We start from the raw sequence: 72,089 nt of genomic DNA, 5'->3' as shown, positions 1-72,089 counted from the left end.
AACCAGCAGTAAGTGTCAAGGCCTTCTTTTTTTGTTGTATGTAATTGACACATAGTAATCGTACATGTTTACAGGATACATTGTGATGTTTCAATACATTTATACATTGAATAATGATTAACTCAGGGTAATTAGCATTATCATTTCTTTGTGGTAATAATTTTCAAGATCCTCTTTTCTAGCTCTCTTGAAATATACAGTATGTTGATATTAGCTATAGTCACTCCACTAGGTAGCAGAACATCATTCTTATGCTTGGAATCTCTCTTACTTCTTCTCCCAACTAGAGAATATTCTCTACTTTTTTTTTTTTTTTTCTGAGAACAGGGTCTCACTCTGTTGCCCAACCTGGAGTGCAGTGGTGTAATCTCAGCTCACCACAACCTCCACCTCCCAGGCTCAAGCTATTCTCCTGCCTCAGCCTCCCAAGTAGCTGGGATTACAGGCGCCTGCCACGATGCATGGCTAATTTTTGTATTTTTAGTAGAGATGGGGCTTCACCATGTTGGTCAGGCTGGTTTCAAACTCCTGACCTCAAATGATCCACCCACCTCGGCCTCCCAAAGTGCTGGGATTACAGGCGCCTGCCACGATGCATGGCTAATTTTTGTATTTTTAGTAGAGATGGGGCTTCACCATGTTGGTCAGGCTGGTTTCAAACTCCTGACCTCAAATGATCCATCCACCTCGGCCTCCCAAAGTGCTGGGATTACAGGTGTGAGCCACCAGGCCCAGCCCATTCTCTACTTTTAAAGGAATCATGTAATTAACCCTGACTTCCCTAAATGATATCTCTCTATTGTAAAGAGGAATGATTAGTAATTATATATGCAAAGTCCCTTTTACCATGTGCTCTAGACTAAATGTTTATGTCACCCGCCTCACCCAAATTTACAGGTTGAAATTCTAACCCTCAATGGGATGGTATTTGGAGGTGGGGCCTTAGGAGGTGATTGGGTCATAAGAACAGAGGCCTCATAAATGGGATCAGCGACCTTATGAATGAAAAGGGCCCAGAGAGTTTCCTTGCCCCCTCGCACCATGTGAGGAGAAGGTAAGAAGGCAGCTGACTATGAACCAGGAAGTGGGCCCTCATCAGACACCAAATCAGCCAACACTTGGATGGTCCACCTCCAGAGCTGTGAGAGATCAATTTCTGTTGTTTATAAGCCACCTTGTCTATGCTGTTTTTTATAGCAGCCCGAACAGACTAAGAAACCATGTGATGTGATATAATCACAGGAATGATGTCCCATCATATTCACAGGGGAGGGGATTATACAAGATGAGTGCCTTTGGGGGTCATTCTGAGACTTCTGCTACCACACTTTCACAGCCTTCATTCTTTTCAATGCCACCAGTAGTACCAAATTTGTCAAAGCAGATCTGCTGTTTTGGACATAACCAAAAGTCGTTCAGTGAATATGATGGGTGAACAATGTTTTATTTTGAAAATAGATTTGAATATAAAGGAATATGAATGTTTTCCTTGCATGACCCGTAAGTAAATTCTGAAAGTAATTTCAACGTGGAAGTTTTCCTATTTCACATTGAATTATGCTACTCCAATATTTTCTCAGTGTGTTGGGGCAAAAAATATTTGAATGGAGGCATTAGTATATGAAGCCCAAAATTCCCTTCCCCGTTTTAGACTGGTCTCTTGAGTTCAACATTTATTCATTTTAACGATGGAATTTGTGTCTTAATTTTCCTTTCCCTTCCACCTGCAAGTAACACTGGGCCAGAGGACTAACATTCTTGTCTAGCTCAGCAATTCCACAGAGGAGCAAAGCCTCCTGGGTGCCATTCAGAGAGACAGTGAGAGGCAGGCATTTGCATTTCTGTGGGGTTTGGACAGGCTGTGCGTCTTCCATAGGTGGGTGGTCCAAATTATCTGCAGACAGTTGAACTCCTTGGGGTTTTGGGTCCTGGGATACGCCTAATATTTCAAAAGTAGCTCCATTCTGGATGGTTTTCCGGAGACAAAAACCTCAGAATCAAAAATGATCTCATTAAAACAAGGAGAGGCAGCTGAAGCCAAGGTCCCAGAGGGAGTTGTTTTTCCTTGGACTTCCTTTATTTTACTTCCTTCAGCCAAAAAATAAGATAAATAAATAAATAACAAAGCCTACATGTTTTCCTTAGCACTTAAGAAACTGCCTTCCTGCAGCTCTCCCCTCTCTGCTTTGGAGCTTTGTACACAAGCGTCATACAGGGAGAGGGAGGGATGGCAATGCGGAGAGAGGAGGATGGCCTCCACTCACCAAACCTGCAGGATCCAGTTATAGAGGCCAAAGCAGGAAAACCCTGGGTGAAGGCTCAGTGTTACATAAATGTGCCAAATTCCATGACAAAAAGGGAGAAGCAGCATACATCTGACAACCATCTCAAAGAACAAGGTGATACAATCCATATATTAGCAGTAGAATTTCTTAAATTTGCAAGGTTAGGAAGACATGCATTAAGTAGATGAAAGGAAAACGTAATACCTGGTTAACAGGATGAATGCTCCTTCAAGAGAATAGCTTGGTACAATAATGGGAATATTCTTTTATATATATATAAAATCCTATATATATATAAATCCTATATATATATGTAGGATTTTTCTTTGTATGTGATTAAGATTTCCTCTCTATCGGCCGGGCGCAGTGGCTCAAGCCTGTAATCCCAGCACTTTGGGAGGCCGAGACGGGCGGATCACGAGGTCAGGAGATCGAGACCATCCTGGCTAACACGGTGAAACCCCGTCTCTACTAAAAATACAAAAAACTAGCCGGGCGACGTGGCGGGCGCCTGTAGTCCCAGCTACTCGGGAGGCTGAGGCAGGAGAATGGCGTGAACCCGGGAGGCGGAGCTTGCAGTGAGCGGAGATCTAGCCACTGCACTCCAGCCTGGGCGACAGAGTGAGACTCTATCTCAAAAAAAAAAAAAAAAAAAACATTTCCTCTCTATCACATATCTTACATAAACTGGCATTTTTTATTTCACTTTATCAATGTGCTGGCCCTAAGATACTTTGCCCAAACTGTCACTGAAACAAATTAATTAAATTAAATATTTAAAGAAATTGATTAAATATTAAACTTAATAAACTCTTCCTTTTGCCATTTTTCATTTTCTTTTTTTTTCTGACCAGTATAAATACCTTCATATTTAAGCAGGACACAGTCCTCTCAGTAACAACTTCAAACAACTCAGTGGATAGAGAATTTAATCTTGAGTGTCTCTGAAAATGAGAACTAAAACTTATTTACCATCTAGTTAAAAAGTACTTTCAAAATCCTTTGTGACCTGGAGATTTAGCTATCAAGAAGTAAAGAGGGAAAACAACTTAGAAACAGTATAATGTAATGATTGAGAGTATAAACTTCCAGGTCAGACAGACCTGCTAACAAATCCTGGCCCTGCCTCTTATATCTATGCATCTTCGGGTAGATTACTTCACCATTTTGAGCTGATTTCCTCTCCTATAACTCGGGTATAATGATAAACAATATTAAACAGGGTAATATGTAAAACCAGAACTCAGGAAACACTCAAATATTAGCTGCTAATATTATTTTCCCAACTCTAAAAACTTCAAGCACAACTATTTCAAAGTTGGGTTTTTCAAACTTGGTGATTTACCAAAAAAAAAAAAAAAAAAAAAAGCACACACACACAAATTCCCCCAAATTAAAAACCAACTTACTGTAAGAACTGGCTCATCAGACTCTGGTGGAAGAAGCCTCTTCTCACTGAACTGCGTTAACTTTAACCCTGAACTTGAACCTTTGCCTCAAGGGTCTAGAAAGAATTTCATCCTTTGTTGCTCATCCAAATATTTTCCTCACTGACTTCCTTTTCTTTCTGTAAACCGCCCACCAGTTTGTCAATATAACATTGACAGCCATCTCTGTTTATCTTGGCTGATTGATTTTCCTGAGTACCATTAGAAGCATTAGCCTTCACCTGTCTTAGTTGGGTAATTTGGTTTGTAATGGCCTGGAATGCTCTTATATTTACCCTTGTGGAAGAGGTTAAGTTAGAGCCCAGGTCTTGTCCTGTTAGTGATAATGTCTTGCCTTGATATACAACTCTAGCAAATAAGAAATGACAAAATGGCACTAAACATCTTTCTTTCTGGGCTTAAAATTCATTACCTCAATTCAGAAAGCTGAAAGAAGACACACAATATTCTCTGTATGTTTTTACAGGTATAAAACCTGTAGGTAATTATGTGGAATGCCAGGAAAGCAGAATATGGATTTTTTGTGGCATGTTTGTTTTTATGGAAAACAGTATTTGTGGATATCCTGGAGCGGAGTTTGGCAAATTCTGACCCATTAGCTAAAATGAATCTCCTGCTTGGTTTGTTAAAAAAAAAAAAAAAAAGCGTTACTGAACACAATCAGGCTAGTCTGTTTACACACTTTCTGTGCCTACTTTTGTGCTACTGATATAGGAGTTAATAAGAAATTATTTAGGCAGATTGTCAGGATAAGAGTTCTCGGTAGAATTTCCCTTTCATAAAAAGCAGTCCCCAAACCATTTCTTTTATAACAGAAAGCAGTCTCAAAAATCAAGCCGCAAGCATAAATAAGCAAGCTGGAAGCTTGCATGGGTAAATGCCGGCAGCCGTACCTGGAAGCCAGGATATCCAACAGGGCGATTCCCTCGTCCCTTTGCTTGTTGCCACTTGTGCAGGTGTCGTGGCTCTGGTCAGGTGGAGACCGCCTTTGCATAATAAAAGATTAGGGTGGGACAGCCAGTCTCTTCGTGGGCTATGTCAATGGAACACCTGGTCAAACCAATCCCCTGGTCTCTATGTAAATCAATCACCACCTCCTCAAGCCCCTCTCTAAAATCAAGCACACCCCACCCCAAACCCAGAAACCTGCTTGGGCACTTCCTCTGCATGAGGAAGCTCTCTCTCTTTTCTTTCTTTTTCCTATTAAAACTTTTCCCTCTTAAACCCACTCTATATGCATGTGTCCATATCCTTAATCTTGGCGCCAGACGACAAACCTTGGGTATTTCCCCAGACAACGATGCCACTTCACTACAACAGTTGATTTGAGTAGTTGCAACAGAGACCTTGTGGCCTCCAAAACCTGAAATACTTACTGTGTAGCCTCTTACGGTAGAAGTTTGCCAGCCCCTGTGCCTTTAAAGTGAGATGAAGCTTCCTCAAAGTCACTATTGGTTTTCCTGGAGTGCTTGTCCATCTGGTATGGATACAGTAGCTATATGAAAATTTCCTGGGTTAGTCCTATCAAATATTATTTCCCTATTGACCTCATATGTATACACGAGGAAATTTATACGAATCTGAGAGTAGGTTTTGTTCTTTGGGTTAAAAAGCAGAGCCCCCACGGACATGAATGCTAGATTTCCCATGGAGAATGAGAAAATAAAAATTGTTGGCCAATGGTCACAGGCTACAGTGATCACTGTGTTGAATCAAAGTGATCGTTATTAGTCCTGAGGCTTTCTGAGTATCTTGAAAATGTCTGCTTCCTGCAGTTTAGCTCTTCATGTTAGAACATAGGTGGGAATTTTTATTTTCTTCAGCCACAGAGAAAGCAAGGAAAATTTAAATGAGTGAATGGTTCCCCAGCCTCCCTTCTCACCTATGCCTAAGGCTATGAAAGCATGTTTACAAGAAAACAGGATTCTTGACATGAATAGGGCCTAAAAATGTTATTATCTTAAACGAGATAGTTTGATAACAGAGCACTCTGAGAGAGTACTTTACATTTGTTCACTAGCATTTTTTAGTGACTGTGGGATTTATGGTGATAGGTAAAAGAAAGTCTATTAAAGTAAACCAGGTAGGCTAAGAAGAGAACAGAGATAATTGAAAGAGGAGCATTGTTGTGGAAGGAAAGATAAACTCTCTAGAAAATTTTTATTGTTCCATTGCTTTCAATACATAAAAAACACACAAACAATTCAAATGTAGTATTTAAAAATGCACAAAAACAAATCTTGAGCATGCAAAAGCACCCAGCAAGTGTATGAACATGATGTATTGCCTGAAAAGTATTCTTTGATTGCACAGCTAAGCACATGGTTATTTCAGGCTGCCCCAAACTCAAGATGCCTGACTTAATAACAAATTAATTTTCTTATATAAGTGTCCCACTTACACCATGGAATTCCCTTTGCTGCCATCAGGAGAACCAATTGGAGCTATTTTGAAATCTTACAGCCTACAAAAGCAGAAAGCTCTAAAAGTTTAAAAAAACAAGAACAGCTTAGTTAACGAAGTTGATTTGAGTGTGTAATTTTAAATTATGTCCATTATCCCCACCCCAGGAAAACGTGGAATGCTAGGCCCAGTCTTAGGGAAGTGGTGCAGCTCAGTTCTAAGGCAAAGATATGAGAAGTTGTATTTCATGGAGGAAATGGAACCAAAACCTAGGTATATCACTCAGCTGCAGTATGAAAGCAAAATAGCTAGGTAAAGAGGGAGGAAGAATCTAGACACAGGACCATTGAAAGACTGAAAAAATGGAGACTAGGAATGAGTCGAGGTGTGAAGTGGCAGGTGGAATTTGGTAGAGATGTGTTTGAGGGGAGACAAAGGTTGGGAAATTTGCTACTGGCCCTTCTGTTAAGGTATCTGTAGCCATAGTTGAGAGAGCCCCAGGGCTATTAATATTGTATCAGGAGGATCCAGGCAGGAGTCAAAATCCACAAACCCTATTTTAACAGGAAACAAATAATAATTAACTGGACATTGAAGAACTAAAAAGGCAAAAATAGAACATAATTTATCAAAAAGGTGGCAAGTGATGAAATTAGATACTGCTCCCGGACCTTCGGGAACAAAAGGAGATGGGCCAGAAGGACTGAAAAGTTCAGACCTCTCAGGAGGGGATTCTTAGTCTGCTTGAGCTGCCGTAACAAAATATCACAGACTTGGGGCTTAAACAGCAGAAACTTATTTCCTCACAGTTCTGAATGCTGGAAGTCCAAGGTCAGAGTGCCAGCCAGTTTGGTTTCCAGTAACAGCCCTCTTCCAGTCATGCACATGGTCAATTTCTCACTACATACTCATGTGGTGACCTTTCCTTGGTGCATGTGCACAGAGAGTGACCTCTCTTCCTCTTCTTATAATACTGTTAGGAAGCAGGACCTAGCAGAGCCAGAGTGACACCATTTTAAAATCAATGTCATCTTAAAACTAGCAAGACACATTCATTGCCAGTCACAACTCATGGCCCTAAGATGTTTGCAGCTAAGGAAGCAGCTTGATAAGGCCTGCTAGGACAAAATCCTACAGCAACAGGAAGTCCAGATGTCCCAGTTACCCATAACAATATATGCTTTCAGGATAATTATAGTTGTGTTTTGATGACTAACACACTAAAATGTCAAGGATAGATTTCTTTAAAGCAATAGAATAATAAATTTTGCCGTGCTGTCAGCACCCCCGCATGTAGGCAGAGCTTAGTCTTTACATAGATCAGACCCCTACATAAGAAAAACTTGAAGACAATGCATTCTCCACTTGCTTTCTGTGGATGCCCTACTCTGTAATGTAAGTAAATTGTATGTTTAGCTTTCAATAAACTCTCTCTCCTCACTGTACTCTGCAACTCACTTTGAATTCCTTCCTGCATGAGATAGAAGAACCTTCTCTTGGGGTCTAGATCAAGATCCTTTTTTTTTTTTCTGATAACAAAGCCACTGATCTTATTGGATTAAGGAACTACCCTTATGATTTCATTTAACCTTAATTACCTCCTAAAAGCTCTATCTCTAAATATAGTCACATTCGGTTAGGGCTTCAGCATATGAATTTTGGGAGAACACAATTGTGTCCACAGCAGGGGTGCTGGCTGGGCTGGTGCTGATGTAACTGAAGCAAGGAAAGATGAGGCTGGTCTGTGGGTGCTGAACAAGCTGCAAACTGAGATCAACTCTCTCTCCTGGAAAGAAGTGCTGCTTCCAGGGTGAAGAAGCAAAGCTAGGTGATGTGGATAAGGCAGCGTCCTTCCTCCTCAGGTCTTCTAGTCTCCCTCCAGAACTCCCAGCAAAGCAGAAATGTGGTGGGCATCATCCCACCTTCAGCATCACAAAGCAGAGTATGAAAGGGAGAAAATGAAAGAGGTAAGAGCTAACTTACTGGTTCCATCATGCTGTGGCAAAAGCTGCTGGTTGCTTAATTTAACATCTGTTCTTCTCTTCATTCTTAATAATAGAATCGTAAAACTCAGCCAGAGAATATTTCTTAACCTTTCTTGCTGCTAGATATGGTCATGTGACCACATTTTGGCCAATAAATGCAAATGAAATTATTATGCAGGATTTCCAGGGAGTTTTTAGAGAGTTTCTTTGACCCTTCTTCCATCGTGCTGTCCAGAACATGGATGTGATGTGATGGCTGGTGCTTTATCAACCATATTGGGCTGTGAGAACAAGAAACACTCTGAAGGATGGCAAGGAGCTATGGACCTTGACAATTTTGTCAATTAACCATGCTAGTCTTAAATTGCTAACTTTCAGGTTTCTTTTATGTGTGGGGGGAAGATTAAGTTCTACTTTGTTTAAGCCTTTTAGGGTTTTTCTAGTACATGCAGTCCAAACATCCTAACAGATAGGATACTGAGCTAGCTTGCATAGGTGGGTCCACCTTGCTTAAATGGTGGTTATGCCATTTCAAAGTATTTTCCCTCCCGCTACTTTCATTTTTAGTTGACTTTGTGTTTCAAGGAATTGCTGAAAAATCCTTTTATTTGCATATTTAACTGGACTAAAATTTTTTTCTTTTTTCTTTGTAAATTCTTTATTTTCTTTCTTTGTTTCTCTTTCCTCTTCCTTCCTTCCTTCCTTCTTTCCTTCCTCCCTCCCTCCCCCTCCCTTTCTTTCTTTCTTTCTCTCTCTCTCTCTCTCTCCCTCTCTCTCCCTCTCTCCCTCTCTCTCCCTCTCTCTCCTTCCTTCCTTCCTTCCTTCCTTCCTTCTCAGGGTCTCCCTCTGTCATCCAGGCTGGAATGTGGTGGCACAGTCTCAGCTCACTGCAGCCTCAACCTCCTGGGTCCAAATGATCCTCCCACCTCAGCCTTCCAAGCACCTGAAACTACAGGGGCACACCACTGCACCCAGTTAATTTTGTGTCTGTGTGTGTGTGTGTTTTGTAGAGATGAGGCTTCTCTATATCGCCCAAACTAGTCTCAAACTCCTAGGCTCAAGTGATCTGTCTTCCTAGTTCTCCCAATGAGCCACTGTGCCTGGCCTAAAAATCTTTCTCTTAAAAGTGCAAATCCTTCTATGAGGATTAAGGGAACATGAATTATTCACAGTTTAATTTGTTTCATCAGATAGTTTGTTTTTTTTAATCCCTAGCCAATATCAGTTGCACTGAAAAATGGGTGCCTTATGAAAACTGTTACTAATCCTTACAACAATCCTACAAGAAAAGACAGTTATCGCCATTTTACATATAAAGAAACTGAGGCTCAGAAAAGTTAAGTAAAGAACTTAGGACTCACTGTTAATAGGTGGTAGTGCTGGGGATTTGGAACACTCTTTTCACTGTACTATTGTGGCACCTACTGGACTAATGCTATTGACATTATAATTACAACTTAATTAATTGTGGATGTAATTAAATTATATTTTAATTTATGTAAACGTTTATGTATATTTCTATGTAATCTATATTACTATATTACACAGACTCAGCAAGCTCATCTGAGAAACTAACAACTATTGGTAATACTATTTATATGGAGGAATACATTTTAAACCACCAATTGGAGACTGCCCATATTATTAGTGACAAAATGCGACCAAAATATTTTCAATAGAATTAAAAGTATGGTTAGTTGCTTAGTAAGCAAAGCAGAATGCACAACTAGAATGATGATATCTAGATTAAGTAGGGATCTTTTTATTGAAAGTACAACCACTTTTAAATGTATCACCATAGCTCAGATATAACTGAATTTCCCCCAGCTCAGGGCTACTCTCCTGCGTGATCAGTGCGTGTGGGCCTCCTGCTGAGGCTCATGGTCACTGCTGTTCCGTGGGGACTGAGCAGAGGCCTCCACCTGGCTGGGGCTTTGGAGCTCTCCACTCCAAGCTCTGGTTTAGAGACCCTTGCCTCTGGCCTTGATGACTCCTTGACAGACCTGTAGGCATTCAACCATATGCCACTTTCTATATCCCCTACTGGGACATGAGGATAGTTCTGCACCTTATCTGTGCTGTGTGCTGGTTTGGCAGAATCCAGAGGGGCCTGTGGCTGTTTCAGGCTCTCTCCCCCTACATACAAAGGCGGCCACGTCCACTCCACTGTAGCTTTTCCCAACTGGTGTGAGAAACATTGTGAGTCAGTCCCTTTCAGCATTCCAGATGCGAATGGAAGCAAAGCTATGTAGCTGAGGGACTTTCCAGCCTGACTGGGGGTTTTTATCTGCCCTTCCCCAGCTGGGTTTTCAACCCTGGGAGGGGCGTGGAAGCAGCCAGGCAGGGCTGAAAACTTTCACAGGAGCAACTAAATGTTCCTGATTTATCTCCCCTCACACTCCGGCCTCCTCCCTGCCCTGGAAGGCGTTCTATCTCCCTTCTGTGGGGAAGGAGCTGCAGTGAATCCTCAGCCTGCATGTTTCCTGTATGATGGCTGTGTGTACACTCCATGTTCTGCCCTGGGCTCTGGCCCAGTCTTCCACTAAACTCTTTTAGAAATAAAAATAAAAGCACCTCTCTTTCATGCTTTTAGCTCTCACAAACCAAAAATGCTTTGGTTTTAGATTATTATGCCTGCCATTACTTAAAAAAAAAAAATCATTCAGCAGGTCAATGGAAGTCTTTGGTTGTGCCCTCCCCATGCAGCTGTGGATGCCCTTGATCCCCAGGTGGAGAGCTACAGGGCAACAGGAGTAATAATCAGAAAGAAAGACTTTTGTTTAAAACCTCCGTGTGTAACAGAAGACAGCTTTTAAACTAGTGTATTTGTCTGCTTGGGCTACCATAACAAAATACCGCAGATTGGGCGGCTTAAACAATAGCAATTTATTTTCTCACAGTTCTGGAGGCTGGAAATCCAAGATCAGGGCACCAGCAAGGTTGCTTTCTGATGAGGCTTCCCCTCCTGCTTGTAGACGGCCCCTTTCCCTGGTGAATGCATAGAGAGCCACAGAGTGAGAGAACTTTGATCCCTCTTTCTCTTCTTATAAGGACACCAATCCTATCAGATTAGTTCCTTGCTGTACTTTGACCTCATTTAAACTGAATTACCTCCTAAAAGCTCTATTTCCAATATAGTCACATTGGGGGATAGTGCTTTTAACATATGAATTTGGGAGAGTGGAGCGGACACAATACAGTCCCTAGCAGTGAAGTTAAGCAGAATAGGAAGGAATTTATTAGCAGAAACTGCTTCCAGTTCTCCTTAAACTTTTCTGGTCTCTCTTCTCAACACTTTTGCTCATTCTTCCTGTTCCCTAGTAATCACTGGGAGGCCCCAGGGCTTGGTCACTGACTTCGCTTTTCTCACTGTGCTCCCTGGAGTATTTCTCCTGGACTCAGGCTGTTAATTCCATCTATAACAAATGACTCCCAAATGTATGTCTTCAGTTCAGTGCTCTGTCTGCAATTCCGCACTCAGATAGCCAGCTATTTACTTAATGTTATCCTTTCGGCTACCTGAAACTCTCAAAGTTGGCATTTCCAAAACCAAAGTCCTAATTTCCCCAAGTCCTCCCCTCTCCCCGCATGTCTCTGTCTCTTCAGTTATCTAAAACCAAAGCCTTGTTGCCATCCTTGCCCCTTTCGTTTACTCACACCCCATACTCAAACTTTTGGCAAACACTATGGTCTCTACTGCAGAAATGCATCCAGAATCTGTTTGCTCAGTGTTACTATACAGGACCAAGTCACCTTCATCTCCACCTGACTATTGCAGCAGCCTCCCAGTAGGTCTCCTCCTTGTCCAACTAGAGTGGATCCATATGATAGTCATAGTGAACACCCTAAAATGTGATTCCATTCACTTAAGAACTCTGATCAGACCTCTTCAGTTGCTTCCTGTTGAAGCGACGTCATTGTCTAGGGTAATACCTGAGGTTCGTTGTTTCACAGCCATGGAAAACTAGGACACAGACACACCAGAGTGAGGGTAAGAGTGGAAGTTTAATAAGTGAAAGAAAGAAGAGCTCTCTGTGCAGAAAGGGGTCCTGGAGAATAAATGCGTTGCCAGTTTCGTGGTGAAATGCATGGGATTTTATAGGCTAGCTTGAAGAGGAGGTGTCTGATTTACATAGGGCACAAAAGACTGGTTGGACCAGGTGTGCCATTTGCATAGGGTGTGAAGAAGCTTGCAGCCCCACCTTGATCTTTTATTATGCAGATGGGTTCTCTACATGGCCGGCCATGTTGCCCAGCTTCTTTTACTATACACGTGGTGACAAAGAAGAAGGAAGATGGAGCCTCCATGTTGAACATACTTGGCTTCCAGGTAGCCCTTTTCTATTGGCACAGCTGCCGGCATTCACCCGTGCAAGCTTCCAGCTTGCTTATCTATGTCTGCAGCTCGATTTTTCAGGCTGCTCTCTGTTAGAAAATATATGATATTTGGGATTGCTTTTTATTAAAAGGGAAGTTCTGCCGAGGACTCTCTTACAGTCACTATCTGCCTAAATAATTTCTTTTTAGCTCCTGTATCATTGTCTTGCTCAGAGTAAAATCCAAAGTACTTATCATTACTCTCAAGCTTCCCGTGGCAGGTCCTTGGTCACTGCTCTGACCTCTTTCCTGGCTGCTCTCCCCCTCACTTCTCTACTTCAGACATAATACTTCCTTTTTCTCAATCATGCCAAGCTCACTTCTCACTGAGGACCTCTGTACTTGCTATGCCTTCCATCTAGAATGGTTTATCTTCAGATATTCGCATGACTCACTTACTACCCTCAGGTCTCCTCCTGCTACCACACTCCCTATTCTCCAAACTGTATTTTATTATCTTCTTTCTGTTAGACTATATATTTACTCTTTTATTTGCTTATTGCCTGTCTCCCCACCTCCCCCACAACTCTTACTAGAATTTCAGTTTTATGAGAATGGGGGCTTTGTTTTATGGTAATTTCACAGTAATCCCGTATTCTTAGCATAGGAACTTACTCAACAAACAGTTTTTGAAATTAAGTGAAACAAGAAGCAAACAAACAAATTAAGATATATTAGATATGGCTTTATGATACATCACCCAAAACTCTGACTTAGAGCAATGAATATATTATTGCTCATGCATATATGAGTCAGATGGATGGGTCTATTGATCTGGGCCAGGCTTAACTGGTCTTGGCTGGATTTGCTCACAAATTTGTGATCAGCCAGTAGGTCAAATGGGAGCCGGTAAGTCTAGGAAAGCCTCAATGCCTCATTCACATGACTGGCTCCTGGCTGGGACTAAAGGATGGACTTACATCTCCAATCATCCAACCAGCTAGCCTGAGCCTGAGCGTACTATCATTAGACATGGGATATGGGGGTGGAAGTGGGGTGGGAGAGGGTGTGAGTGAGTTTGGTGTGGGTGAGTTTGGGTGTGGGAGAGAGACAGAGGTGAGGAGGGAATTATTGAAGTATGGAAGGCTGCGGAAGGCTTCCTAAGGTCTAGACTTAGAGCTTGTATGTCATTTCCACCATATTTACCGTTACATGTAAGTCAGGAGACCATCTCAGGTTCAAGGGATGGGTGAACATATTCCACCACTTGATGGGCGGAGCTACAGATCATACTGGGAAGAGTATAGATACAGAGAGGGGTGAGAATTGCTGCTGTCTACACACATTATTCTGCCACATGAAATATCTTATGGAATCTAAGAAGGAGTTCAACAATTAGGCCTAGGAGGATGTAAAATTCAGCTCTGGAATTTATTAACTTTCTAGACTTCTGATATTAAAGTAACTCTGCTTCCAGTTCCCAGACCCTGGATCTTGCAGTTCAAATTCTAGATTCCCAAGAGAAATAATTAGTCCAGCTTGGGTCAGGAGTTCCTCTTGGCCCTTCCTTGTTCCAATTCACACTGGCTAGAAGGAAGGATTCAATTTAGGTCCTGTGGATCAAGTAGCAATTATTAAAGAGGTGGGAATTATTAAGGAAATTAGAAGATAATTCCCAAAAGAATCTATCGTAACATCTAAATATGTTTTTAAAATAATAAAAATTTAAAGTTATTGCACTTCAAATATTCAGATTCCCATGAAATAAGTGGAAGAGATTTCTCTGAAGAGAGCCTTGCAAGGGGACTAGGGTGAATTTAACATGACTCTGCCAGAGACACTGAAATGTTTAAATAAATTGAATTGCCGGTTAACTAAAGAGGGCTCAGGGCTAACATGGCATCAAACTTATAGTATTACCCTTATTTCTCTTGCTTTAATTTGGATCTATGTGACGTCTTTCTCGTGTTTGTTCAGTAGTCTTTGTTGAATTTTCCTTCAGCATTCAACTTAGCTCTGGCGTTCTCTGCACTTATGAGACAAAACAATGAAGAGAACAACACTGGATGGTTTTAGATGTCTTTGTTTTATATTGCTACTATAACAAACTACCAGAGATTTTGTGTCTTAAAACAGCATGCATTTATTTTCTTAAGATTATGGAGGTCAGAAGTCCAAAGTGACTTTCTCACAAGCTAAAATCAAGATGTTGGCATGATTGCATTTCTTCTCAAAGCTCCAGGGGGAAAATCCATTTCCCTGCTTTTTTTCCAACTTCTCCATCTGCACTCCTTGGCTCATGGCCTCTTCCTCACATCACTTCAACCTCTGCTGCTGTCATTATCACATTTCCTTCTCTGAGTCTGACTGGTTTACCTCACTCTTTCACTTATAAAGACACTCGTGATTTCATCAGGCACAGCCTGATAATCCAGGATAATCTCCCATGGTCAGGTCTTTAACTTAATCACATCTGCAAAGTCTTTTTTGTTAAGTAAAGTAAGGTATTCAGAAGTCCTGGATTAAGACTGGGGACATCTTTGGGGGAGGCATTATTCTGCTGAACACGCTAGGTAAATATAAACACCAAACCAATCCATCCCTGGCCACAAAACTTGTACATTTTCCTCAGCATAGGAGGTTCTTACTAATAAATGTTTATGGAGCACTGGAGTATTCAACAAGTAGGGGTTGTGCCCACAAATATTTGACTGATCCATCTCCTCAACCTCCCAGATATAGGAATAAACTAAAATTAGCTAATTTTATATCATTATATTGTTGCAGAAATAGGAAGGTTTCCAGGGATGCATTCATCATCCAGCAATTGTTAAGCCACTCTGAATCGCTGCGTGGTTCATAAATTATTCTACAGCACTGGCAGACAGAATTGCCACTGTTGTCAAGTCTTAAGATGCTCTTTCATTTTTGGCAGGATGACTTTGCCCTAGCTTTCTTCATTCATCACTAGAAATCATAATTCTTCATAAAGCCTTTAACCCTGCATCTGAATCTTCCCAAGAGAAAAGCTCTACACAAGCTCCTCACCAGCACCCCTGAGCCTCTGGTTCTGGGTCGTTATGGCACTCTGTAGGCCCTCAGCAATCTTGCAGACAATGTCTGGTTTGAGAATATTCATTGCAACTTAATTCATGTTGAACTGGCTTCCAGGGACTAATGTAGTGCTTAGAGGAATATTGCTAAACTAGTTGATTTTTTACAGAATACTTGCCTTATATACAGTCATGCCTTGCAAAGTATCTGAAGAAGTCATTTAGTCCTCCCTTGAGGACATTGTCCTGCCTTATAAAATCTACCCTGTCCTTTAAGGGCCACCTAAAATCTCATTCTGGGAAGTATTTCTGTAAAATTTCCATTCTCCTCATTGGAAGCATTTGATGAAGTTCAAGTACCAAAGGAGGGTGCTTCTTAATCACATTTGAGGGTTGTGGAGCCAGAGGGCAGATGTTGACAGGTGGGCCCTAGCGAGGATGTGGCTCTCACTGGCAGGACAGCAAGTCCAAAGGAAGCTAGCTCATTCATCAAGGGGACTCAGGCATCGCTGGGAAGGTAAGATGGGCAAAAACCAGGGGATTCAGGATACAGCAAAGTAGGAGTGAGGAGAAGCTGGACAGAATGGGCAGTAGGAGTTGATGAATGCACTCTGGAGACAAAGTACAAATATCTGTAGCATATTTTTATTTTCACTCCAAATCAGTCTGTGAGGTTAAGCTAGATTCATTTAAAGTGGCTCAAATGTGCACTGCAGCATTGCTTAGGATAGCAAAAACAAACAAAAATGTAAAGGGACTGATTAAATTATAATATCTGTGATGGCCTACTTGCTCTTAGTAAAATAATAAGGGAGACCTGTATGCTCTGTGATGGAAAGACTACCATGATATACCATTAAGTGAAAAAAAAAAAAAAAAAAGCAAGAGCAGAATATATACAAGCAGATAAGTGCATATATTTTTCCTGAAATGATGCACAAGAAAATGCTAACAGTGATTACTTCAGGGAGTGATACTGGGGGAGATGAAGGAGACCTTTTTTCCTTATTTTATACCTCTCCGTACGTTCGAACTTTCTAATCATGAACGTTTATTTCTGTGGTTTTTGTTTCTAAATGTCAGCAATGGTGACCTGGGTGCTGAGATTGTGGATCTTTTTTGTTTTCTTTGTACTTATTTGTGATTTTTAATCCAATAAATATATTTTAAAAAAGAGAATAAAGGAGCACAATAAGATAGACATCTCTAAACAAAATTATTCTCTTTCTTTTCTCTACTTTTAAAGCATAATGATCTCCCTTTGGTACTTGTTTTCTATTTTGCATTATTTTCACATGGCTAGTGAATGCACTTACAGTACTTGAACTCAGGACTTTCTGACTTTAGAAGCTGTACTATATTTTATGTCAACTCCAAATTAAACTCAATGGAATGTTTAAATTTGGGCCTAACGTGCCTTGCAAATGGTTAGATGGTCTTCTCATCCACCCAGGGAAACCCATTTATGGATAAAAATATTTGCAGTCATGAAATGCAATTGAGTTGTCTTTTCTTCACAACTAGATTCTAATCTATTTGTGAGCAGAAACCATATCTTCCTTTTCATTAAAAATAGATTACTTCTTATCTGGAGGCTTATAGAGTAAATACTTACATTCATAATGGAAGAAAAAGGAAGAATTTGCACCTATATAAACAGTAAGTGCCCTATGGTGCCAATTATGTGATTCCACATAATGTTCATCTGTGAGGGGCTGCCTGTAGCACTATTGAAAAGAACAGGATTAATTAGCAATGTCTGCTATGGGACTGCCCTGGTTTACACCTGTTGTCATCATGCAATTTAGTCTCCTTTTTATTCTGTCCTGGTTTAGGCAATAAATTAAACCATTCTAACTCTGTGGGTTCAGGAAAGGGAAGTGGTAGTATATGTGCAATGTATGTGTCATTGTGTGTTAATTGTTTACATCTGTAAATATTGTAAGAATTCAGGAGACGGGGTCGACTTCCAGGGAAAAGAGTTTTCACTGTGCAGATGAGTCATCTGGACTCCAGCAATGCAGCAGAAATGAGAGCAAAGGGACAGTGCATGTGCTGGAGAAGAGCAGAACTGATGGGCACCTAGGTGACAAGCACCCATCACAGGCACGATGGATTCTGGGCACAAAGGAGTAAGGGACCTTCCCTGAAGATGGAGTTGGGATTTGCTGTAGACCTGGTCAGTATCTGAGCCTACAAATTCCAGGATTTGATTATTTCAGCTGGGAAGGTCTGGGAAAAAAAGTTGCAGAAATGGAGCGTCATTCTCTAGGGTTTGGGTAGCTGGAGAGATTTAGAACATAGAAGCTTGAAGAATATTAACAGATATCACGTGATTCAATAGCCTAAATAGATAGCAAGAGTTTACTTATTGTTTGCATTAAAATATTACACAAATTGACCAAGCAAGTAATCATTCCCTGTTTTATGATCTCTTCCAGAAATTATCCATGAGGAGGTCAGTGGCTGTTTTCAATGCTGGTTACCACTGAATGTACATATTTTCCATTGAGTTTCCCTAAGAGCTGGTGTACAGAATAGCACAGTGATGAAGAGCTTTGGGTCTGAGGGAGAGACAAACCTAGATTTGAGTCTTAAATCTGCCACTGAATAGCTGTGTGGCTGGACAAATAACCCAACCTCAAAGCCTCAGGATCCTCATCTGTGGTAATAAATAAAAGTTTCAAGAAGATAACAGAGAGCCTGGCACATAGCAAGGGCTGAATAGATGCCAGTTATGCCACTAACAGTAAAGACAATCATTTCCTATCTGTATTCATGTTGACCAGTGTAGTGTCTTATCGCTGCTGGACGTGCCCAGAATACCATCACCCTCTCTTGCGTGTGATGTGGAGGGCCACTTAGACATGGCAGTTTCCACTGTGGTCAATCGAATAGAACTTGCACCGCCAAACAGCTGGGAAGTGTCCTGGGTGTGCATACAGAACAGGAAACTGGCCTGAGAGAATTGTTGTAGCGATAAAGAGGTTGCTATTTTGGCTTTCTCACAGCAACAATTCACTGATGGCCCAGAGAGAGCGTTTATGTCCACTCCCATTGCAGATACATTCCAGCTGTTTTCTGCTGAACTGCCCTTATTCCCCACCCTTGGATAGCACAAATATTCCTCCAAGGTATGTCTTTTCTCCTTAAAAAGGAGAAGGAAAGAAGAAGAAAAGGAAAGGTGTTTTTATTCTAGTTACTTCCCAAAAAGCACATGAGAAATAATTCACCACCCATTCATATTTCCATTTTCTCTCTTTTTCTCTCCCTATACCTCAAAGCTCTGGAAGACATGTGGCAAACGTGCCCTGATAGCCATAGACTTGTCCCATAGCCATTTTTCCTTGTGACAGTTCACAAAAATGCTGCACAATAGTTCCTGTGTGAGTATGAGACAATGTCAAGAAAACCAAGAAAAAGGCAGCTGACTCCATGGGTGGGTCTGCAATGGATCCCATTGGACAGAGCTTTTGCTCTATCAACTGTAGAGATTGATGATACCATAGGCCAGTGGTATTGAGCTTGCAGATAGAGATAAGGGGCAGTTTTCTTTGGCTGCTGTAGTCTTTAGGACCTAGTCTTCCCCAATATCCAGCAGGCTGAAGATTTCTTATCGAAAATTTTTTTCTTCAGCATTGAGAAGTCAGAGAATGGCCAAGGAACATGTGATGTCAAGAAATACTTATTTCCTATCCCCTGCTCTGCTCTCTATGGCAGTGGGCCTGACCCCTGAAGGCTGTAAGTCCCAGACTCTCACATCACCTGGCTTCTGCTTTTGAGCAACGAGAAGTACTTATGAGAGGTGGCATGTGGGGCTGCAGGAGGAAGGGAGCACACAGGATAACTTTCTGCTTCGTGTGACTTCTCCAGCAGTGGCTGCATCTCCCCTGCGGCTCGGCTTCTGGTGGATGGGCATGCCCCCCTGCCAGCTACTGTTGGGCGACCCTGGCTCTGGGTTCTGGCAACACCACTACCTTCCTTTGTCTCTCTCTGCTGTTGTTAATCTCTGGGTTGCCTCCTTATCTCCTGTTCCGCTTCCAACTCTTCCATCACCTGTGTAACTAATTCCCCACATTGATTCCTGTCTCCGCCTCCCCACTTTTTAAAAAATAGACTGGTTTCTTTGTTATTCCCTGACTGTTAATGAGTAGATGGATGGGAGAAAAATCAAGCACATTTAAATACTTTTCAAATAATAAAAGCAGTGAACATTTGTTGCTAAATTACCTTGGAAATAAGTCAACTCATTTAATGTAAACATTTGGAGGCCATTTGTAATTAGACCTTTGCTGTTTGAACAATTCACAATAGTTTTAAAAATTGAAAGGCAAGAAAAATGTAGTAGATGTATGATGTGGCAATAAAAGGCCTTCCAGTATTCCTCTTGACCCTGTTTGACACAATTCCTGCCTGCTCAGCTCCTTCCTCCTCTTGCTAACCATGGAGAACAGGAGCAAGAGCTTAGGTTCACATAGGCAAAGGGTTCTGGAACTGCTAGAGTTCTTTTGTTCCTATAACTTAAGGCCTGCATGAGTGAAACAGGTTCATTTGCGCCAGGAAAATGATATGTTGTAGTAACCAGTTCCCTCTTTTTATTTCTTGATTCCATCAAGCCCTCAGTATATTGGAGTCTGAGGTTTTGGTAGAAATGCAGAAAACATACTTTCTAATATTATCTGTAATTTTTCAGAGGAGAACCCTCGTAAATGTTCAATACAACCTTTATATACAGGGTGCATAAAGTGCAGTCAATATACACATAGCATTTGTGCTTTGCTGCTCTGAAAAGCATGCTTTAAAAACTAGAATTTCAAAGCAGCCTCCTGGAGGACATTTAATTCGACCTGAGACTTGGGTGCCTCAAGCTTGAGCAGAGCTCAGGCCCTCTATTGACTTTGCACACCTTCAACCACAAGGCAGGAATTCACAGCAAACCAGTTTCTCACTCTAGTTCCAATAAAATCAGAAGCAATCAGTCCAGGTCTAAAACAAGGCTTTCATTTATAGGAGAAACACACTATATAGAGTGATATTCAACTGCGGAAGAAGCCATCCTGATTCATTTGATAGAAGCAACCTTTTGGAATTTTCTGACCACTTTTACTGTCCTCAAACCTTCTCAGTGAGCAAAACTGACCTATGGTTGTGTTATTTGTCCATATTTATTAACGAAATGATCTTATCCCTTCATGTTATCTCCAATACAAGAGGTAAAAAGGTGTATCTCAAAAAATCATTTGTGGATTTAAAAAAAATGCCATATCATAAGGGACACAAATTACTATGCAATTTAAGCAAGAGTGTTCATAGTTATGTTGCTTAGAATTCTGCAGCTAGTGGGATGCTTACGTGACAGGATGATTTGTTGAGACGTTATTTTTTCTATTTTTTCCATTTTCCCTAGTTTCAAGCAGAAAGGCATTTTTCTGCTTTCTCTCAACTCAGGGGATGTCCCCATCTCTTGCCTACAGCCTCACCTCATGGAGATGATTATGGTTTGGGGGGTAGGGTGCAGGGTAAGTGTGCACTCCATCTAACTGGCATATCTACTCATGCACACCCTCTTTAGAGTAAGGTCAGGGAGACAGTAGTAATTCCAAAAGAAGCCCAGTAACTTGCTCAAGGCCACATAGTAAGTAGCACAGTTGGGATGTGAAACTCTGAAATCAGTAATAAATAAATGTAAAGTAGTAGTATTAGCTGTGATTGTTATTAGTATCATTATCTATATTACTAACGCTGTGACTCTGGGTTCCCTCCCTACAGCTCCTTTTCCTCATGTAGTCCATGAACTTATGAATGCTTCTGAGGATGTAGAGAGCTGATATGTGCAGACCAGAAAATCATGCATCTGAAATCATCATCATCACTTTGAATACACTATCAATCCTATTCCATTTCTTATTCATATTTCTCATCATTAAATAATACAAGCTACCATAATGTGTTCCTAAGCCACCATCTAAATCTACTAGTTTCCTCTTTTTCCGTCTCCTGTTTTACTTTCCCCTGCCCTCTTGATTCTTCCACTCCTTGCCCCCACCCCCACCCCAACACACACATAATGCCTGGTCGGATGGTAGAAGATAGAAAAAGTCCCCAATACACTGCTTCTGCCATCCACAATCCTGAATTCTTATTGTCACTATTGTTTGTTTGCTTACGTATAACAGCTTAATTTAGATATATAATTCACGTTCTGTATATATTCATCCTTTTAAAGTGTACAGTTCAAAATTCTTAATATACTAGAGTTGTACAGCCATCACCACTATCTACTTTTAGAATACTTTCATCATTCCCAAAAGAAACTCTATATAATTCTATATTTCATAAAATATTATGGGAAATATATGAGCAAAAGTTGATTGAAAATATACATAGCTATCAGGTAATCTATAAAAAAATACTTTTTAAATATTCATTTATTTATTTATTTTTTATTTCGGTAAGTTTTGGGGGAACAAGTGGTGTTTGGTTACATGAATAAGTTCTTTAGTGGTGATTTCTGAGATTTTGGTGCATCCGTTACCCAAGCAGTGTACACTGTACCCAATGTGTGGACTTTTTTTGAGATGGAGTCTTGCACTGTTGCCCAGACTGGAGTGCAGTGGCATGATCTCTGCTCACTGCAACCTCCACCTCCAGGGTTCAAGTGATTCTCCTGCCTCAGCCTCCCAAGTAGCTGGAATTACAGATGCCTGCCACCAGGCCCGGCTAATTTTTTATATTTTTAGTAGAGATGTAGTTTCACTATGTTGGCCAGGCTGTTCTTGAAGTCCTGACCTCATGATCCGCCACCTTGGCCTCCCAACGTGTTGGGATTACAGGTGTGAGCCACCGCACCTGGCCCCAGTGTGAAGACTTTTATCCCTCACTCCCTCCCAGCCTTTTCCCTGAGACCCCAAAGTCCATTGTATCATTCTTACGCCTTTGTACACTCATAACTAAACTCCCACTTATGAGTGAGAACATACAATGTTTGGTTTTCCACTCCTGAGTTACTTCACTTGAATAATGGTCTCCAATTCCATCCAGGCTGCTGTGAATGCCATTATTTCTTTCTTTTTTATGGCTGAGTAGTATTCCTTGGTGTCTATAAATATATATCACAATTTCTTTATCCACTCATTGATTGACAGGCATTTGGGCTGCATCTATATTTTTGCAATTGCAAATTGTGCTGCTATAAACATACATATGCAAGTGATTTTTCCTATAATGACTTCTTTTCCTCTAGGTAAATACCCAGTAGTGGGATTGCTGGATCAAATGGTAGATCTACTTTTAATTCTTTAAGGACTCTCTGCACTGTTTCTCATAGTGCTTATATTAGTTTACATTCCTACCAGCAGTGTAAGTTTTCCCTTTTTACCACATCCCCACTAACATCTATTATTTTTTGATTTTTTGATTATGGCCATTCTTGCAGGAGTAAGGTGGTATTACATTGTGGTTTTGATTTGCGTTTCCCTGATAATTAGTGATGTTGAGTATTTTTTCATATGTAGAACAAATACTTTTTTAAAACTAAGTAGTGTAGTTTGTTTTTAGTAACACAACACAAAATGGAAAGCTCAGGTACATATCCTATGTTCTAGCAACTCTTTGTTCAGTTATATGTGCACTAGTAATGCAAGACTATGAACCAGGAGATAAGTATAAAAGAGTTCATAGCAGCATTATTCATGATAATCTCAGACTGAAAACAACCAAATTGTCCATAAACAATAAAGTATATAAATGAACTGTGGTATAGTCACAGCGTTGATGCAACCTAGCAATAGAACTTAGAGGAAAAAACTGTAGCCATATGCAACAGTATGTACATATTTCAGAAAATGATATTGCTTCAAAGAATAGAAAACATGTACTTATTTTTTTTTTTTTAAGACAGAGTCTCGCTCTGTTGCCCAGGCTGGAGTGCAGTGGCGCGATCTCAACTCACCACAGTCTCCGCCTCCTGGGTTCAAGTGATTCTCCTGCCTCAGCCTCCCAAGTAGCTGGGATTACAGGCATGCGCCATGATGCCCGGCTAATTTTTTTTGTATTTTTCATAGAGACGGGATTTCGCCATGTTGGTCAGGCTGGTCTCAAACTCCTGACCTCAAGTGATCTGCCCACCTGAGCCTCAAAGTGCTGGGATTACAGGTGTGAGCCACCATGTCCAACCATCTTATTATTCCTTTCATATGAAATCCCAAATAGGTAAAAAGAAACTAGAGTGTATTTACTTATATGTATGTATATAGAAGAATAAAAGTATAAAGAAAAACACAGGAATGATTAGTATCAACTTCTGGCGGTTCTCCTTGGGGAGGAATGGGGTGGTTGTGTTGGGGGTACTTCTGGACTGCTGATAGGGTTCTATTTCCTTATCTGAGTAGTGGTTATAAAGGTATGTGCGTTATGCTCTTTTATTAAGCTATATTTTTTTGCTTGATGTCCTTTTTAGTACATGTATTTAAAATAGTTTTTAAAAGAAAATAAAAATAATGATAAAGATGGCATGGAGATTCTAATAGCTGGTTAATATATACAACTGATAAACGGACTGGACCCTTAACACAACAATAACTAGCTGGATGTTAGGTAAACTGAGTAGAAGGTATTGAGAAGTCTCAGGGTGAGCCTCACAAAGCCAAAGCTACCAAGAAGGGTAAATTGTATTTCAAGCCAGCAGTTTCCAAGCTATGCTCCCTGAAGTCTGAGAGATGCTGGGGAGATGCCCAAGAGTTGGCTCAGTCAAAAAAGGAATGGGTAGGGCCTCTACATTTTCATTCTTTCAAAAGCTACTTCATTTGTATCTGTTTTGTAGTCTTTGGTATGCAGTTTTCATTGAGGAAAGCATTCTAGTCTTGAAACACACTGCGATAGTGTCTATCAAAATTTTTAATGTACATATTCTTTTGAGAAATCTATTACACAGGAATTGTAAAATGTACAAAGATGTTCTCCATATTCTTTGTAATCATAGAAACAAAAGAGAGAAGCAACCAAAGTGTTAATTAATTATAAATGTTGTTGTAAGTCTATCTATTAAGGACTGGTAAGCCATTACAATGGAATGCAAAACATCTAGATTAGTGGTTCTTAGCCCTCTAATAGCCAGTGACTAACTCTTTATACCAAATATTGTGTAATGCTGCATTTATTATTGTAAAATAAAAATCACAGATAATATAGCCTTCTTTTACAATTTTAAAAAACAAGTGTAATGTTTTAACTAACATATGAAATAGAAAATAAAAGTAATTTGTATATTAATATCTATGATGGTTCATTTTATGTATCAATTTGGCTGGGCCACAGCATGCTGAGATATTTGGTCAAACATTATTCTGGGTGTGTCTTTGAGGGTGTTTCTGAATGAGATTCACATTTGAATTGGTACAGTGAGTAAAGCAGGTTCCTGGTCCCTAATGTGGGGGAGATTCATCCAATCAGTTGAAGGCCTGGATAGAATAGAAAGAATGATACTCCTCCAAGTAGGAAGGAATCCACTCTGCCTGACTTTCTTCAAACTAGGACATGGGTTTTTCTTCCTGCCTTTGGACTTGATCTGAAAGATTGGTTCTTCCTGGGTCTTGAGACTGCCAATCTCCAGAGTGGGAACTAAACCATCAGCTCTGCTTTTTGAACCTTCAGACTGGAACTACACTATTGGCTCTCTGGGGCCTCCAGCTTGCCAACTCACCTGAAGATCTTGGGACTTGTCAGCCTCAATAATTGTGTGATACATTTTTTCATAATAAATATCTTTATATATGTATGTATTTGTGTGTATATATACAGTTGACCCCTGAACGATATGGGGGTTAGGGGCACTGACCCCTTGACTGTCAAAAATATGTGTATAACTTTTTAGTCTCCAAAAACTTACTTACTAATAGCCTACTGTTGACTGAAAATCTTACTAATAACATAAACAGTTGATTAAGACATATTTTGTATGTTATACTGTATTCTTGCAGTAACGTAAGCTAGAGAAGAGAAAATGTTATTTAGAAAATCATAAGGAAGAGAAAATATGTTTTCTATTCATTAATTGGGAGGAGATCATCATAAAGGTCTTCATCCTTCATTTGTTTTCACATTGAATAGGATGAAGTGGAAGAGGAAGAAAAAGGGTTGGTCTTGATGTCTCAGGGGTGGCAGAGGTAGAAGAAAATGCATGTATAAATGGGCCTATATACTTCACACCCATGTTGTTCAAGGGTCAACTTAATATATATACATGTATATGCACACATATGTATATATAATATACATACATACACATACATATATACACACATAAATATAATTGGTTCTATATCTCTGAAGAACACTAATACAATATCTGTTTCATTATGTAAATACTCAGGCACAATGAAATTAGTAGGTAAAACACTACTTTCTGATGTTTTGGGTCAATGTCTACAAAGACCAGCACAGTTGCATTGGAATCATTCGAAACAAAAGAAAATGCAAATTTTCCTCACATTACAGTAATTGCATTTCTCAAAAAGGTAGGAAGATGTGTACATTTAAATTATGCAAAAACACTTTGTGTTTACTTTTATAGCAGCATAAGGTCTTTGCCTCAAATAATTATAAATGTAGTTTTTCATCTAAATAATTGTCTGGTGAGAGATTCAAAAGTCATGCAGAAGGCTGGACGACAACTCATTGTGTGGAACTGGTATGAATGTTACCCACTAAAAAGCTGGTAGCATCTTCCAATCATTTCAAACCCAAGCTAAGGAGTAGTACAGCTTCCACTGAGAACCATTGATCCATAAAGGAGATTTCCAAAATACTAATACTAACACTAATACTGTGTGTGTGTGTGTGTGTGTGTGTGTAGTCATTTTTGTGGAAAGCCCACAACAACAAATAAACCACTGTGAACTGTATTAGTTTCCTAGTGCTGCCATAATGAATTACCACAAACTCAGGGGCTTGAAACAGCAGAAATTAATTCTTTTACAGTTTTAGAGTAGAGAAGTTAAAAGCAAGGTGTTGGCAGAGGTGGTTCCCTCTGAAGGCTCTGCCAGGGAATCAGTCCCATGCCTCTCTTCTAGGTTCTGGTGGCTACAGGCAATGCTTAGTGCTCCTTGACTTACAGATGCTTCACTCCAATCTCTGTCCCGTCTTTCCATGGCTTGTTCTGTCACTTCTTTTTTCTGTTTTACAAGGGCACCTGACATTGAATTTAGGGTCCACCTTAACACAGGATGATCTCGTCTCAAGATCCTCACCTTAATTATATCTGCAAAGACCCTCATTCCAAATAAGGTTACATTCAGAGGTTTGGGGTAGACATGAATTTTGTGGGGATGCTATTTAACCCATTATATATACATGTCCATAGATATATAAAGATATTAAAAAGTGAGGAAGACTATGCCGTCAACTGTCATGTGATAACTACTGGGAAAAGTTTTTTGACTATGTAAAAGGAAATTAAGGGACTTTCACTTTTTATACTCTGCACTTCTGAATTTAATTTAAAAATTTAAATATATTAGAAAACTAGTACTGTTAACTTATTAATAGTTTTGTATTAATTTAATAATTTAAGAAATCTTTCTTCTTTGCCATAAACAAAGGATAAGCGAATTGTAGGCAGATATACTACCACAAGAATCTTTGTCTCAGCTAATGCCTACTAGAAGAACTACATAATAAGAATTAATCTGGGGGCCAGGCGTGGTGGGTCATGCCTGTAATCCCAGCCTTTGGCCGAGGCGGGCAGATCACCTGAGGTCAGGAGTTCGAGACCAGCCTGACCAACACAGCAAAACCCCGTCTCTACTAAAAATACAAAAAAATCAGCTGGGCGTGGTGCTGTGCACCTGTAATCCCAGCTACTCGGGAGGCTGAGGCAAGAGAACCCCGGAGGCAGAGGTTGCAGTGAGCCAAAATCATGCCATTGCACTCCAGCCTGGGCAACAAGAGCAAAACTCTGTCTCCAAAAAAAAAAAAAAGAATTAATCTGGGGTGCAGAGCTATTGTTTCGTATTTTTATATTGTGTGTTTGTTCGATGGGAAAATATCTTTGACATGCTGAGGAGAACATGTTGTTTTAACCAAGGGGAAGAAAACAAAACTCTGACTTTTAAAGAGGCATCCATGATTGAGTCAAGGGCCAGCTGGCATTGTCAATCAAAGAGCATCCCATCTTCCTGCTGCATGATTAGAGCTGCAATTGCTGGGGCATCTCAGCAGAGAACACTTGTGAAAATGAGTATTTCCTTAGGAAGTTGTAGGTAACAGCGAATTCTTTGTGCTAACTAGTACAAGTACAGGATAGGCTGGTTCAAAAGTGTGGCAGTTATGTAGCATCATTTGGAAGAGAGGAAATTTTAATTAGAAAAGGGACAAATATGCAGTGCTGAGGCCATTACTCTTTGAGTTTTGGAATGAATCGGATTTTTCTTCCAGGGCTCATTTCCTGCTTATCTGTATATTGCAGCACATGCCTCGTCCTATCAAAAGTGACTTCAAAACAAACACATGCAAGGGCAATTTCAGAATCAAAGTTACAGGTATAAGGTGATGTTAAAAGGTCAATATCTATTCTGGGGAATCTTGATTTGCTTTCAATTCTCCATGCTTTGGTACATGAATAAAGTCAGGTTATTTTAAAATTATTTCCAAAGAGTCTTTTAAAAATATTTAAGCTCCAGAGAGTTCAAAGTGCATATACCATTTAATTCTGCTAAAATAAACCATACCCATATGAACTAGAAAAGATCTGGACTTTTATTTTGAGGTTGATTATTTACTGATAACTCAAATAGTGATCTCTTTAATCAAAGCGCATTTGCTTCAAATTGTTTCCATCCATTGTCCTTACCATGAAAGACCGATTGTGCTTTGAACTAGGCTCTTACTTTTTTTTTATTATGGGGGAGATAAAGACAAATCCCAATAAAAGAACCTACACATCAAAGAATTAGCTCTCCAAAAATATTTTCCATTTATACGTGTTGGCTGCATGCCAACATCTGTTCATAAATTGATATGCAGTCTTTTTAATGTACCTTTGCCATTATTAAATGTTATCTATCTTCAAAGAAAATACCAATAGATTGGAAAATAAACTTGAGATGAGGAATTGCATGGAAAAGGGAAAGATTTGTGGCTATTTGCTTTCTTATGCCTTTGAATTAGGTCCATCAAAACCTTCTGTTTAATCTGAGACTGAGTTTTCAATAATTTATTAACAAATAAAAATACAATAAGTAGCTAAAATCAAGATATGACAAGGCACCAGAAGTCCAGGTTGACTCTATTGTTTCATATAAATACCTTGATTATCCCTTTTTTGGTTATGTCAAATTATACTTCAGATCCTCACCTTAGAAAACTTGTCCACAAGCTAAATTTAGGAATTCAAAAGAGTAGAATATTGATTTTTTTTTCCTTCCTAACAACCCAGAAGAATTTTGAGAATTGAGACTGAGGTCAGAAATGGATGGGAGAAAGCTCTTGGGGAGAGGGTGGCAGAAAACCTAGTTGAAGATTTTGTGTGGCAGAGAAAGGCTAGGGGACCTGAGACATGATATCTAAAATGAAAATCCAAGGGCTTCATTTATCTCCCTAGGAATTTTTTTCATTATCACCAAAACTTTAATATGTCTGATAATTATCATAGCACAGTGATAGTGCTGCTTTAGGGAATAAAGTAGAGGTCTTTCTTCAAATTTGGGGTATTGTCTGATATGGTTTGGCTCTTTGTCCCTACTCAAATCTCATCCTGTAGCTCCCATAATTCCCACATGTTGTAGGAGGTACCCAGTAGGAGATAATCGAATCATGGGAGTGGGTCTTTCCCATTCTGTTCTTGTGATAGTGAATAAGTCTCATGAGATCTGATGGTTTTAAAAACAGGAATTTCCCTGTACAAGCTCTCTTCTCTTGTCTGCTGCCATGTAAGATGTGACTTTCACCTTCCACCATGATTGTGAGGCCTCCCCAGCCACGTGGAACTGTCAGTCCATTAAATCTCTTTCTTCTATAAATTGCCCAGTCTTGGGTGTGTCTTTATCAGCTTCATGAAAACTGACTAACACATTGTCTTAGTCCATTCTGGCTGCTACAGCAAAATACCATAAACTAGGTAGCTTATAAATAAAAGAAACTTATTTCTCACAGTTATGGAGGCTAGGAGATGCAAGATCAAGGTGCCAGAAAATTGGATGTCTGGTGAGGGGCCACTTTCATCTTCACAGAATGGTGCCTTCCTGCTATGTTCACATGCGGTAGAAGTGGCAAGGTGGCTTTCTGGGGCCTCTTTTATAAGGGCACTAATTCCATTCATGAGGAAACTGCCTTTGTTAACTAATCACCTTCCAAAGGTCCCTTCTCCTAATACTATCATATTGGGGGTTAGTTTTCAACATATGAATTTGGCAGGGGACACTAACATTCAGACCATATCAGGCTAGATGCCCAGAGGATATTGAGACAGCTAGTAGAGGTGTTGGTAAGATCACTAGAAGAGATGTAGTATTTTAATAGAAGTAGAAATTCAAAACAAAAGAAGATATTTGAAGGCAAACACTCTAGCCTGGCAATCCTCAAAAACACTGGGGAAGACACATGTGGTGTTGATAAAATTACAGTCATATCATCATTCAGCAGAAACTGCTGTGGGTTACAGTTGACTGGCAGGCTCCACCTGACTCACCTGGAGCCACAATGGTGCTCACATCCAAGCTATGCTTCCCTGAGCTGCTCTCAGCCAATGATTGAGTACAGTGTGGTTACTTAAACTGGGCAATGCCTATCTGGCATTGGATTCTTCTAACAGCAACCTCTTGGGGTTGCTCTTGGGGTCTCCTTATCAGCCTGGCTATCACTTTCTTTGAACTGCGCTGAAGTCTGAGGCTTTTCCTACCCCTTACTTCCTATCATCTATCTTTACCCATGTGTCAGAGCTGCAGTGCAATCTGGAAGCTCTTCCTACCTACTCCTGCTTCCTTCCAATTTATCTTTACCCCAATAAATCTTTTGCATGTTGACCACATCTTAATGTCTATTTTTTGGAGAACCTGAACTGACACAAGTGGTACCAAGAGTAGGATCTGAGAAAACTGATAATAAGATGGAGTTTGGGACTGGCTCATTCACTGACTAGCTAGCACAAAGCCCTCTGGAATGTGGAAGGCATGGTACAGTCTCTAGCACAAAGTGAGAGCCCAGTTGCTGAATAATTCCTCTATGGTGACTATGTTAGTCCATTTTCACACTGCTATAAAGAACTACCTGACCCGGGGTAATTTATGAAGAAAAGAGGTTTAATTAACTCACAGTTCCACATGGCTGGGGAGACCTCAGGAGACTTACAATCATGGAGGAAGGTGAAGGGGAAGCAAGGCATGTCTTACTTGGTGGCAGGAGAGAGTGAAGAACGCCACACACTTTTAAACCATCAGATCTTTTGAAAACTCACTATCAGGAGAACAGCATGGGGGAAACCTCCCCAATGATCCAATCACCTCCCACCAGGTCCCTCACCTAATTTTAGATTTGGGTGGGGACACAGAGCCAAACCATATCAGTGACCTCAGACAATGCCCAGTCGATAGAAATGGTCTTGACAGTGCAACGATTCTGGCATGTGAAAGATATTGGAGAGTAACATCTCCAGGCAGTAGAGTTCCCTTGATATTAATAAGCGGTATCAACACTCTACGATGGAATGAGAACCAGAAGGCAGTTAACAAACCACTAAAGGCTAAGTATGAGAGTCAGAGGGCCTTTCTAACAGCTTAAGGAGAGCTCTTTCTCTTCTGAAATGGAAGAATAAAAACAGCTAAGCAACAAGCTAACGATATAATACAGTCACAGAGCTCCAGAGATGTTTAAGTCCTCAGCTAAAGTAGTATCCTAGTTGGGAAAACCTGGAACCCTGGAATATGGGATGGTAATATTTGGATGAATGACCTTGTGGAAGTTGGCCCTGCAGAGTCCCCTAAAGCCTCTGGACTTGCACAGGTGGCCCACCCTTTCCTAATAGGCAGCTATCACTCCTCCTGACCTAAGTTGCTGCAGAGATCTATCTCTTGCAGCAGATATGCCCCTCAGGAGTTGCTTCCACTTCTTCTCTTGACTGCCAGAATGATAACTAGGGTTAAATCTCCACATGACCTGGCTAAGAATGTGCTATACCTGATAAGGGAATGTATTAATTGGAGTTTTCCAGAAAGAAAGAACCAATAGAAGATAGATAGATGGGTGGATAGATAGGTAGGTAGATGGGTAGACAGGTGGATAGATAGAGAGAGAGAGAGTGGGGATTTCTTAGGGGAATGAACCCACATGATTATAGTGACTGAGAAGTCCCACTATAGCCCATCTACAAGTTGGAGATCCAAGGATGCTAGTAGCATGGCTCAGTCTTAAGTCCAAAAGCCTTAGAACAAAGGAAGCCAATGGTGTGACTCTGTTCAAAGCTGAAGACCTGAAAACCCAAGAGAACACTGGTACAGTTCCTAGAGTCCAAAGGTCAGGTAACCTGGAGTTCTGATGTCAAGGACTGAAGAAGAAGGGTTTCCCACCTCCAAGAGAACTAACACTTTCACCTTTCCCCTGCCTTTTTGTTCTATCTGGATCCCCAGCTGATCAGATGGTTCTCACCCACATTGAGGGTGGATTTTCCCCAGCTTAATCTGCCAACTCACATACCAATCTTCTCTGGAAATACCCTCTCAGACACACCCAGAAATAATGCTTTATGAGCTATCTAGATATCCTTTAATCCAGTCAAGTTTACACCTAAAATTTAACATCACAAAGAGAGTAGAAATTATACCCTGAAAGAGCAATAACAATTAGTTAGCACGTGCCATTCAAAATGAGATTACTCCTGGAGTTGGATTTTGAAGATACCTGACCAAGAGAGTTGATACAAAAGAATGTTTAAGTGAGAGTTTATTTACTTTCGGGTTCCATCTCGGGATATACAATTTAATGCCCTAGTTAAGGCCCTAGGGGATCATGCAAACTCACTGTTAAGACTGACTCCTAGAAGACTAGAGAATGTGATGATTGACCCCTAGTTTAGTGGAAAGGCCTGAGTTACTTTGGCAAGCAACAGAGATGAGAAAAACAAAATATAGAGGCTGGTGGAAGTGGGCATGCTGGAACAGATGTATCACACGAAGCCAGAACACCCACCAGAAGATATGTTTAACCTGCTGCACCTTCAGATTTGTCTACTTACACTGAGACCACACTTCCTTTGGACTATTCCCAGTCAATAGCTAAGTATAGTGTGGGTATTGGATCTGGGTCTGCCCAATGATGAATTCTTCTAACAGGAAACCTTTGCTCAGAGATTTCTCATTGGCCTAGCCAAGACTTTCTCAGAACTGCACTGAAGTCTGGTGTCTTCCTACCTAATCCTTCCTTCTTGCTCTCATTGCATAGATCTTAGGCCTCGATTTCACTCTGAAGTACCTCACTACTTATTTCTGCTCCCTTCTCACTTCATTCTTCACAAGCATTTTCCTCAATGGGTATCTTGCATGTTTAATCCTGTCTTGGTCTGCTTCTCAGAGGATGTGAGTTGCCAAAGCACATAGCTCAGTTGCATATGATGAGGGAATCAAATTACTATTTTGATATATAAGAACACTAGAAGGCTGGTTGATTTAAGGATTATCAGATCATATTAATTATCGTATCTCTCACAGCCACAATATCTTTTGCATTTTTAAAGTAATAAAGTTATGAGGCTAGATTAGGATGATGGAAAGGTCAAAATGCTAATCCTGCTTCTATTGGTAGCAACCTTAAAACACACTGAAAGAATAAAAAGATTCTAGGGATACTGCCATCAATTATGTCCTTTTCCTGTATTCCCAACCCTCTCACATACAGTACCTTACACATTATGTATGTTGGTACTATTTGTAAACAACATGTAGTTGGATCTTGCTTTTTATCAAATCTGACTGTCACTACCTTTTTGATGGGGTATTTAGATTATTTCAATTTAATGTACTTATTAATATATTTGGACTTACATTTGCTATTTGTTTTTCATATATTCCTCATTTTTTTGTTCTTCCATCTTCCTTGACTTTTGTGTTAAATAATTTTTTAACTTACCATTTTAATTTCCTTGCTTTTTAAAATTTATATTTTTGATTTATTTTCTTAGTGGTTAGTCTTGTGATTAAAATATGCATCTTACCTTACCACATGTACTTTAGATCAATACTAATTTAATTCCAAGAAAATATAGAAACTTTGCTTCCATATCATCCTATTCTCTACCCACTCCTTTGTGATATCATTGTCATATCTTACATATATATAATACATTCAAAATGCAATGTTAAAATTGTTGCTTTATGCTATCCTGTGTATTCTAAGCAAATTAAAAGGTGATATGAGAAAAATATATTTATAGAATCTTTTATATTAACCCACATTTTGCCACTTCTGGTGTTCTTCATTTCTTTCTGTGGATTTGAGTCACCATCAGGAATCATTTTCTTTTAGTCTAAATAGTTTCCTTTGATGGTTTTGTATTTCCTTGTAAGACATTGGTTGTTTGCAGTCAAATCTCTAAATCTTTGTCTCAGAATGTCTCAATTTCATACTCATTCTAAAGCATAGATTTGATGAATATAGAATTATTGGTTAACAGGTTTTTTTCTCTCTTTCCGCATTTTGTTATTGCACTGCACTCTGGCCCCCATCGTTTCAGAAGAGAAGTCAGTTGCTATTTGCTGTGGTTTTCTTGTACATGAGTCATCTTTTTCTTACTGTTTTCATGATTTTATCTTTGTCTTTGGCCTTTAATAGTCTGTCTAGGATATAGCTAGGTATGCTTGCTTGGGCTTTGTTGAGCTTCTTGGATGTGTAAACTAATGTTTTTCATCCAATTTGGGAGGTTTTAAACCTTTATTTTTTTAAATGCTTTTATGTTTGTTTCTATCCCCTCCTTCTTGGCCGCTCATTACATTTATGTTGGTATGCTAGGTGTTGTCCATATTTATTCAGCTTTGTTCATTTTTCTTCAGTAATTCTTGTATCTCTTTTCTTCAGATTTGATCATTTATATTGATTTATCTTAAAGTTCATCAATTCTTCTGCCATATCAAATCTCATGTCAAATACTTGTAGTGAATTTTTCAACCTGGTTACTGTGCTTTCCAACACTAAAATTTCCACACACAAAAAAATCCTGTCTTATGATTGAGAATCTCCATTTGTTTGTTCATTGTTGTCATATGTTAAACACGGTTTTCTCTATTTCTTTAAGCATTTATATTAGCTGCTTTGAAGTCTTTTCTGCTAAATCCAATACCTGGGAACACTTGGAGTTTTTATTGACTGCTATATTTCCCGAGTATTGGTCACATTTTCCTGTTTCTTCGTGTGTCTCGTTTTTGTTGAAATCTGGACAGTTTATATAATACATTGAAGCAGCTCTGGATTCTGATTTTTATTCTCCCTGCAGCCTGTTTTTGAGAGTTTTTTTTTTTTTTCTTTGTTGAGTAACTTACCTAGGCTACATCTATGAAACCTGTTTGCTTTGTGATTTGTGACTGCTGACATCTCTGCTTAATGTTTTCTTTTGTTTCATTTCATTTCATATTTTAGTTTTATTTTTAAGCTTGCTTCCTTGGAGCTGCCCCCGTGTCTACGTTGCTTTGATTAGACCTTGGTTGGATAGAGGTCGTCCTCATCCACATCAAGCCAATACATTTGTGTGTGAGCAAAGGAAGGATCATCTAAAGTTTATGCCATTTTCAAGTACGCCTAGGCTTTTACTCTGCTGGACCCTTTTGTATCTTCTATACACATGTGTTCAGCTTCAGGGTTGGCCAGGCATGTGTAGTTAGCTCGAGTTTTCTCCATTATCTTCTGCACATGAACACAATTAAGCAAAGAATAGGCCTTCTCCAACCTCCCACAACTCGAGGCTTGTAGAACTGTGAGCTTTCCCTAGTCCACCACTGTATGGGATTTTCATTTGTACTGACATCACTGATGAGCGTGGGCTTTTCCCATTACACCAAATGGAGTGAGCCCCTCACCAGTCAGAAAAACTATTGTCCTTTATGACCTGCCCTGCCCTGGAAAATCTCCTTGTTGGCTGAGTGTGGGAAGATATGGGAGTAGCCCAAGTTCAGAACACCAGAGATTTCCAGTGTTCCTAACCAAAGGTAAGTTGATTTTCAGATATAAATGCTTCTCAGATTGCTCCACGCCTTTGTTCATTTCCAGATTGCTAAAATAATTATTTTTGCCAATTTTGTCCAGCTTTATAGTTGCTTTCTAGGGAGAGGATTTACCAGTCTCTTCACTTGGCAATAGCTGGGAGCCTCATCTCTACAACAGCTTTTTAATTGCTATTTATGATCCTAGTCTTTCTCTTCTCCGAACTCCATACTGACATCTAAATAATCACTCTAAAATATTATACAAATCTAATTGTCTCTCTCTTATAACTTAAATCGTTCAATGACTTTTCATTTTCCACAGAATAAACTCCTTATAAGACCCAGCATAATCTGGATCCTGCTTGCTTCTCTTTTTCATCACTACCCTCTATAAAACCCTTTGCTCTGACCAGACTGAACATCACTCATGCCATACTTTCTTTTATCCCTGGGACTCAGCATGTATTTCTTCTCCTTGCAATGCTCACAGCCTAACTCAGACTCCTTCTTTCCTCCTAGGTCTTATTTTCCTGACTGACTCCTACTGACCCTTCATATTTCAGTTTAGATATCATTTTCTGCCAGGATCACCTTTACCATACCCCACTTCATTCTATAGTTTATGTTCCTATAATCTGCTGTATTTTCCTGATTCTAGACTTGATTACACTGTTGTTGCCATTGCTGTCTAATTATCTCCTCCACTAGAATACCAATTCCATGGGTGCAGAAACTGAAGCTTTATGTTTATTGTATTATTATTATTATTATTATTATTATTATTTGAGATGGAGTCTTGCTCTGTAACCCAAGCTGGAGTGCAATGGCGCAGTCTCTGCTCATTGCAACTTCCACCTCCTGGGCTCAAGCTATTCTCCTGCCTCAGCCTCCCAAGTAGCGGAGATTACAGGCACATGCCAAAACACCCAGCTAATTTTTGTATTTTCAGTAGAGACAGGGTTTCACCATGTTGGCCAGGCTGGTCTCAAACTCTGGACCTCAGGTGATCCGCCTGCCTCGGCCTCCCAAAGTGCTGGGATTATAGGCATGAGCAACTGTGCCCGGCCCCATCATTGTATTCTTAGCACTGAGACCAATGTCTGTTAGACTCTGCAAACACTTTTTAATTGATAACAAATGATTGAGAGCCTGATTAGATCAGAGGCCAGCAAACCTTTTCTGTAAAGGTCCCCAGTAGTAAATATTTTAGGCTCTGCAGATCACAAAAATCCCATTGTAAGTATTTCACTTCTGCTATTAACGTATAAATGCAGCCATAGAAAATATGTAAATGAACAAGCATGGCTTTGTTCCAGTAAAACTTTATTTATATAAAGCCAACATCTGGCCTGCAGGCTGTAGTCTGCAAATACCTGGATTAAATGAACAAAGGAAAGAACAGTAGGTGACTTTAAAATGTTTCAATTAATTGAAATAAACTCTGGCTTGTAGTTCTTCTGTAAATAATTAAAATCTATTTTCTTTACCTTTGATCTAATCAAGAAAAAAGTCATTAGCATTTTCTACGTAACAGTCCACTATCAGAAATAACAATTATGTCATTTTATATTTTAGTATTCACAAAAGACTGTCACTTGGGTCACAGAGGATGTTGAGTTCTTTGTCTCTTTACATTTAATCTTCTGTCTTTTCTTACTTTTTATTATTTCACATAATCCATGTCACTAAATTAGTCAAAGAAATTGATATGGCTTGGCTCTGTGTCCCCACCCAAATCTCATGTTGAATTACAATTCCCAATGTTGGGCGAGGGACCTGGTGGGAGGTAATTGGATCATGGTGGTGGATTTCCCCCATGCTGTTCTCATGATAGTGAGTGAGTTGTCATGCAATCTGATGGTTTAAAAGTGTGTGGCACTTCCCCCTTCACACTTGTTCCCTCCTGCCACTGTGTGAAGAGGTGTTTGTTTCCCCCTTTCCTTCCACCATGATTGCAAGTTTCCTGAGGCCTCCTTAGCCATGCCTCCTGTACAGCCTGTTGAACTGTAAGTCAATTAAACCTCTTTTCTTTATACACTACCCCTCATCAGGTAGTTCTTTATAGCAATATTAGAATAGACTAATAGAGAAAACTGGTACCAGAGAAGAGGGGAATTCTTATAAAGATATTTGAAAATATGGAAGCAACTTTGGAACTGGGTAATAGGCAGAGGTTGTAACAGTTTGGTGAGCTCAGAAGAAGATGGAAAGATGAGGGAAAGTTTGGAACTTTATACAGACTTGTTGAATGATTATAACCAAAATGGTGATAGTGTTATGGACAGTGAAGTCCAGGCTGAGGAGGTCTTAGATGGAGATGAGGAACTTATTGGGAACTGGAGTAAAGGTCACTCTTGCTATGCTTGCAGAGAGACTGGCAGCATTGTGCCTCTGCTCTAGAGATCTGTGGAATTTTGAACTTGAGACAGATGATTTTGGGTATCTGGAAGAAGAAATTTCTAAGAGCAAAGCATTAAAGATATGACCTGGCTGCTTCTAACAGCATACACTCATATGCATTTGCAAGAAGATGTTCTGAAATTGGAACTTATATTTAAAAGGCAAGCAGAGCATAAAAGTTTGGAAAATTTGCAACCTGGCCATGGGGTAAGAAAGAAAAACCTATTTTCTGGGAAGAAATTTAAGCCAGCTGTAGAAGTTTTCTTCAGTAGAGAGGAGCCCAATGTTAATACTCAAGACAATGGGGGAAACGCCTCCAGGGCATTTCAGAGACCTTCACAGCAGCCCCTCCCATCACAGGCCTGGGGGCCTAGGAGGGAAAAATGGTTTCATGGGCCAGGCCCAGGGACCTGCTACTCTGTGCAGCTTCTGGACGTGACAGTCTGCTTTGTGGCCATGCAAGCTCCAGCCGTTATTAAGATGGGCCAAAGTACAGCTCAGGCAATTGCTTCAGAGGGTTCAAGCCCCAAGCCTTAGTGGTTTCCATGTGGTGTTGGGCCTGTGGGTATGCAGAAGGCTAGAGTTGAGGTTTGGGAGCATCTGCCTAGATTTCAGAGGATGTGTGGAAACACCCGTATGTCCAGGCAGAAGTTTGCTGCAGGGGTGGGGTCCTCATAGAGAACCTCTACTTGGGCAGTACAGAGGGGGAAATGTGGGGTTGGAGCCCCCACACAAAGTCCCCACTGGAGCACTACTTAGTAAAGCTGTGAGAAGAGAACCACCATTCTCCAGACCCCAGAAGGGTAGATCTATTGACAGTTTGCATTGTGTGCCTGGAAAAGCCACAGACATTCAATGCCAGCCCGTGAAAGCAGTTGCAGGTTTTGTACCTTGTGGAGCCACAGGGGCAGACCAGTCCAGGCCTTGGAAGCTCACACCTTGCATCATTGTGCCCTGGATGTGAGACATAGAGTCAAGGAGATTATTTTGGAGCTTCAAGATTAAATGACTGCCCTGCTGTGTTTTGAACTTGCATGGGGCTGCAGGCCCCTTTGTTTTGGCCAGTTTCTTTCATTGGAATGGGAGCATTTGCTCAATGCCTGTACCCACATTGTATCTTGGAAGGACTAACTTTTTATTTTTCAGGCTCATAGGCAGAAGGGACTTGCCTTGTCTTAGATGAGACTTTGGACTTCGAGTTTTGGGTTAATGCTAGAATGAGTTAAGACTCTGGGGGACTATTGGGAAGGCATGATTGGTTTTGAAATGTGAAAAGGACATGAGGTTTGGTGGGTGGAGCCAGGGGTGGAAATACATGGTTTGGCTCTGTCCCCACCCAAATCTCATTTTGAATTGTAATCCCCACCTGCTGAGGGAGGGACCTGGTGGAAGGTGATTGGATCATGGGGGAAGTTTCCCCCATGCTGCTCTCATGATAGTGAGTTGTCATGAGATCTGATGGCTTAAAAGTCTATGGCACATCCCCCTTTGCTGTCTCTCCTGCTGCCATGTGAAGACATGCTTGCTTCCCCTTCTCCCTTCTGCCATGACTATAAGTTTCCTGAGGCCTCCTAGCCATGCTTCCTGTATAGCTATAAAACTGTGAATCAACTAAACCTCTTTTCTGCATAAATTGCTCAGTCTCAGGTAGTTCTTTATAGCAGTGTGAGAATGGACTAATATGGAAATCACGATAGTTATTTTATATGGCTAAAGGGTAGTATATCCAGTACACTGAGTTTAGTAGTCAAGAATTATGAAGAAATATGCCAATTTAAAAATAAAAACTTAGTATATTGAGTCTTTGTCTATCTGCCATAATATGTTTTATATTTGGCACTGTTTCTTTTTCTTGATTTTGACTGCTTCATAATGCCATATTTAACATTAATGTATTTACTTTTTAAACAATGCAGTTAATAAAATAAATAAGAATTGGTGCATTATTAGATGATACCTGCATTTTAACAATCATTGTGTTCTGTTATATGAATTGGCATGTATAATTATAAAGAAATCCTACTTTAGTTAAGAAATAATTTTATAATTACTAGCGATTATGTAGTATTGTGGGGACTATTCATTATATTCTTTATAAAACTGGATTAGCATTTCCACTTTTGATCAGGTGTTGGTCTTTTGCCCTAAATGTACATGCAAAAGGAAGCAGAATATTGAAATTAATAAGAAACATCTGAATACACTTAAATTCATTTTATTTATGGACTTTAAAAATTAGCCTTCTCTGATTTCTTGTCCAAGAAGTGTTTAGTCACTTAAGAAATAAGATGTCTTATTCAGCATTCTTGTTAAACATATTTTTTTAATGAAACAAAAAGTTTTCTTAACTACTTTGTAGATTTTTCAAATTATTTAGACGCAATTTTTTCATTTTCTTTTTTTTCTTTTTTTCTTTTTTTTTCTTTTTTCTTTTTTTTTTTTTTTTTTGAGATGAATTCTCGCTCTGTCACCCAGGTTGGAGTGCAGTGGCATGATCTCCACTCACTGCAAGCTCCACCTCCCAGGTTCATGCCATTCTCCTGCCTCAGCCTCCCGAGTAGTGGGGACTACAAGCACCTGCCACCAAGCCTGGCTAATTTTTTTATTTTGTGTTTTCAGTAGAGACAGGGTTTCACCATGTTAGCCAGGATGGTCTCGATCTCCTGACCTCGTGATCTGCCCTCCTCAGCCTCCCAAAGTGCTGGGATTACAAGCATGAGCCACTGTGCCTGGCCTAGATGCAATCTTTTACTAGTAAAAAAACATGTATTGACAGTTAATGTAACTGGAATTTTATTATTGGTGTCAAGAAAAATCTGATGCCATATGTGAACTCACCTTTTGGGAAAATTTCATGAAAGACTGAAGGGGAGCAAGGATTGATTACCTGGATAATCTTGCCTCTAGCAATCTTGGGCAAAAGGCCAATGATCTTGCATTTACATCAGGTACTTCAAGATCAACTGATTCATGATGGGTAGCTGAATTGATTATTTGTTTTATCTTAGTGGTTCATTTAATTCTACTCATTAGAGTTTAGTAGAAAGCTTTTCTAAAAACACAGCAATTAGTCTTGGAAAATTGCATAAATAAAAATATTTATCTCAACATGAGATTTAATAAATATTGCATTATGGAATGAAGAGTTTCTAATTAAAAGGGAGACTACATGCCTTAATCTGCACACAAAAGTATCTGAGAACCAACTGGAACTCTATCTGTATAAATTCACCAGCATATACAACAGTACAAATAGGCTGCTTCTTCCAAATGAATTTGTATGCACACAAATTGAGATAATGTTCCCTATCTCACAATGGCATTTCTGAAATCTCTATTTTAATAGTTATCACTTACAAAAAGAGTTTTATGGTCAATTACATTGTGATATCCTCAGATAAACAGAATAAGGTAGTTGGCTTTCTTTCCAACTATTTCTCAGATCCATCTACTTTCTTTCCAACTGCTTCTTAGTGGAACTTCCCAGATTCATGAATATGCCAAAATGTACAGTGGACTGTCAAGAGAGGTGCATAGTATATATTTTATAACTTATTTGGCCATGGAACACCATTTTCCTCTAAATACCCATTATCACAATGAGTAATTTTTCCTTTAAAAAATAAGATCAGAAGACTCTTTCATAATGCAACTTTCTAATAACTGCTTATGATCACTTATATCCTATTTTCTTATTGTTTTTGTGGCATCTTAAAAAATAATTTTGAACTTACAGTAAAGTTGCAATAATCATACAAAATAATCTTGTTTACTCTTTGCCCAGATTTCTCAATTGTTAACATTTTGTCACATTATTTTTTCCTTCTCCTCTCTCTTTTCCTCCCCTGCCCCTCTCTATCCTGTCCCTCATGAACCATTTGAATGCAGTACCTTGTTACCCCAGTGACCAGCACGGTGGCCAAACACAATAGGAATTTATTAAACAATTGATGATTAGTGAATAACATCTTTCAAAATTATATCTAAACAAAGTTTAAGAGGCCACCCTGGAACAATGTTTAAGTGTGAAGTTTTTATCTATTATGAAAGGCCAGCAAATCAATTTTAAAAGTGAGAAATATCATCTTACTATTTATTAACAATTACAGTTTTTGGAAGTTTCCAAACCAAGAGTCAGAAGAAACCCATGATTATATATATATATATATATATATATTTTTCTGACTTATGGATGTGCTTATGTAGTGATCCAAAGCCAGATACCTTGTCTGGAAGGAGGAAGGTATGTTCAGCCCTGTGGTTTCAAGCTAGCTGGTACACTTAAAAGCTGCATGGCTCTCTGAAAGAGTTATTGAATTCTGTTGGTTAGATCTTTTCTGTGATCCTTTTTTCTGTGCATAACTGTGCTTTCTCACTTTCTCCTTCACTTTATGTTTTTCCATCCAGAATAAGTTTTATACTAGTATTAGTACATTTAAAGCTGAGAATGACTTATTTGTCCCAGGAAAAAAACCCACAATGTATAATGGTTACATCCAACCAGTTATGATTTCAAGTAAATCTATCTCTAATCAGCCTGGAGAATAAGAACAATGTTGATTGTGCAAAGTAGAGGTTATAGACGCCTATAAAATGTGACAGTGAGGAATATAATGTTATTTGTACTTGCTTTTTTGTTGTTGCTGCTTTTTGTTTGTTTGAGAAGGAGTTTCGCTCTTGTTGCCCAGGCTGGAGTGCAATGGCATGATCTCGGCTCACTGCAACCTCCACCTCCCAGGTTCACGCGATTCCCCTGCCTCAGCCTCCCAAGTAGCTGGGATTACAGGCATATGCCACCATGCCGGGCTAACTTCTTGTATTTTCTTAGTAGAGACGGGGTTTCATCACGTTGGTCAGGCTGGTCTGAAACTTCTGACCTCAGGTGATCCGCCCATCTCGGCCTCCTAAAGTGCTGGGATTACAGGTGTGAGCCACCACGTGAGGCCTTGTACTTGTTTTGAGATAATGAACTATTCTTTTATTTATGTTCCTTTCCTCCTCTCCACCTATATCCAAATATTTATGGACAGGTCCAATATCAGTACTTTTCTTTAAGAAGTACAATTTCATGTTAGAGAACAGTGTAGGGAACAAGCAAGAGGCATGATGAACTGCCTGAAGCTTTGCTTTGGGTTTGTTTAAATACCATGTCATAAATTCTGCAGTTTCCTTTCCTTGAGAGTATGTCCCTCCCAGTTTTTGCTATTTGAGAACAAGGATCTGTGGCCACAGGTTTTCTACACTGTGCTACCCTCCCTCTTTTTCTTACTTCATCTCAACAATCTCCGGCCACAGATTTTCTGTGCCATTGCCACTCTCCCTCTTTTTCTTTCCTTATCTCATCATCTCTAGCCTTTATAGAATAATAATAATCGTATATTAGACATATGGAATATCAGTGCAACTACTTTTTCAGCTGAAATCACCTTCTCTGCTATTCTCATTCTAAGCAAAGGAACAGAATATGTATTAGTCTGTTCTCATGCTGCTAATAAAGACATGCCCAAGACTGGGTAATTTATAAATAAAAGAGATTTAATTGACTCACAGTTCCACATGGCTGGGGACTTCACCATCATGGCAGAAGGCAAATGAGGAGCAAAGTCACATCTTACATGGTGGCAGGCAAAAGGGCTTGTGTTGGGGAACTCCCCTTTATAAAATCATCAGATCTCATGAGACTTATTCACTATCACAAGAACAATATGCAAAAGATCCATTCCCATGATTCAATTATCTCCCCCAGGTCCCTCCCACAACACGTGAGAATTATGGGAGCTACAATGCAAGATGAGATTTGGATGGGGACACAGCCAAACCATATCAATGTCTTTCAGGACTGTGATACTAAGGAAATCTCTTTTTGACTCAAGGTATATGAAGCCATGAGCCATCTTTCAGTCTCCTTTCTAGTCTTAGACCAGCTCTCACAGTATTTCATAGATAGTGTTTTAAAGTTTGGCTATATAGTTTGTGGCATTGACAAATTGTCAATCACATTTTGTCTCTGCTGTTTTCATTTTTAGACAACAGACAGCAAAAATTTAAGATGTTAATTGATGGAAGTTCTGGATCCCTATTCTAAAGTCAATCCTGAAGACACCACAGAAGTGAGAGGGAAAATGGTACATCTAAGAAGATACTGGAAAAACTAAAAAGTCGCTGAGGAGACAGCAGTTGGCTGGTTCCCAGATTCCAGCTGAAATGATAGCTTAGGAGAGGAAAGGGCAGGGGGTCACAGATGGAGGAAGTATGGGTGTAGAAGGAGGGCCCTGAGAGGCGGAGGTTGCAGTGAGCTGAGATCACGCCACTACACTCCAGCCTGGTGAGAGAGCAAGACTCTATCTCAAAAATAAATAAATAAATGAATAAATAAATGAAATTAATTAATTAATTTTCAAAAAAGAAGGAGGGCCCTGAGTTTATCTGGCCTTCTCTGTTACAACTTGAGACAAAATGAGAAACTTAGATCAGTGTGAGTAACACAAAGGCAGTGTTTGAGCCCAGGGGAAATGGGGAGGAATAAAATAAGTGCAAACAATTGAGTTGGCCCTGGACTCCCCCACCTCCCCTGCCTCTCCCGCTGTTCCACACTCCAAGAACAAGTAATTACAACTGAGGAAGACAGTTGCAAAAAAGAAGAGTGTTGGAGTACAGGGATGGGCAGCCCTCAGAGAGGAGGCTGGGGTAGCAAATGGGAGGCAAGATTGTGTAGTCTTTAGTATTTCTTAAGATTATTGTGCATTCCCTTTATGCATTCTCTTTAAGGCTGGGGACAAGAATAGACTTCTCTACCTTCGATCCTGATCAACATTGTGTTGGAATCCTAGCCAGTGAAATATGGCAATAAATAAGAGGTTAAAGATTGGAAGTGAAGAAAGTAAAATGAAATGAAAACAATAAGATCATTTACATTTGAAAAAGTTTCATCAACTAAAAATCTGTTAGAACTAATAAGAGAGTGTAGTGAGTTTTCTTAGCCCATGCTGTTTCTTTACACCAGCAATAATTAACTAGAAAATGCAGGAGAAATGCATTATCCTTAAGAGCATTTTAAGAAATCTGAGGTACATATTTATAGAAAGTAAACACTTTATTTTTCTTCTGCCATTGTTTTTCTATTTTATACTGGTTATATAATGTGGTTATAATGGTTAACATTAAAATGTTTCATAATTTCCTCGATATCAAAGTAGAGTTGTTACTGTACTAGAAGAGGAATGAACAGCACCCAGAAATGGAAATAATCTTAAAAAAATCCACAGAACTTTTATAGAGAAAATTTAAAAACATTATTGTAGGACATATAAGAAAGCCTAAATAGAGAGCCATACTGTATATTGTAACGATGTGAATTATCCCAAGATCGTTCTATAAATTCAATGTCATTTTAATAATAAATCCAAGAGTATTTTTGAGGCTTTTATCAAATCCATTAAAAATGTATATGGAAAAATAAAATCCCACTGATAAAATCCTGCAGGGACCTGTCTTATAATAAGAATCAGATCTTTACTGTATTCAAACTTAACCTATCTGAATAGGCAATCTTACATTCCCATTTTACTCCTTGAAGATTTTCAACCATTTATGGTACCAATTACCACACGGGCCAGTATTTTTAGTTGACAACAACAGAATTCCCTCTATTTTGAGCAGTAAGAGGTTTATTAAAGGGTATGAATAGCTCACAGAATCATTGGAAGAGCTCACAAAACAGACTCTACACTGAGCATCCACCATGTCTGTCTTGACACCCTTATCAGCATCCACGCACATTCTCTTCCTCATTCTCAAATTTTGAAGAAACAGCATGTTCTTACCTAATATAATGCAACTAACCTCACACAAACAAAAATGTATTCAACCTTCCTGCAAAAGGATATACCAAAATCTCAACATTTTAAAACAATATGCCACTTTATGACCATTAAATTATCAAAAACTAGAAAGGTACTATCAAATATTAATGAGAAGGTAGGGAAACAGAAACTCTCATGTACTGTTGGTGAAAGAGTAAACTGACTTGGTTGTCCTAGAAAGCAAGAGTAGGTACTAAAGTACTCAGCAAAATTAAGAATGTATATATGACAATGGAATTTCACTCCTGGATTTATATCCTAAGGAAATCCTTTTATAGTCTTTCTATAGACTCATAAAAAGACTATATAAGGATATTCATCATCATGTCTCTTGTTACAGTGAGGAGTTGGAGGTTACACTGTGAAATCATGAAGAGAAAATGGCAGATGCACACCACAGAAGCAACACATTTGATGCACATAGAACAACATGGGTAAATCTTAAAGGCATAATGTTGTCTCACAAGTAAGAAACAGAATACCGTCTATACCACAGTGCCATTATGTAAGTTGATACACACATACAAAATGTGTACTTATAAGTATCTAGTCATACAAAAGGGCACATATCAAGCACATTGAAAGAGGTAACCATGTAGTACAGAGAATGAAAGTGGGAATAAGAAATAAAGTAGAGAAAAATAAAAAGTAATGATGAACCTTGCATGTGTATATTAGGATGGTGAACTCCACACAAACAAATGGGATTAGTTCAACTCCACACCTGATGCTTTCGGTTAGTTGGGTTTTTGTTGTTGTTGTTTTTTTTTTTTACAGTGGAGCTATTCTGTGATTATGGCATCCCATTTTCCCCAGTTAATTATAATAATTAAAAATTTAAAAATTGCTCTGAAGGTACAGATGTATTTTAATTTTGAAAATAGTCGTGACTCATCTATGTCTCTAAGGAGACTTCACCAAATCTTTAGGCTTATTCCTCTCCAAGGTGCTTATTTTCTTGATTCCATCTAATCTTGGCAAAGGAAAGGGAAGGTTAGAACAATCTTTCAAAACTTTGAAAATGGTTCGAATTGCTCTACATTTAGACAAAGTTACTGGTTACTTAATTGTCATTTAGAGTTCTTTTTGGATAGCAGGCAGCCATTCTAGGCTATAAAGGTGGTTTTGTGGAAATGTTCCTTCCTTGACAGAAGGAAGACGTTGGAGAATTCATATGGTATTTTAGCTTGCTCTGTGATTGCAATCACACAAATCATTACATTCCAGAGAGATCCCATCAACAGAAGGTTTTTCCATTTCAGTCTGTCAAGGTAAAACATTATCTTTTCATTTTCTGTATACTCCAGGGTATCAAGAAATTATAGAATGTAAGCTATAATTACAATAGCATTTTCTAAGTCTTCCTTGATGGTGAGAGTTAAGAAAAAGAGAGAGGAAGAGAGCTTTTTTTGCTCAGTTACATTAAAATATTCATTCAAGTAAAAATATATATATATTGGATTGGCTTCCTTTTATTCAAGTTTTATAATCTCCTGCAATCTCACTACATGAGTTAATGTTGCAGAGCAAGATAATGACTGTCTTCTATAAACCTATGTAGTGCTATAGAACCAGAATGGGTGGGTGCAAAGAACAGAAATGAAATTAGAAGGTGAATGGACTGCAGATTTTTCATGCATTTTTCCAGATGTTCATTCTGGCCTTCTGTTCCTTTCTTCAGGACTTGTACTTATGCACATGTAACACCATGAGGAATCAGATAATATAAACAGTGAATATCTCTTGGACTATTCAGTTTTGGCTTTATATTTCAACTATGTTGATGACTGCTGGTTACATTTTTACTCAATTTAGGTGGTCTGATTTAAACGTAGGATATCACATAAGGGATGGCGGGAATGGGTACCTCAAGTGAAAGCTTTTACGTTCAGTAATGCAGATTTAATTGCTCAGGACGCTCTAGCCTGGGAAACTCAGCTTATCCAGATTTCCTGAGAACTGATCATTGCTAAGAATTTTCTGAGGTCTGGTATGTGTGGCCTCCATTTATACTGAGGGAAGACTGTCTCTTAGGAGCAGAGGAGTGCTTAGCAATTGAAAACAGAATTTTGTCTTTTTAGAAATTAATAATGCAAGATACAAACCCTTTGGCTATTAAAAATATTTCTCCTTACAGGCCAGCCCCCACAGTCCCAGGCTCCAGCTCCACCAAAGGTTTCAGACCAGCCCAGATTCAGGTTGTCCCACACAGTCCCACACTTTGAACTTCCCTAGTACCAGGTCAACACCCCTGGCCTTGGGCATGAGGCCAGCACTTATAGACATAAGCTCCAGGTCTGCCCAATGTCAGGCTAGTCCCTGTGGCCCTCTAGGCTAGCCCCTGCAGCTTTATACTCCAGCAGATTCAGGTTCCAGGCCCATCACAGTAGATGTCAGTGCCAGGTTCATCCCCACAGACTGAGGCACCAGGTCAACTCCTCAGGCTGCTAGACTGTACCAGTGGACCCAGATCAGGTACCAAGCCCACCTACCTGCTGACCCAGGCACTGGGCCAGCCTGTTTAAGGACTTTAGTAGCAAGCTCACCCACAGACCGTGCCAGGCATCCTGCAGAGGATATCTGGATGAGCTGACTGGTGAAGTGCATTCTCGGACATAGCCTGTCTGAAAAGACTGCAAAAAGTGCCTTCTTCTTCAAATGCACAGACATCAACACAAAGCAACAAGAAACATGAAAAAAACAAGGATACAACACCACCAAAGAAACACAATAACCTCGAAATGAAAATATAAAAACTGCCTGACAAATAATTCAAAATAATTGTTTCAAGAAAGCTCAGTGATTTTTATAAAAATACAGATAGGTAGTATAACAAAATCAGGAAAGCAATAAATGACCAAAATGATAAATTTAATAAGGAGATTGAAATCATTTAAAAAGTCAGATTTTGGATTGTTGATGCAATAAAGGGCATCAACAGCAGAATTGATAAAACAGAAGAAAGTGTGAACTTTAAAACAGGTTATTTGGAAAATAAAGACAGAAGAAAAAAGAATCAAAAGGAATGAAGAAAACATACAGAAATTATGGAACAGCATCAAAAGAGAAAATGTTTGGGTTATAGGGGTTCATAAAGGAGAAGACAGAATAAAGAGGTACAAGCTTATTAAAGAAATAATAGCAGAAAACTTTCCGAATCTGGAGAATAATATAAATATCCAAATACAGGAAGGTCAAAGGTCTGCAATCAGATTCAATTCAAACCCAAACCACACAAAAACTGAGAACTGACCAATTCAACAGAAATTTCCGAGGTCTAGTATGTGTGGTCTCCATTCATAACTGAGGGAAGTATGTCTCTTAAAAGACAGTCTATTGAAAACAGAATTTTGTCTTTTTAGAAATTATTATTGCAAGATATAAGCCCATTATAATCAAATAGTCAAATGTCAAAGACAAAGAGAGGAGCCTGAAAGCAGCAAAGGAAAATAAGCAAATAACATATGAAGGAATTCCAATAAGACTAGCAGTGGATTCCTCAGCAAAAACTGACAGGTCAGAAGAGAGGAATTATATATTCAAAGTGCTAAAGAATGACACCTTCAACCAAGAAAACTATACTTGATAAAGCTGTCCCTTAAAAATGAAGAAGAAATCAAGATGTTCCCAGACTAACAAAGGGAGTTCATTAAACCAGGCCTTTCTTTACAAGAAATGTTAAAAGGAGTTCTTTAAACTGAAAGAAAAGGACACCAATTAGTAACACAAAAGCATGTGAAAGTATAAAACTCACTGATAAAAATAAGTATATTATTGGGCCAGGCGCGGTGGCTCATGCCTGTAATCTCAGCACTTTGGAAGGCCAAGGCAGCAGATCACGAGGTCAGGAGATTGAGATCATCCTCGCTAACATGGTGAAATCCCATCTCTACTAAAGAAAAATACAAAAAATTAGCCAGGTGTGGTGGCACACGCCTGTTAGTCAGTTACTCAGGAGGCTGAGGGAGGAGAATTGCTTGAACCTGGGAGTCAAAGGTTGCAGTGAGCTGAGATGGTGCCACTGCACTCCAGCCTGGGTGACAGAGGGAGACTCCATCTCAAAAAAAAAAAAGTATATTATTAAATTCAGAATATTTTAATACTGTAAGATTCATTTGCATCTTTAGTATAAAGGTTGAAAATCAAAACTATTAAAAATAATTTTAAAGTAATTTAATAGTTTTTGAAAAAGCTAAAATACTTTGGTAAATGATACACAATATAAAAAGATATAAATTGTGACATGAAAAATAGAAGATGGAGATGGGTTGGAGTAAAAGTATAGAGTAAAAGTACAACCTTTTTTGAGGTTAGAAAAAAGATATAACATAAATTTTTCTTTTGAAATCATTCCACAGTGATGAATAGATGCAAGTGGGGCATTCAAGAGCTTAGTCTATTTATGAACAGAAAGAGGAAGAAAATTTCCTCTAGTGTTGCTGACTACAAATTTCAGCTCTTCTCATCATTCTTCTTAATTGATAAGGGTATTTAGGGGATCTATTGCCACAAATATGTGTCATATGCTGTGTGCTAGGAACATTTCACTCTCTTCTAGATATTTTAAAATAAGCATACATTGTTGTTAACTGTAGTCACCTTACTTTGCTATTGCTTATCATTGTGGTTTGGCAGTTTTTCTGTAGTGGTAATAATTGAGTCCTTTCTCTTTCATATTTGTGTGTTTGCTTTACCAGTGGGTCTATACTTTCACGTGTTTTCATGATAGATTTATCCTTTTGCTTCCAAGTGTAGGACTTTCTTAGGCATTTCTTACAGGGCCATTCTAGTGGTGACTAATTCCCTCAGCTTTTGCTTGTCTAGAAAAGACTATTTCTCCATCATTTATGAAGGATAATATTTCTGGGTATAGTATCCTTGGTTGGCAGTTTACTTCTTTCCACACTTTGACTATATCATCCCACTCTCTCCTGGCCTGTGAAATTTCTACTGAGAAATCCACTATTAGTCTGAAGGAAGTTCCCCTTTATATTTGGCTAGATGCATTTCTCTTGCTGGTTTTACAAGTCTGTTTTTGTCTGTTACTTTTAACAGTTTGACTATAATGTGCTGTGGAGAAGACATTCATTTTTAATTGTATCTATTTGGGGATCTCTGAGTTTCCTGTATCTGAATGTATAAATTTCTTACTAGACTTGGGGACTTTCCTGCTAGTGTTTTATTAAATATGTTCTCTATCCCTTTGTTTCCCTGTTCACCCTCTGGGACACTAGAAATTTGACTATTTGGTTGTTTAATGGTGACCTATAAGTCACATAGGCTTTGTTTATTCTTTTTTTAAATTTTTGTCTGACTGGGTTATTTCAAAAGACCTATCTTCAAGTTCTGAAATTCTTTCTTCTGCTTGATTTAGTATTTTGTTGAAGCTTTCTTAATGTATTTTTATTTCATTCAGTGAATTATTCAGTTTCAGGATTTCAGTTTTGTTTTTTAAATCATATCTATCTTCTTTGGCAGATTTCTCATTCATATTCTGATTTGTTTTTCTGATTTCTTTGTATTGTTTAGCTGTGTTCTCTTGTATAAGGTAATGGATGTTCTTTGGTCAAAGATAGGCCAAAGTAAACATCCTGCATGAGTCAGTGAGTTTGTAGCACAGGCATATAACTCCACTTGTTATATAATCACAGCCACGTAGCCATAACATGGGAAGGCTCATCACTTGCTCAGTGCCATTATTGTCTGTAAAAGGTATAATTGCCCTGCTGATACTGTACAGGCATGCTTGTGCCCAGTGAAAGAGAGAAATCCAGGGTTGTTCGTCTTGCAGACAGACAGTGGAGAGCCAGGACACAGTTTGGCTTGCTTGTGCCCAAAGAAAGAGTTAAGCCATTGACCTTGAAGGGAGAGCCTGCCATGCAGCAGTGCATGGGAGTGGCTGGAGCAGGCAGCTGAGACAGAGACAGACAGTGTAAGAGAGCTTCGGAATAAAGCCGTATTACACCTACCTACAGCCCCCCAAGTGTTCTTTCAGCTGTCTGCCACTCATCCACCCATCACTCCCTTTCGACCTCAGCATGGGCTAGAACCTGACCCTGGACCTGACATCTTGTATCTCACTAAGCTGCTTTAATATTTTGAATTCTTCTTCTAGAATTTCACAGATTTCCTTTTCATTGGGATCTCTTGCTAGATAATTATTGTGTTCCTTTTAGAGTTTTCATATTTCCCTGCTTTTTCATGATTTTTTGTGTTTTAATATTGATATTTGTGCAGGTGGTATAACAGTCATTTCTTCTAATACTTTAAATTTGATTTTTAGGGGATAACATTTTCCTTATAATGTATCTATGGATTTGGCTGAGTAGGGAACTTAGGCTTTAATTCTGGGTGCTTACAGTAGTGTAGTTTCCATGCAATTTCTTTGGCTGTAAGCAACATCAGAGGTATCTGTGGTTTCCTCAGTGGCTTAGTGTGTAATTGTTAGTGGAGGCTGTGGTGAAGTTATGTTGGGGACAGGGATGTCAGGTAGGCCATCCCTGGGCTTCAGTGGTGGCAGCAATAGGCTGACTATACCTCTCTTTGGGTCCCAGGGTTGTGTATGTCAGCACCAGTGTTAGTGTGTCCAAGTGGGCTGATTCTTGGGCCTCCAAGCAACTTGCTTGAGTACCAGCAGTGTCAAGGGTGGGACAGGCAGGTGGGCAGGTTCCAAGGCCCCTGGACGGCAGGTGTGGTGTGGGCAATGGCAGTAGCAATGGTGGGATAACCCTTTGGCTCCCAAGAGGTTCGAACTGGTATTGGTGTCTGTGACTGGCCGGCTGGGACCATACACAGGCCCAAGTGGTGCATGTGGGTAGGTGTCAGCTGGTGATAGCTGCAAGCTGGGTGGGCTTCTCTTCAGGCTCCCAGAGGAGTGCTCAGGTGCAAATAGTCATAGGTGGGGTAGGCTGATCTCCAGGCCCCTGGATGGTGTGATTGAGCACTGGTGGTAGTGAAGCCAGGCTGAGTGGGCCTATCGTTGTGTGCCCCAGTGGTGCATATAGAAGCTGGCTATTATGGTTAGGGACAGAATGAGTCCCAGGCTCCAAGCAGAGAGCTTTGATGGGGGTAGCAGCAACTGTGCTGCAGCTCTGTTGCCAGGGAGTATAGCATTGCTTTCAGTGGCGGAAGCCATCGGTAGGTGGCTTCTGCTCCAGGTGACAGCTGTCAGCCGGGGAACCTGTCCTCATGGCACTTGTAAATGCATGGCCAGCTGCTGCTGGGAGCAGTGGTGTTGCTGCCAGTGGCTTATGCTTTGGCCATGGTGATGGCAGCTAGCAGGGGCAGTTGCTGTGGGTAGGGCAGTTTGTCCTTAGAGTGCTTATAAATGCACAGCAACCCTGCTGTTGGAGGTGGTGTGATCACTTCATTGGGATACACTTTGTCACATGGCAACAGCAGCCAGCAGTGGTGGTGGAACCTGTTCTCAGGATGTGTGAAAATGCATAGCAGCTCCACTGCTGGGGGCAGTGCTATTGCTGCCAGTGGCTTTCACTTTGGCCTTGGTGGCAGCAGCCAGCAGTGGAGGAAGCTGCAGGCTGGGGATGTCTATGGGGCTCAGTGCAAAGATGCTCATTATTGTGGAGCTGCAGGAGCTATTGGGCCCCAGGGAGAATAAAGTATGATGGGGGCTGGCTCTCAAAATGCAACTGTGTTGTAGCTGTTTAGGATTCAGGAGGTGTGTGGGACCCAGTGTAACCTTCCTTTCTGGAGCAATACCATTGTGTGATCTCCAGGCAGCTCCCTGCTTTAGTCTCATGCCAGAGGGTGGAGGTGCTCACCCATGGCTAAGATTGCAGGAGTCTGTAGTGGGAATATAGGCCCCTGGGGAACTCTCACTTTTCCCTGCATTGGATAACCTCTCTAGGCTCCCAGCTGATCCTGGCCAAGCAGGCTGCCTCGCTTCCCTCTCCTTCCTTGCCTTCGGCGTGTCCTCTCCCTTCTCTGTTGAATTCCAGTGTTCTCTCTTAGACAATTTATTTGAAGTGTGATTATCTACTCACTAAGTGGGTTCTTCTTTGTGGCTGAGGTGGATGCCGGATGCCTCTTGTTAGCCATCTTGAAGCCCCTCCTAAGGTGACTTTTGTATGTAATCAAAGTTAAGTTGTAAACAGCTTAAAATAGCCTGTTATAACTATAAGATGTTTTATATTAAGTCTCATGGTAATCACAAAGTAAAAACCTATAATAGATACACAAAAAGGAATAAAAGCATACCAGTTGAGAAAATTAGCTAATCACAATGGAAAACAGAGAGAAACAAAGGCTACAAAACAATCAGCAAATGATTAACAAAATGGCAATAATAAGTTCTTGCCTATCAACAATTACCTTGAATGTAAATGGACTAAATTCTCCAATCAAAGGACAAAGAGTGGCTGAATAGATTTAAAAAACTCAGAACAAACATATACTGCCTACAAGAGGTTTACTTCACACTTAAGGACATATATGTTGAAGAGATATGTGCACTTCCATGCTCACTACAACATTATTCACAATAACCAAGATATGAAATCCTAAATGTTCATCAGTAGATGAATGGATTAAAAAATATGGTACATAAACACAATAGAATACTATTCAGCCTTAAAAGAAGAAAATACTGTCATTTGCAATAACCTAAAGGACATTATGCTGCATGAAATAAGCCAGGCACAGAACGACAAATACCACATAATCTCACATCTATGTGGAATCTAATAAATTCGAACTTAAAGAAGTAGAGAGTAGAGTGTTAGTTATGAGGTGCTGGGTGATGGGTTGGGAGATGTTGGTCAAAAGATACACAATTTTAGTTAGATAGGAGGAATAACTTCAAGAGAGCTATTGTGGAATCTAATAAATTCGAACTTAAAGAAGTAGAGAGTAGTGTTAGTTATGAGGTGCTGGGTGATGGGTTGGGAGATGTTGGTCAAAAGATACACAATTTTAGTTAGATAGGAGGAATAACTTCAAGAGAGCTATTTTTGGTGGCTATAGTTAATAACAATATATTGTATTTTGAAAATTAATGAAAGAGTAGGTTTTGTGTTCTTATCACAAAAATGATAAGTATGTGAGGTAATACATATGTTAATTAACTCAATTGAACAAAAATGTATGCATATCTCAAAACATCATGTTGTACATAACATGCAATTTTTATTTATCAATTTAAAAAACTAAAATAAAATATTCCTCCTTGAAATAGATAATCCAAAATGATTTCCTTTCCTTTTTCAGTTTTTCAGGCATGAATACTATAAGCAAGAAGAGAAAAGTTACAATAAATTGACATTTATAGTTGAAGTTGAACTCTAACCTGTGAAGCTTTCTTCAACATTCCCTCACTAAAAACTCCTTTTCATTACTTTTCCTGTATTGTATCTCTACATGGTCACGAGCAGTTTAAATCACTGGCAGATCTGGATAGTATCTGCTAAAAGCATGTTGGCACTTAGATTCCACTGTTACTAACTAAACATGAAGCTAAAAATAAATGAGAGATCCTAGAGATTTGAGTAATTCCACAGTCTCATCATAAATGGTAGCAAGAAGATTCTGTCAACCATGGTCTGCTTGTTGCAGAAAGATAAAACTCAATATCAAAATTGTTTGGGCGATAATCTTCTGCACTTTCTCTTCCAGATAGAAAATAACCTACAGTCTTCAAATCCTTAAATATTTTTGTGCTCACATTTTCCAAATATTTAAGGCTATTATTCCAAGATAGTGAGAATCAGCCCAATCTGTCATCTTATCTCCCTTTAATAATGAAACCCAGATTGCCACAGTCATCTAAAACCAAGATTCAGAAGTTGCCATTTGAGATTGTGTGATGTTGTTAATGGGGGAAGTATAACTTCCAATGCCTAGACCTCAAAGTCACAGCCAATATGTTAATGACCCTTGATACCTGAGATAATCATAAATACATTGGAAAATATGTGAGCCCAAAACTTGAAGAGTTCTAAAACATTAAAGATAAACTATAGTTAGTTGAATGATCTTGCCTTTCTAAAGTGAAAGAACGTAAAAAATACTTGCAGGGAGTTCTTGCTAGATTCATCATGCTTTTCAAAACTAGGTTGATGTTACTCATGTTGATTTTAAGCATTCACAATTTCATTTCCAGTAAATGATGTTGAAATGCAAGAAATTATACAAGTTTAGTCCAAACAACTGGAAAAAAAAAAAAACTGGAAAAAAATGTTTAGTCCAGTGTGCCCTCAGCAATATTCTGCAATTGATTAATACATGTTATTTTACTTTGTCCCTTTCCTTAGTGTTGAGAGCTCGTTGAATAAGTTTGACATCTCCATTGTCTCTGCAGGGTGGGGATGTGTCAGGTAGGAGCAATGTCTGGATGAAATTGGTCTTAGAATCAGGTCAACTGTGCATTGCAAGGATAGGGGCAGTAGGTAGGAGCCAAGACCATAACTAGACAGAGGATATACATTAAACTTGAGTGGTGAGATGGAGAAATCAACAGCATAATTATCCAAAATTACCCATGCCACCTCCACTGCAGAAGAGGACAGGATGCAGGATGTTAGTTGAGTTAGCTGGTTTGGGAACTAATATGTTAATCAAGTATGCAATGGGACTTGCTTTGATGTGAAGCCCAGCATGCTGTGAGTGTGACTACTTAAAGAAAGCACACTGGAATGGAAACAATGCAGTCACCTACATTTAGGGGTAGGACAGCAGGAGTGGGGAAAATTTTTGATAGATTTGTGGGGCAGGTTTCAGGTGATCACTTAGAAGTCTTAAGTTTGCTTCTCTGGGCCTTGACTTTCACTGGCCCATTTTCTGAAACCATCCTTAGAATTTGTCTATGTTCTCTGTCCCCAGTTACACTGCTAATTCAGATGAGGGTAGAACAGTCTTTTGGGTTTTCCTGGCTTAATTTTGATTATAGGAAAACTTCTGATTTGTCTCTATCTACTAACAAACCAAAAACTCCAAGACACAGGGCACTACAAATCCAGACCTATTCGTTTGAATGTCTTGGAGAGGGCTCAGTGGCCTTCGAGAACAGGATCATCCATTCTCAGAAAATTTTTGGGAGCTTTGGGATACAGGTAAGGGGTTGTAAAACCCCAGTGGAGTCCAGGACTGAGGAGGACCACTTTGAGGATGCAGGCCTGCACCCTCGTGGCTGGGTGCAGCTATGCTTTTTCTTGCCCCTGGTAAAAAGACCACTGAACTCAACCAGACTGCAAACCCTAAAACAGTACTGTGATCTGGCTTCAGCTCCACTCTGCTGCCATCCAGGGGCAGTTCTGCCTGCCCAGGACCCAAATCCCTTTATTTTCCTAGTGATAGGCCCATCAACCTTGGACCACATCGTAGACTTAATGAAAGATCTTGAAACAGCTAATATGCATATGAAAAGGTATTCAACATCACTAATCATCAGAGAAACGCAAATCGAAACCGCAGTGATGTACCACCTCTCACCTGCTAGAAGGGTGATTCGGAAGGTAAAAGATAACAAGTGTTGGTGAGGATGTGAAGAAAAGGGACACTTATACACTGTTGGTAGGAACGTAAATTGGTACAGCCATATATAAAACAGTATGGAAGTTTCTCAAAGAATTAAAAATAGAACTACCATATAATCCAGGAACTCCACTTCCAGGTATATATATCCAAAGGAAATCAGTATCTTGAAGAGATATCTGCACTTCCATGTTCACTGGGGGTATTATTCACAATATCCAATATATGGAAACAACTTAAATGTCCATCAGTGGATACATAAATAAAGAAAATGTGGTATATACATACAATGGAATACTATTCAACCTTAAAAAGGAAGAAAATATGCCATTTGTGACAACATGGATAAACCTGGGGGACTTTGTGCTAAGTATAATAAGCTAAACACACAAACACAAATCCTGCATGATCTCACTTCTATGTGAAATCTAAAATATTCAGACTCATAGAAGCTTGAGAGTAGAATGGTAGTTGACAGGGATCAGAGGATGGTAGAAATGGAGAAATGTTGGTCAAAGGGTACAAAGTTTAAATTAGACAGAGGAATAAGTTCTGGAGATCTGATGTACAGACTATCATGACTATAGAAATCGTGACTATAGAAAACAATACTGTATTGTATATTTGATATTTGCTACAGGGCTAGATCTTAAGTGTTTTCACCACACACAAAAACCAACTATGTAAGGTGATGGATATGGTAACTAGCTTGATAGTTGTTTATATATATATATATATGTGTGTGTGTGTGTGTGTATATATATGTGTGTGTGTATGTATGTATGTATGTTTATATATATATAAACATTAACTTTTGCAACTTAGACATACAATTTCTATTTGTCAACTATATCCCATTAAAGCTGAAACAAAAACAAACCTTAGAAAAACTTGACTCAGTCTGTGAAATTCTAATGCAAGAATATGACCAATTGTCACATACACATTTACACTACATGTGAAGCCAAGAGAAACACATGATTTGATTTTTTTCTGATGGAGAATGTTATGATTAAGACATGTCTGGAGAAAGCGTGATCCTGTGTCTTTCTATGTATAGTGAGGTTCAGCAGTGCCCTTGCTGGCTTCTGGTTTATGGTTATAAAGAAATGAACACAGTCAGTCTGCCATGTAAGCTTGATAAAGACAGGAACCATGTCTGCCGTGTTCACTAATGCATTTCCATGTCTTAGCACAGTGCCTATTTATACACTGGCAATATGAAATTATTAATACTAATCTCTCACTTATATGTGGATTCTAAAATATTCAGTGATTATGAGGATTGAGTGAGAGCACCTCATTTGATTATTTCAGTTTTCTGTTGTTGCATAACAAATAGCCCAAACCTAGTCGCCTAAAGCAACTGCAATATTTATTTTGCTCATAAAGCTTCAGTTTAGGCAGGATATGGTGGGAATCATTCATTTCTGCTCCACTCCCCTTCCAGTGGGGGTGGCTTGAAGACCAGGGGCGGGAGTCACCTGAATGCTCATATGTCTGGTAGTAATGCTGTCAGTTGAGACTTCTGCAGGCCCAGTCTGCAGGACACCGACACACGGCCTCTCCATGTGATCTGGGTTTCCTCACAACATCATCCCTGAATTTCAAGGGTGAACATCCCAGGAGAGAGAACCACGTGAAAGAAACTCTCATAACCTCACCTTGGAAGAAGGCAGTATTGCTTCCAGCAGATTCTATTTATTTAGGCAGACAGTCACCAACATCAACCCAATTTCAAGGGGAGGGGAAATAGACTCCCTGCTTGTTGAGTGGTGGCATGTGGGACCAGGAATATTTCTGTAGCCTTCTTTGAAAATATAATCTCATATTGGCACATGAGATTCAAAAAAATTGACATAATTTTGATTTTAAGATGAGATGTTGGCTAGGTATTATTAATCATTCTATTTATAGCTTGGCCACCTAGCTTCAAATATGTCATTATTTAATGATAACATGGCCTTGTGGCCATAAGTCAGCCTTTTCTGGTGTGAGAAAGTCCTGGGTTCCTGGAGTATAATCTGAGTTTATAGTAGAAATTTGAGAGTTAGGTCGTAATCACAGGCTTTTACTTGGAAAATTTATTTGAAATGAACATTAAAATGAGAAATATTACTGATACATTCTTAAGCAAAGGTAAAAATAGGATTGCCTGAATAGATGGATACATTTTGCTCAGGTGTCACCCAGGGGTCTTTCTGTTGAAGCAAAGTGAAGCAAGCAGTGTGGTTACTGTAACCACAGACATCTTCCTAGAAATCAATTGTATTATCCTATTTTGTTTCCGCATTGGACTTCTAGACTTCCGAGAGAATAAAGAAAATTTCTTCTAGTTCTCGAGGTAAAGGAGAAGTCTCTGCCTCTACTATTTGGACAGCTGGAATTCTCTCTCTTTAATCTCTTGAAGGAGAAGGGGTGCTGACTTCCAGGCTCTGGGGTTATGCACGTCCTTCCACTGCATGATTGAGAAAGGTGCAAGGAGAGCCTTCTGTTTGAGTCCTTTAAAAGCTAGAATGTCCACAAGGAAAGAGCTACTGGATCTGGAGACCACATAAATGAAGTAACCTGGGATTTTTTTAAAAATTATTTATGTTCTGAAGCCAGAGATATATGCTTCAAGTACTTGTTTAATTGGTAGGTTAGGGGATGTTCTAAGGCTTTCATTCATTCATTGAATGAGCATTTATTGAAAGCCTACTAAATGTTGCATACCATGCTAAATTTTCAAAATAGAAACGTGAACAAAAGAAACAAGTCTCCCCCTCTCACAGACCTTACAGACATTAGAGATAAATTTGTATGAAGATTCTGTTAGTTGTAGGGTTTAGAGCAGCCACAGGGTGGCACAAGTTGGCACTGGAGCTGGGCAGAATTAGGATCTGCAGGTCGGTTCATTCTTAGCAAACTCACAAGAACAGAAAACCAAATACCGCATGTTCTCACTCATAGGTGGGAACTGAACAATGAGATCACTTGGACTCGGGAAGGGGAACATCACACATCGGGGCCTATCATGGGGAGAGGGGAGGGGGGAGGGATTGCATTGGGGAGTTATACATGATATAAATGATGAATTGATGGGTGCTGACGAGTTGATGCGTGCAGCACACCAACATGGCACAAGTATACATATGTAACAAACCTGCATGTTATGCACATGTACCCTAGAACTTAAAGTATAATAAAAAAAAAATTAAAATAAATAAATAAAAAGAATACGCAGCCATCAGTGGCTGCTTAGATGGGGATGTGCCGCCTCGAAGGACACCAGAAAACAGATGAGATTTTATGTGGTCAGCATCTAGAGACTGGCAGGAATTGGACTTTGGACCTAGAATAGAAGCCCTGTCTCAGGACCTGGAATGGTCCTTTCCAGAAGGAGAAAGGACACCGTGGTTACTTGCAGTTAGTGATTGAGATACAAGCAGATCTGGAGCCACTATAGAGATGACACCACTCCATGTACAAAAGAGTGGGAGATAGAGGGAGATGAAATCTGTAGCCCAGGGTTGAGACTTTCTATGTCCCCTAGAGTCCTTTCTTGTACAAAGTGAAGTGAAGGAACTCCATAGTCCCAAAGCTTGCCACATGAAACCAAAGCTTCTTAAGTCCCATTTTGAAGTTCATCTCCTCTACAGTGATGAATGTGTTTCAGAGTGGATCAGATGAGACAAATGTGGCTTTCATTGAGTCTCCAGATGAATAAGTGACCCACTAACTCCATTCCAAAGTTTATTATTTTTTATAGCATCACTAAACAAAACATCATAGGCACCAAAAGTATTGATTTCATTAAGATAATTAACAAAATTTGTCATGATCTCCTTGTGGATAAGCTTGAGAAATTGGATAATGATGTGGCAAAAATGTATCTCAAGAATTCTGATGAATTAATCAATGCTAATCTGGACCAGGGTTTCTCAAACTTGAGTAATATGTAGGTCCCTTTCTTTTTTTTTTTAATTTTTTATTTTTTTTTATTTTTTATTATACTTTAAGTTCTAGGGTACATGTGCATAACGTTTATATCATGTATAACTCTCCAATGCAATCCCTCCCTCCTCCCCCCTCCCCATGATAGGCCCCAGTGTGTGATGTTCCCCTTCCCGAGTCCAAGTGATCTCATTGTTCAGTTCCCACCTATGAGTGAGAACATGCGGTGTTTGGTTTTCTCTTCTTGTGATAGTTTGCTAAGAATGATGGTTTCCAGCTGCATCCATGTCCCTACAAAGGACGCAAACTCATCCTTTTTGATGGCTGCATAGTATTCCATGGTGTATATGTGCCACATTTTCTTAATCCAGTCTGTCACAGATGGACATTTGGGTTGATTCCAAGTCTTTGCTATTGTGAATAGTGCCGCAATAAACATACGTGTGCATGTGTCTTTGTAGTAGAGTAATTTATAATCCTTTGGGTATATACCCAGTAGTGGGATAGCTGGGTCATATGGTACATCTAGTTCTAGATCCTTGAGGAATCGCCATACTGTTTTCCATAATGGTTGAACTAGTTTACAATCCCACCAACAGTGTAAAAGTGTTCCTATTTCTCCACATCCTCTCCAACATCTATTGTTTCCTGACTTCTTAATGATTGCCATTCTAACTGGTGTGAGATGGTATCTCATTGTGGTTTTGATTTGCATTTCTCTGATGGCGAGTGATGACGAGCATTTTTTCATGTGTCTGTTGGCTGTATGGATGTCTTCTTTTGAGAAATGTCTGTTCATATCCTTTCCCCACTTTTTGATGGGGTTGTTTGTTTTTTTCTTGTATATTTGTTTGAGTTCTTTGTAGATTCTGGATATTAGCCCTTTGTCAGATGAGTAGGTTGCAAAAATTTTCTCCCATTCTGTAGGTTGCCTGTTCACTCTGATGGTAGTTTCTTTTGCTGTGCAAAAGCTCTTTAGTTTAATGAGATCCCATTTGTCAATTTTGGCTTTTGCTGCCGTTGCTTTTGGTGTTTTAGACATGAAGTCCTTGCCCATGCCTATGTCCTGAATGGTACTACCTAGATTTTCTTCTAGGTTTTTATGGTATTAGGTCTAACATTTAAGTCTCTAATCCATCTTGAATTAATTTTCGTATAAGGGGTAAGGAAAGGATCCAGTTTCAGCTTTCTACTTGTGGCTAGCCAATTTTCCCAGCACCATTTATTAAATAGGGAATCCTTTCCCCATTTCTTGTTTTTGTCATGTTTGTCAAAGATCAGATGGCTGTAGATGTGTGGTATTATTTCTGAGGACTCTGTTCTGTTCCACTGGTCTATTTCTCTGTTGTGGTACCAGTACCATGCTGTTTTGGTTACTGTAGCCTTGTAGTATAGTTTGAAGTCAGGTAGCGTGACGCCTCCAGCTTTGTCCTTTTGACCTAGGATTGTCTTGGCAATGCGGGCTCTTTTTTGGTTCCATATGAACTTTAAAGCAGTTTTTTCCAATTCTGTGAAGAAACTCATTGGTAGCTTGATGGGGATGGCATTGAATCTATAAATCACCTTGGGCAGTATGGCCATTTTCACGATATTGATTCTTCCTATCCATGAGCATGGTATGTTCTTCCATTTGTTTGTGTCCTCTTTGATTTCACTGAGCAGTGGTTTGTAGTTCTCCTTGAAGAGGTCCTTTACATCCCTTGTAAGCTGGATTCCTAGGTATTTTATTCTCTTTGAAGCAATTGTGAATGGAAGTTCATTCCTGACTTGGCTCTCTGCTTGTCTGTTACTGGTGTATAAGAATGCTTGTGATTTTTGCACATTAATTTTGTATCCTGAGACTTTGCTGAAGTTGCTTATCAGCTTAAGGAGATTTTGGGCTGAGACGATGGGTTTTTCTAAATATACAATCATGTCATCTGTAAACAGGGACAATTTGACTTCTTCTTTTCCTAACTGGATACCCTTGATTTCTTTCTCTTGCCTGATTGCCCTAGCCAGAACTTCCAACACTATGTTGAATAGGAGTGGTGAGAGAGGGCATCCCTGTCTTGTGCCAGTTTTCAAAGGGAATTTTTCCAGTTTTTGCCCATTCAGTATGATATTAGCTGTGGGTTTGTCATAAATAGCTCTTATTATTTTGAGGTACGTTCCATCAATACCAAATTTATTGAGCGTTTTTAGCATAAAGGGCTGTTGAATTTTGTCAAAAGCCTTTTCTGCATCTATTGAGATAATCATGTGGTTCTTGTCTTTGGTTCTGTTTATATGCTGGATTACGTTTATTGATTTGCGAATGTTGAACCAGCCTTGCATTCCAGGGATGAAGCCCACTTGATCATGGTGGATAAGCTTTTTGATGTGCTGCTGAATCCGGTTTGGCAGTATTTTATTGAGGATTTTTGCATCGATGTTCATCAGGGATATTGGTCTAAAATTCTCTTTTTTGGTGTGTCTCTGCCAGGCTTTGGTATCAGGATGATGTTGGTCTCATAAAATGAGTTAGGGAGGATTCCCTCTTTTTCTATTGATTGGAATAGTTTCAGAAGGAATGGTACCAGCTCCTCCTTGTACCTCTGGTAGAATTCAGCTGTGAATCCATCTGGTCCTGGACTTTTTTTCGGGGTAGGCTATTAATTGTTGCCTCAATTTCAGAGCCTGTTATTGGTCTATTCAGGGATTCAACTTCTTCCTGGTTCAGTCTTGGGAGAGTGTAAGTGTCCAGGAAATTATCCATTTCTTCTAGATTTTCTAGTCGATTTGCGTAGAGGCATTTATAGTATTCTCTGATGGTTGTTTGTATTTCTGTGGGGTCGGTGGTGATATCCCCTTTATCATTTTTTATTGCGACTATTTGATTCCTCTCTCTTTTCTTCTTTATTAGTCTTGCTAGCGGTCTGTCAATTTTGTTGATCTTTTCAAAAAACCAACTCCTGGATTCATTGATTTTTTGGAGGGTTTTTTGTGACTCTATCTCCTTCAGTTCTGCTCTGATCTTAGTTATTTCTTGCCTTCTGCTAGCTTTTGAATGTGTTGCTCTTGCCTCTCTAGTTCTTTTAATTGTGATGTTAAAGTGTCAATTTTAGATCTTTCCTGCTTTCTCTTGTGGGCATTTAGTGCTATAAATTTCCCTCTACACACTGCTTTAAATGTGTCCCAGAGATTCTGGTATGTTGTATCTTTGTTCTCATTGGTTTCAAAGAACATCTTTATTTCTGCTTTCATTTCGTTATGTACCCAGTAGTCATTCAGGAGCAGGTTATTCAGTTTCCATGTAGTTGAGCGGTTTTGATTGAGTTTCTTAGTCCTGAGTTCTAGTTTGATTGCACTGTGGTCTGAGAGACAGTTTGTTATAATTTCTGTTCTTGTACATTTGCTGAGGAGTGCTTTACTTCCAATTATGTGGTCATTTTGGAATAAGTGCGATGTGGTGCTGAGAAGAATGTATATTCTGTTGATTTGGGGTGGAGAGTTCTATAGATGTCTATTAGGTCCGCTTGGTGCAGAGATGAGTTCAATTCCTGGATATCCTTGTTAACTTTCTGTCTCGTTGATCTGTCTAATGTTGACAGTGGAGTGTTGAAATCTCCCATTATTATTGTATGGGAGTCTAAGTCTCTTTGTAGGTCTCTAAGGACTTGCTTTATGAATCTGGGTGCTCCTGTATTGGGTGCATATATATTTAGGAGAGTTAGCTCTTCCTGTTGAATTGATCCCTTTACCATTATGTAATGGCCTTCTTTGTCTCTTTTGATCTTTGATGGTTTAAAGTCTGTTTTATCAGAGACTAGGATTGCAACCCCTGCTTTTTTTTGTTCTCCATTTGCTTGGTAGATCTTTCTCCATCCCTTTATTTTGAGCCTATGTATGTCTCTGCATGTGAGATGGGTCTCCTGAATACAGCAGACTGATGGGTCTTGACTCTTTATCCAGTTTGCCAGTCTGTGTCTTTTAATTGGAGCATTTAGTCCATTTACATTTAAGGTTAATATTGTTATGTGTGAACTTGATCCTGTCATTATGATATTAACTGGTTATTTTGCTCATTAGTTGATGCAGTTTCTTCCTAGCCTCGATGGTCTTTACATTTTGGCATGTTTTTGCAATGGCTGGTACCGTTGTTCCTTTCCATGTTTAGGGCTTCCTTCAGGGTCTCTTGTAAGGCAGCCTGGTGGTGACAAAATCTCTAAGCATTTGCTTATCTGTAAAGGATTTTATTTCTCCTTCACTGATGAAACTTAGTTTGGCTGGATATGAAATTCTGGGTTGAAAATTCTTTCTTTAAGAACGTTGAATATTGGCCCCCACTCTCTTCTGGCTTGTAGAGTTTCTGCCGAGAGATCTGCTGTTAGTCTGATGGGCTTCCCTTGTGGGTAACCCGACCTTTCTCTCTGGCTGCCCTTAAGATTTTTTCCTTCATTTCAACTTTGGTGAATCTGGCAATTATGTGTCTTGGAGTTGCTCTTCTGGAGGAGTATCTTTGTGGCGTTCTCTGTATTTCCTGAATTTGAATGTTGGCCTGCCCTACTAGGTTGGGGAAGTTCTCCTGGATGATATCCTGAAGAGTGTTTTCCAACTTGGTTCCATTTTCCCCCTCACTTTCAGGCACCCCAATCAGACGTAGATTTGGTCTTTTTACATAATCCCATACTTCTTGCAGGCTTTGTTCATTTCTTTTTCTTCTTTTTTCTTTTGGTTTCTCTTCTCGCTTCATTTCATTCATTTGATCCTCAATCGCTGATACTCTTTCTTCCAGTTGATCGAGTCGGTTACTGAAGCTTGTGCATTTGTCACGTATTTCTCGTGTCATGGTTTTCATCTCTGTCATTTCGTTTATGATCTTCTCTGCATTAATTAGTCTAGCTGTCAATTCTTCCACTTTTTTTTCAAGATTTTTAGTTTCTTTGCGCTGGGTACGTAATTCCTCCTTTAGCTCTGAGAAGTTTGATGGACTGAAGCCTTCTTCTCTCATCTCGTCAAAGTCATTCTCTGACCAGCTTTGATCCGTTGCTGGCGATGGGCTGCGCTCCTTTGCAGGGGGAGATGCGCTCTTATTTTTTGAATTTCCAGCTTTTCTGCCCTGCTTTTTCCCCATCTTTGTGGTTTTATCTGTCTCTGGTCTTTGATGATGGTGACGTACTGATGGGGTTTTGGCATAGGTGTCCTTCCTGTTTGATAGTTTTCCGTCTGACAGTCAGAAGGACTGTCTGTTGGTCTGTTGGAGATTGCTTGAGGTCCACTCCAGACCCTGTTTGCCTGGGTATCAGCAGCAGAGGTTGCCAAAGATAGAATATTGCTGAGCAGCGAGTGTACCTGTCTGATTCTTCCTTTGGAAGTTTCCTCTCAGGGATGACTCCACCCTGTGAGGTGTGGGGTGTCAGACTGCCCCTAGTGGGGGATGTCTCCCAGCTAGGCTACTCAGGGGTCAGGGACCCACCTGAGCAGGCAGTCTGTCCGTTCTCGGATCTCAACCTCCGCCTTGGGAGATCCACGGCTCTCCCCAAAGCTGTCAGACAGAGTCGTTCGCCTCTGCACCGCCCCCGCTGCTTTCCCTATTGGACCTCAGCTGTGGGCTGTCCCCAGAGGTGGAGTCTACAGAGACAGGCAGGTTTCCTTGAGCTGCTGTGAGCTCCACCCAGTTCGAGCTTCCCAGCGGCTTTGTTTACCTACTTAAGCCTCAGCAATGGCGGGCGCCCCTCCCCCAGCCTCGCTGCTACCTTGCGGATAGATCACCGCAGACGGCTGTGTTAGCAGTGAGGGAGGCTCCGTGGGCGTGGGACCCTCCCGGCCAGGTGTGGGATATATTCTCCTGGTGTGCCTGTTTCCTTAAAGCGCAGTATTGGGGTGGGAGTTACGCGATTTTCCAGGTGTTATGTGTCTCAGTTCCCCTGGCTAGGAAAACGGATTTCCTTCCCCCTTGCGCTTCCAGGTGAGGCGATGCCTCGCCCTGCTTCAGCTCACGCTGGTCAGGCTGCAGCAGCTGACCAGCACCGATTGTCCGGCACTCCCTAGAGAGATGACCCCAGTACCTCAGTTGAAAATGCAGAAATCACCGGTCTTCTGTGTTACTCGCGCTGGGAGTTGGAGACTGGAGCTGTTCCTATTCGGCCATCTTGCTCCGCCCCCTGTAGGTCCCTTTCAAAGGAAAAATGTTCTCATGAATTTCACCAATAACGATTTGCTTTTATTGTAATAGTATTAAAATATTTAGACCTTACCCTAGAAATAAGCTCTTTATACTTGCGAAGTTTTATTAAATAACAGATTTAAATCAAAACAAATACATGAATCAAATAAAAACATAGTTTAGGTGAATAGTATTAAGTTAACATGACAGATAATGTTGTTTGCTGACACTAAATCAACTGATGCTGAATTTAACATTAAAATGATGAGGGTTTATGTCAGATTCTATGCCCTGCAGCATTTTAGCTTCTCTTTCCAATACAGAAAAGACTTGCTCACATAGGTATGCTACACAAAATGAAACTTCAAACTTCAAAATTTTGTTTGATAGTTTAGGTTAGTAAGTTGGACCTTATAATTTGTGAAAATCCTATAAGCAAGACATTTTTACAAAACAATTTTAGTTAATTACTGAAGATTAGTATTAAGGCTAGTATTTTCAGAAAAATGAAATCTGCATTAAGTGGGAATTAACTCCATTTATTTCTAGATATGGAAGCAGAATTTCTTTATATTTATTATAACATTTCCTGCCAAATTGGTATTCTAGAAGAAAGATATTTTTGAAACTAAGTATTTAATCAACATCAGCATTCATTGAGCATATTTCCCAAACTACTATGTGCTCTGTGAATCTAGATCTCTCATTACATTTCCCTATTTCAACTTCTGGAAAGCTTTCTTTTTTGTGGGCTGCCATGAAATTATTTGGCTTTCAGACAGTACAAACACAGTGGCAGGCACAAATATAAACTTGGACAATGAGAAGGAAGTAGCAATCTCAGTTTATGACAATTGCTAGATGATAAAGAATATGCTCATATTATCTTTAAATATTATCATTTAGTGTAAACCCATATTTAAAATTCTGGCTCCAAATTCTCAGTCCAGAGTGAATAACTATCATTATTGTTGTTGTTGCTACTTACTTATTTAAAACATTTGGTTGGCAACATAGCCAAAAGAAAGGGGCTGTTGCTGGAGCAAGGATTCAGTCTTTTTCAGTCTGGTGCTGACTAGCCAGCTCATCTTGGTTATCTCTGTACTTGAGTTTTCTTATCCATAAATGAAGTTGAAACCTTCTAGAACTGCTGAGTGAGACACAGGACTTTAAATTTTAATTCAGTGGATGTCTATTACATAAATTTTAATTCAGTGGATGAAGTAAGTGGTATGGCACTATATGCCAGTGCTCTGAAAACGAAACAGTGCTGCACATATCTTAGGTATTATTTTAATAGATGTGAGCCAATTTGAAGAAAACTAATTTCTCAACAATAAAAAACCCAACTACCTCAGGAATACAGCATTAACTCATTGCCCCCGCGGAATTGTTCATTATTCTACCACACTGTAGTGATTATTCTCAAACGAGATTTTCTGCAGCTGAGAAAAGATTTCGAGTGCAGATTCTTTCCCTGGAATTCATGGATAGGCTTCGGGCAGTATTAGCCTCTGAATATGCCTGCAACATTTGCAGTGTGTGCATGTGCATTTGTGTATGCCTGCACACACATCTAAAGGGAAAATCTTTAGATTTGACCACATTCATGAAGGTGTGTAAAGAATCAAAAACTATATGAACCACTGTTTTGGGATGAAATTCTTAACTCTTAGTTCCAGCTGAGAATTAACACTTTAACCTGAAACTCAGCTGTTTTAAGGAGTCATTTTTCTGGGAATGGTCTCCATGGTATTACAGTACTTATTCTCTTGATTATAGTACGAAGTATTGATCCATTTAATACCGGCAGTTTGTTCTTTCTGCATCACCATCAGATATAAATTGGGACTATAAGTTGAACAATGATATATCTTGCAACCATTAATACCGGCAGTTTGTTCTTTCTGCATCACCATCAGATATAAATTGGGACTATAAGTTGAACAATGATATATCTTGCAACCATTGAGCTAATGTCATTGAATTGTGTTACTTAATTTGGAATTAGAGCCCAAAATAGGTGATGCTCTGTAAACATGTGCTTGATCTCTATAGATGAAACAAACTCAAGTCACAGGGCATCTTTTTAGTTAAGTGAATATGAGTCAGTATTTATCCGGAGACCAACAAGATTTCAGCTGGATCTGGCCTTCCGTTATTTTATTTTATGTTATGTATGGTGAGATCATAGATCCTAACTGTACACTTTAGTTTCGACAACAGCTTACACCTGTATGACCCATACCCCTGTCAAGATACAGAACACGACCATGATTCCAGACAGTTCCCTTGCTCCTCTTCTCGGGAATCTTCTCTCCAGAGACTGATCTGGTTTCTTTCATTGCTAGCTAATCCTTTAAATTATTTTAGAACTTTGTTCTAGTTTCTTATTTAGAAAATCAATTGTCATATTGGCATAGATTACTTTTTTTCACCTTGTGCTACCTAGAGTCTTAAAGATCTTTGGAGGTGGCTGGGGAGCCACTGCCAGAGGATTGGAAGAAGGGGCGAAAGAGGATCTCAGACATTTTGGATACTTTCCCAACTCCTCCTTCAAGTGAAGTAGCTCCCTCTCTGAACTCTTTTATAAATTGGAATTCCATGTGGGGTTTGGTTTTAAAAGGGAGCTCTACTAGGTGCCTATGAATAGTGGACTGGATAAAGAAAATGTGGTACATATACACCATGGAATACAACTCAGCCATAACAAAGAATGATATCATATCCTTGCGGCAACATAAATGCAGCTGGAGGCCATTATTCTACGTGAGTTAACACAGAAACAGAAAACCAAATACCACACGTTCTCACTTCTAAGACAGAGCTAAACATTGGGTAGACACAGACACAAAGATGCGAACAATAAAGACTGAGGATTCCAAAAAGCAGAGGGGGAGGAAGGGGAACACGTGTTGAAAACCTGCCCGTTGGGTACTATGTTCACTACTTGGGTATCAAGAACATTAGAAGCCCAAACCTCAGCATCACTCAATAGACCCATGTAACACCCATGTAACAAACCTATACAAATACTTCCTAAATCAAAAATTTTAAATAAAAAGGAGTTCTACTTATTTTAAAAATTTATCTGACATAGATCATTGTGCGAAAAATAACTGCAGTGTTTCAGTTAAACCATTATAGAATCTGACTCTTAAAATGGCAGTTAAGACTTCCTAAGATCCAAGGGAATAAGTAATGGTTGGCAGCTGTGCAGAATGAAGGCTGATGAAATGAGGTGGCCCCACATTGAAGCCAGCAGGAACAGGACTTGGGAAAGCAATTCCTAAGTGGGGGTAGCCTTCCCTGAGTGTGCCTTTGAAGTCACATAGAGGAATTTGTTAATGATGCTAGTGCATTTTCTGCCATGTTTCCTCTATTTCTCTTGTAAGGTGACCATTTTGACTGTTTCAGGTCAATCTTGTGCCTTAAAATTGACTGGTCTCAGGAACTGGCCAGAATCACTTATGACAATATCTAACTAAGTTTGGAATTGTCTTATTTTCTCCCCCAAATGCAAGTTCATTGTTTTATGAATTACAACCTAAGGTCTATCTGTGCTTGGAGGTTTTGCTTTAATAGTAGAAACTGTAAATTATATATGCTACAAATGTTCTCATATTTTCTGTCTTCTCATTGTGGAAGACAGTATGCCAATTACTCAAGGATCTAGAACCAGAAATACCATTTGACCCAGCAATCCTATTACTGGGTATATACCCAAAGGAATATGATTCGTTCTACTATAAAGACGTATGTTTATTGCAGCACTATTTACAGTAGTAAAGACATGGAACCAACCCAAATGCCGATTAATGATAGACTGGATAAAGAAAGTGTGATACATATACATCACGGAATACTAAGCAGCCATAAAAAGGAATGAGATCATGTTCTTTGCAGGGACATGGATGAAGCTGGAAGCCATCATCTTCAGCAAACTAACACAGGAACAGAAAACCAAACACCGAATGTTCTCACTCAGAAGTGGGAGTTGAACATTGAGAACACATGGACAGAGTGGGAAACAACACACAACACAGTCTGTGGAGGGGTGGGGGGTGAGGGGAGGGAATTTAGAGGACAGGTCAATAGGTGCAGCAAACCACTATGGCACATGTATACCTATGTAACAAACCTGCACGTTCTGCACATGTATCCTGTTTTTTTTTTTTTTTTTAGAAGAAATAAAGAAAAAAGTTCTCATATTTAAGATAGGTCAATAGAAGAAACTATCTTTAGAATATAATTTATTTTTTTCTGAACTATCTGCTACTAGTTAAGTTTTATAAAGGGCCCATTAGAGAAGCATCTTTGTTGGTTGGCTGTTTTGATGCTGTATTCCTATATTGCTCCCCCCAAAAGGGCATACATAATAATATTTTATATTTATATGTTGATTTTACAGTGTGTAAAATGTCACATCTGTTTGTCATAACAACCCTGCAAAATATGTAATATAATCTCGATCTTAAAGATGAATAAACTGAGATGCTGTGAGGTTGAGTGACCTGGTCACAGAGGTAGAGAGCACTAGAGGTCATACTCATCCTAATATCTAAATGATTAGTGTAGGCTGGGGGCGGTGGCTCATGCCTGTAATCCC

General features: G+C 39.5%; 1 long non-coding RNA gene across 1 annotated transcript; it reads left to right on the top strand.

Moving 5' to 3' along the window:
* Nucleotides 1-44,100: 44,100 nt before the first annotated feature.
* Nucleotides 44,101-47,195, top strand: LOC117069261. The gene is made up of 3 exons (XR_004431470.1): nucleotides 44,101-44,193; nucleotides 46,271-46,364; nucleotides 47,082-47,195. It is a non-coding gene; the product is annotated as an uncharacterized LOC117069261 (long non-coding RNA).
* The last annotated feature ends 24,894 nt before the right edge of the window (nucleotides 47,196-72,089 follow it).

This window comes from Trachypithecus francoisi, unplaced genomic scaffold (assembly GCF_009764315.1).
Source record: "Trachypithecus francoisi isolate TF-2019V2 unplaced genomic scaffold, Tfra_2.0 Lachesis_group3, whole genome shotgun sequence".
NCBI classification, from domain to species: domain Eukaryota; kingdom Metazoa; phylum Chordata; class Mammalia; order Primates; family Cercopithecidae; genus Trachypithecus; species Trachypithecus francoisi.
The sequence above is the reverse complement of the archived record's forward strand: the minus strand, read 5'-3'. Positions and strand labels throughout refer to the sequence as shown.